This window comes from Diospyros lotus, chromosome 10 (assembly GCF_014633365.1).
Source record: "Diospyros lotus cultivar Yz01 chromosome 10, ASM1463336v1, whole genome shotgun sequence".
NCBI classification, from domain to species: Eukaryota; Viridiplantae; Streptophyta; class Magnoliopsida; order Ericales; family Ebenaceae; genus Diospyros; species Diospyros lotus.
The window spans coordinates 8341284-8413372 of NC_068347.1; the positions used below are offsets into that span (position 1 = coordinate 8341284).

Consider the following 72089-nt stretch of genomic DNA (forward strand, 5'->3'; position numbering starts at 1 on the left):
TGTGCCAGTGAAAGTGCCCCGGCATGATTACCGCAATGGCTTGCGTGAATCTCTCCCAGCACGTTCTGGCAGTCAGTGTCGTCAATGCACCTCAGGAGTGGGGTTGAGACCCCCTCCTATACAGTTTATCATCATAGATGTAATATCGAGCTGCTTAAGCTCACAACCGATGTGTTTCTAATTTGTCTTCCTGTAATTTCTCGTCTGGGAGATAACCCAGAATGGGAATCATCCATGAGTTTTGGGACACCATGATTGCCATCGTTTTAGCTCGTTGTTCTGCGCTAGGGGTGGCTAAGAAATCCACAGGTATGGCTCCTAAGAACTCCACATCCCGGGCAATTGCTAGGAGAGCTAATGCGTCAGCATGAGAGTTCTGGGAGCGGGGGATCTGGCGCATTTCATATTTTTTGAAAGTGGCTAAGAGTTCTCGTACCTTTTGTAAGTATGCCACCATCTTTGTATCTCTGGCCTGGTATTCTCCCCATACTTGATTGACAACCAGCTGAGAGTTACTGAAGATTTCCAGGGATTTAGCTCGTACCTCCTTTGCCAGGTGGAGCCTACTAATAGGGCCTCGTACCCAGCTTCGTTATTAGTGGCCGAAAATCCGAACCTTAGGGTGTAGAGGATTTTATGACCCTCAGGGCTTATGAACACAATCCCAGCTCCCTCTCCTTGTTCACTTGATGATCCATTCACGTATAATTTCCAGGATGACCATTTTAAGTTCTCCACTTCTTAGTCAATTGGTCCAATGAACTCGGCAATGAAATCTATCAACGCCTGACCCTTTATCGTCGTCCTTGGTTTGTACTTTATATTGAACTGAGCGAGCTCGATAGACCATTTTAATAAGCGGCCCGAGGTGTTTAGCTTTTACAAGATTTTCTTCAGTGGGTACTTGGTCAGGACTTAGATCTCATGAGTTTGGAAATAAGGTCATAGCTTCCTTGATGCCATTATTAAACAGTAAGCCAGTTTTTCAATTAGTGTACTTGTTTCTGCATCGATCAAGCTTTTAGAGACGTAATATATGGGGTGTTGCACCTCTTCTTCCCCCCGAACGAGGGCCGTACTGAGAGCCTGTTGGGATACTCCCAAATATAAGGTCAACTTTTCTCCCTCCTTGGGTTTGGCGAGCAGTGGGGCTTGTCCCAAATGTTCTTTCAACTGCTGAAATGCGGACTCGCATTCTTCCATCCATCTGAAGTCTTGCGCCTTTTTTAGGAGCTTAAAGAACGGGGCACACTTATCAGTTGCCTTAGAAATGAAACAGCTCAGGGCCGCAACCTATCCATTGAGGCTTTGTACTTCTTTTTTCCTTACGGGTGACCTTATATCGAGCAGAGCCCTTATTTTATCAAAATTGACTTTGATGCCTCTGTTATTTACCATAAACACGAGAAATTTTTCAGAGGCTACCCTGAAGGCGCACTTGAGTGGATTAAGCTTCATCTGATAACTCTTGAGGACTCTAAACATTTCTTTCAGATCGGAAATATGGTCCGCCACTCATTCTGATTTTACTAGCATGTCGTCAACGTATACTTCCATGGTTCTGCCGATCAGAGCTTCAAACATTGTATTGACCAGCCTTTGGTAGGTCGCACTAGCATTCTTCAACCCAAAAGGCATAACCTTATAATAATAAAGCCCCCGATCGATAATGAACGAGGTGTGCTCCTCGTCGGTGGGGTTCATGGGGATCTGATTGTATCTTGAATATGCATCCATGAAACAAGGAGCTAGTGACCAACTGTTGCATCCACGAGATGATTGATTCTTGAGAGAGGAAAGTTGTCCTTAGGGTAAGCCTTATTCGAGTCGGTAAAATAGACGCAGGTCCTCCACTTCCCATTCTTCTTTTTCACCAGGATCAGGTTAGCCACCTAGACAGGGTAGTGGGTCTCTTTAATGAACTTGTTTGCCAAGAGCTTGTCCACTTCTTCCTTGAGGGCGGCATAGCGCTCCGGGGTCATCGGCCTCCTCTTCTGGTGCACTGGCTTGTAGTTGGGATCTACGTTAAGCTTGTGCGTCATAACCTCGGGGGCTATTCCAACCATATCCTCGTGATTCCATGCAAATATATCGAGGTTAGCTTTAAGGAAATCGGTAAGTTGGGATTTTACCTTAGGGGCTAGATTTTTTCCTAGCTTGAGGCACGTTTCTCTGTCCGCCTCACTGACTGAGATATCTTCGAGCTCTTCTACCAGATCGGTAGGCCTATCACAGTCGACCTCACAGGGATCCAGATCGTGGTTAACCCCATTTTGGTTGATCGGTAGCGGGCTGTCTCTTGCGATGACATTTACCTTCTTTCCTTTGGCCCTAATTTTTAGGGCATCTTCATAGCAACATCTTACGAGGTGTTACCTCGTACACACCCTACTCCATTGGGGGTCAGGAATTTGACTGTTAGCGATCTAGTTGAAGTGACCAGATCCAGGTCGTTCATTACCGGTCTCCCGAGCACGATGTTATATGCTGAAGAGCAGTCTATAATCAGGAACTCTATCAAAGTGGTGGCCTGGCGATCTGCATCCCCAACGATAAAGGAAAGACTAATCCTACTGACATGAATCACCGCATCACCTGTGAATCCATAGAGCAGTTCTAGGGATGAGCTCAACTACTCTGGTCTCAAACCCATCTGATCAAAGCATGCTTTGTACATTACATTTACCAAGCTGCCTATGTCCACCATTTTTCTTCGAACTTTGGAATTGCCGATTTGGGCCTGTATAACGAGCGCATCGTTGTGTGGCCAATGGACGCTTCTGGCCTCTTCTTCCGAAAAGATGATCTTTTAAGGAATCAGATCACCCCTAGCTTGCTTTGCGGCGGCAAACTGCTGATCCGATCTTGCCAACAAGACATGGTTGGCTTCGCGCACATACTTCTTATGAGATTTGTGGGAAGTTCCCGGGAGGTGAGGTCCGCTATGAATTGTGTAGATAGTTCGTACAACCGATGAGCGGTTATCATTGGAAGGGGGCAGTTGCTGTGCCGATGGTTGGCTTAGTTGATTGGTTGGTCGTACCACGTAATCCTTCAATAGACCTCTTCTAATCAGGTCCTCAATGGTGTCCCTTAGGGTCCAGCATTCAGAGGTGTTGTGGCCCGCCTCGTGGTATGCATAGAATTTTTCCTTATTTCTGAATTTGTTGGGGGTTCTGAGAGGGTTGGGCTTCTCGAACTCTTCTTTGTTTCTTTCCACGACGAAGATCCTTTCTTGGGGGTCAGATAGGACACAGTAGCTGTCAAAGCGCCACGACCGCATAGGTGATTAGTGGTTAATTTTATAAAAATTTTGTTATAATTATACCCTTCTTTTGATCTTAAAAATAGTTTAAATTAGATATTAATATATATTTTATGGTTATATGCAAGTTTAAATTGAAAAATGAATGAAATGAAATTTTAAAGTAAATTTAATAATAATAATAATAATATATAAAATTATATATAATACATATACATCATTATATGCATGCATGTAATATATATATAATATAATATAATATATATATATGTGTCATGTGTAATACATATATATAATATATAATTTATTAATAACATTAAATTATTTCTTTTTTTTTTTTTAGGCATGAAGAATTCAAGCCCATGAAGACTTAAAGCCCATGAAGAATTCAAGTCCATGAAGAAATCAAACCCATGGAAAAATCAAGTCCATGAAGAATTCAAGTCCATGAAGAAATCAAGCCCATGAAAAATTAAAGTCCATGAAGAATTCAAGCCCATGAAGAATTAAGGCCCAATTTGAGCAACCCATGGAAGATATTATTTGGAGAAGGCCCAAGGATTATTTTTAATCCTAATGAAGATTAAAAACCAATTTATAGAAATCTATTTTTATTTTTTATGTGAGAGCTTTATTAGGTGTGTTTTTTAGCTAAAATCCATTTAACTATTAGGTGGATATTATACCTAAAATCCATTTAACTTTATGAATGCTTTATTAGGTATGTATTTTAGCTAAAATCCATTTAATATTAGGTGTGTATTATAGCTAAAATCCATTTAACTTTAAGTGTGTGAGTGCCCATTAGATATAATTATGTCTAGTTGAATAATTGAAATTGTGTGGTTTGTATTGCATCTTGTGGCCTATAAATAGATCACTTGATTGCATTTGTAAGTGTGATTATTATTCTTGAATCAAAGTTTAGTTATTTCCTTATAATTCTCTCTTTGAGAATTGTTCTTGTTCTTTCCCATTTTCTTTAGTATTCTCTCTTGTGATCTTACTTCCTTCCTTTCTTCTTTTAAATTCTTATGTCATTTATTATTACTTTATTATTCACCGCCTAAATGGCCGGTTAATTTGTGCCTTTAAATTTCTGCAATTTTAATTCTTGTCATTTAATTATTCACCGCCTAAATGGACGGTTAGTTTATGCCTTTAAATTTCTGCAATTTTAATTCTTGTTATTTAATTATCCACCGCCTAAATGGCCGGTTAGTTTATGCCTTTAAAATTTCTTGTCATTTAAATTCTGTTATTTAAATTACGTCGTTTAAATTCATGTCAATTAACTTTTAAATGGAAATGAGTAGCTAAATCTAATCTTGGGTTAAGGCAAGGACAGTGTCCAACGCCAATGATTCCCAAAGAAAGCTGCGCTTTAAATAAGTAACATTAATTTAAATTTCAGTATGAGTGTATCTTAATTATTGAGAAATCACTAGGTTTGGATTAGAGCGTAAGCCTAACTTAGAGCTTTCATGCCATGTATGAGAGTTACTAGAACTGGAAACACTATCATACCCAAACCCGGATGATTAATTTAGTTGTTTTGTGTATTAATTGCAATTGAATTTATGGTGGTTGCTTAAATTAGAATCCCGCATATCATGTATGGGGATTGCTTAACCTACAACTATCATCATCTCTAATTGCATTTAATAACAAACCCTCATATCTGAAATTAAATTAATGTTGCTAATCTTTTATGCTAAAATTTGGGAATCAACGGGTTGGCACTGAAATTGTCTTAACTCAAGTACTATCCAATTTTATATTCTCACTTAAAGTATTTATTTCAATTACTGCCTTAATTTATTTCCTAGAATCTGTTGTTTAAAAAACCATAAAAAATCTTGTTGCCAATTTATCTAAATGCGTGTGTGCTTGTGTGACATTCTTTTTATTTTGCCATAAATAAATCTCTCAGTGGACGACCTGGACTCATTCAGAAAATATAAATTTAAATTTGGACTACAACTGCACTCGTACACTGACAAGTATAAACCTCTCACCTAAACAAAGAAAAAAAATATAAAATTTTTATTGTGTTTTGTTTTGTGTTTTAATTGCAGGGTGGGAGTGCAGTCAAATTTTGGCGCCGTTGCTGGGGGAGATTGAGGCAAAAACAAAAAGGAAAAAAAAAATATAAGAAGAAGCATCTCCTAATAAATTCGGTAACTCTATTTCTTTTTACTTTATTTTTGCATAGTGTATGATACTTAGGTTAGGTAAAACTGTAGAAAATCAGTCACTCATGTCTCAACACAATGAGAACATGCCACTTCCACAGAACATGTCTGCACGTGGTAGTGACCACGGTGACCCTGATCCCATTGATCAGGAGATGATCAGACCCCTTAGGGAGTATCTTCATCCTCCTAGGCAGACAACCCCCTCATGCATTATTCTTCCCATCAATCATCATAGGTTTAACTTCAAACCTGGCACAATCCAATTATTGCCAACTTTTCATGGCATGGATTCTGAAAATCCATATACTCATATGAAAGAATTTGAGGAAGTATGTAGCACTTGCATGGACCATACAGCAAATGAGGATGTCATAAGATTAAAACTCTTTCCATTCTCACTGAAAGATAAGGCAAAAATATGGTTAAGCACTCTTCCACCTAGATTTATAGGAACTTGGAGAGAAATGCAAACAACTTTCTTAAAAAAATACTTCCCTGCCAACAGAACTGCTACTCTTCAAAGACAAATCATGAACTTTGCCTGTAAACCAAATGAGAATTTTGCGCAAGCGTGGGAAAGGTTTAAAGACCTTCTTCACACTTGTCCGCACCATGCTTTTGAGCAATGGAGAGTGGTCAGTTTCTTTCATGATTCACTCACTCCCCAATTGAAAATGCTAGTTTCTACAATGTGCAATGGATAATTCTATGAGAAGACTCCAGAAGAAGCTTTCCACTTCTTTGACACATTGGCTGAGAATACAAGGAACTGGGAAGTTGGTCCAACATCTGCTCTTGATTCAAGAGAAAATCCACAACCTAGAGGGAGATACCAACTGAGTGAGAGTGACGATTTAAATGCAAGACTAACTGCTTTAACAAAGAAAGTTGAAAACATGCAACCCAAAAAGGTGCAATCTGTTAATCAAGTGGAAGTAAAGTGTGTTGTGTGTGATGCAACAGATCATTCAACTGAAGAATGTCCTACCCTACCTGCTTTCAAGGAGGTATTGTATGGGCAGACTAATAACAATCATTCACACAACTTTGAGGGGAGACAAAATCAAAATCAGAGTGGAGCCTATTATGGGAATAATCAGAACTACAATTCATACCATCCCAATAATAAAAATCACCCCAATTTTTCTTGGAGAAATGATTCTGGAAATCATTCTCAACCTCCCTTCCCTACACAACAACATACCTTCCAACAAAATCAAGGTTCTTCATCCAATACTTACCAACCTCCTCATAGGAGATCTTTGGAAGATACCTTGCACCAGTTCATCCAAAGTCAAACAGGTATCAATAATCAGGTTGCTCAGCTTGTCAAAAATCAAGACCAAACAAACAGAGCCATAGAAGACATTAGGAGCCAGTTGACCAAGATAACACAAACATTGAGTGTGAGAGAACCCGGGAGGTTTCCATCCCAAACTAATCCTAACCCAATTAGGCAAACCAACCAGGTAGAAGCTTCAAATAGTGAAACCAACACTCATGAACAAGTGCAAGCAGTGACTGCCCTAAGAAGTGAAAGAATAATTGAGAAACCAACTGATCCTAGGATAAACCAACATGTTGATGGAGAAAAAGAACCAAAAGATCATGAATCCACCGTGGAAAAAAATGAAAAAAATGAGAAAAATGAAAAAAAATGAGAAAAATGAAAAACAAAAAGAAGATGAGAAAGAAATTCAATACAGGCCCAAACCACCTTTTCCACAAAGGTTGAATCATTTGAAAAAAGAGCAACAAAATGCAGATATATATGAAGTGTTTAAGCAAGTGAGAATCAACATCCCGCTGTTGGATGCAATCAAACAAACACCTTCATATGCAAAGTTTTTGAAAGATCTGTGCACTGTCAAAAGGAAAACAAATGTGCATGAAAAAGCATTCTTGACTGAACAAATCAGCGCCATTCTCCAATTGAAAACTCCTCCCAAATACAAAGATCCAGGCTGTCCAACCATTACATGCATCATAGGAAGTCAAAAGGTTGATTGGGCACTCTTGGATTTAGGAGCTAGTGTCAATTTGTTGCCATACAGTGTGTATCAACAGTTGGGATTAGGTGAGCTTAAACCCACTAGAGTGACCCTTCAGCTGGCTGATCGATCAGTCAAAGTTCCACGAGGAATTGTGGAGGATGTTCTGGTACAAATCGATAAGTTCTACTTTCCAGTGGACTTCATCGTTTTGGACACCCAGCCGCATCAAAGGCCTCAACCTCCTGTGCCAGTCATCTTAGGTCGACCATTCCTTGCCACATCAAATGCCATCATCAACTGTAGGAATGGTGTGTTAAAGCTATCTTTTGGGAACATGACTGTAGAAATGAATATCTTCAGGGTAGCCAAACATCAGGACACTGAGAGTGAAGTGGAGGAGGTAGACTTGATCCAAACACTGACCAATGACTGTTTTGAAGAGTTCATGAGAAGACCCAAAGAAGGAAATCAAGATCTCGAAGAAATAAAAGAAGTGGAAGTCATAAGCAAAGAAAGTGAGAAGCCTACATGGATGCCTGGTTTAGAGCCATTAAGGAACTTGGACAGTAAGCTCATGGCTCCTGATAGCCATCAGTCCACGCCTGAGAGAAAGCCATTGCCCAGTGATTTGAAGTATGTCTTTCTAGGAGAAGGGGAAGCATTCCCAGTGGTGATCTCTTCAAGTTTGACACCTCAGCAAGAGCAACAACTGATAGAAATTCTAAAAGCACACAGGAAGTCATTAGGATGGACCATTTCAGATTTGCAAGGTATTAGCCCTTTGATCTGTACTCATAAGATATTCTTGGAAGAAGGAGCAAAACCAGTTAGGCAAATGCAAAGGAGATTAAATCCCAACATGAAAGAAGTTGTCAGAAAAGAAGTGCTTAAGCTATTGGATGCTGAAATAATTTACCCAATCTCTGATTCTAAGTGGGTAAGTCCAACACAGGTAGTACCCAAAAAGTCTGGAGTCACTGTTGTAAAAAATGAGAACAATGAACTGATTCCCACGCGCATCCAGACAGGATGGCGTATGTGCATTGATTATAGAAAGCTCAATTCTGTGACAAGGAAAGATCATTTTCCTTTGCCTTTCTTGGATCAAGTTCTGGAGAGAATAGCAGGCCAAGCCTACTATTGTTTCTTAGATGGCTACTCAGGGTACAATCAGATAGAAATTGCACTAGAAGATCAAGAGAAGACAACTTTCACATGTCCATTTGGGATATTTGCATACAGGCGCATGCCATTTGGGTTATGCAATGCTCCAGCCACCTTTCAAAGGTGTATGATGAGCATTTTCAGTGAAATGGTTGAGCAGATTGTTGAAGTATTTATGGATGACTTTTCTGTTTATGGAAGTAACTTTGAGGCCTGTTTGGAGAATCTGAAAAAGGTTTTAGCAAGATGTGAGGAAACAAATCTGATACTCAATTGGGAAAAATGTCACTTCATGGTGAAACAGGGCATAGTCTTGGGGCACATCGTTTCATCTAGGGGGATGGAGGTAGACAGGTCAAAAATTGAAACAATTCAAAAACTCCCCATCCCTAGGAATGTGAAAGACATCAGAAGTTTTTTGGGACATGCAGGGTTTTATAGGAGATTCATTGCTTCCTTTAGCACCATAACAAGACCCTTGTGCCATTTGTTGTCTCAAGATGTTCCGTTTGAATGGAGTCCTGCCTGTCAAAATGCTTTTGATAAATTGAAAGATGCACTCATTTCAGCACCTATCATTCAGTCCCCTGATTGGTCCCTCCCGTTTGAACTTATGTGCGATGCTAGTGATTATGCGGTAGGAGCTGTGTTAGGGCAGAGGAAGGATAAGAAACCTCATGTGATATATTATGCTAGCAAAACTCTTAATAAGGCACAAAAGAATTACACCACTACAGAGAAAGAGTTACTAGCAGTTGTCTTTGCCCTGGACAAGTTTCGATCTTACCTCGTAGGGTCACTAGTGATCATTTTTACTGATCACGCTGCTCTGAAGTATTTGTTCACAAAGAAAGATGCAAAACCCCGTCTGCTCCGATGGATCTTACTCCTGCAAGAGTTCAACATTGAAATCAGAGACAAGAAGGGAGTAGAAAATGTGGTGGCTAACCATTTATCAAGGATTCCAAGTCAAGATCTCACACAATTTGATGAACCAATTCATGACAATTTCCCTGATGAGCAACTGTTTAAAGTGAATGTTATTCGTGCATCATCTGTTGTCCCTTGGTATGCCGACATTGCGAACTACCTGGCAACTGGTCTGATCCCAGACCATTGGAATAAGTAAGATAGGCATAAATTCTTCAGAAAAGTCAGAACCTTCTTTTGGGATGAGCCCTACCTCTTCAAGTATTGTCCTGACCAAATCATCCGTAAATGCATACCCGATCATGAGCAACAAAGTGTCATCAATTTCAGTCATACTCTTGCATGTGGAGGCCATTTTTCTGTCAAGAAAACAGTTGCAAAAATTTTTCAGAGTGGATTTTATTGGCCGACACTGTTCAAGGATGTGTACAAGTTCTGTTCAAATTGCGATCGATGTCAAAGGTTAGGAAGTCTGTCAAGGAGAAACATGATGCCATTACATCCGATCCAAGTGTTAGAAGTTTTTGACTGTTGGGGTATGGATTTTATGGGCCCATTTGTCAATTCATTTGGTCATGAATATATCTTACTTGCTGTTGACTATGTGTCCAAATGGGTAGAAGCAATCCCGGCCAGAACAAATGACCATAGGACTGTCGTGAAATTTTTGAAAGAAAACATATTCAGTCGATTTGGGATGCCACGAGCAATCATCAGTGATGGGGGTTCCCATTTTTGTAATAAAGTTGTGGCAGGATTAATGAAGAAATATGGTGTACTGCATAAGGTTGCAACACCATACCATCCCCAAACCAATGGTCAAGCCGAGCTAACCAATAGGGAGATTAAGCGCATATTGGAAAAGACTGTTGCTACTAATCGTAAGGATTGGTCCTTAAGACTAGTAGACGCTCTTTGGGCGTACAGGACAGCTTACAAAACAATTTTGGGAATGTCTCCCTATAGGCTAGTATACGGTAAATCTTGTCATCTGCCGGTGGAAATTGAGCATAAAGCATATTGGGCAATTCATAAGATCAACAAGAGTCTAACTGAAGCAGGCTTATCTAGGAAGCTCCAATTGAATGAACTTGAGAAAATTCGGAATGAAGCATTTGAAAATGCACGATTGGCCAAGGTTCGCATGAAAGAGTTACATGATCGGCACATCATTCGAAAAAGCTTTCAGGTAGGGCAACGGGTACTCTTGTATGATTCTCGATTGCATCTATTCCCAGGAAAATTGAAGTCTCGATGGGTCGGCCCCTTTGTAATCAAGTCCATCTCAGGATATGGGGCATTTGAGATAGAAAATTCGGAGTCAGGACAGCTTCTAACAGTCAATGGTTATAGGTTGAAACCATATCAGGGTAGTGTTGAGGAGAACGAAGGAGTTGTGGATTTAGATGATCCATCATCATCTGATGAGTAGGGAAAGTTTCCTATCGTCTGGGAATCTGACGTTAAAAGACCACCTTTCCATTTAGGTTAAATGGATGTTTATAGATCTGAAAAAAAAAAATAATAAAAAAATTAAATAAAAAAAAGAAAAAAATAAAATAAAATAAAAATAAAATAAAATAATAAAGAATTATATATATAAGTTGTTCATTTTCTGCATTACATAATTAACTTTGATTCAAATAGTGTTTTTCTGTGTGCAGTCTAAATAAATTTTTTTTGCATACGAGTTCATGCATTGAAGACCACCAGGTATGCCTATCTTCTATCCTTTTATTGTCGATTGAGGACAATGCGCAATTTAAGTTGGGGGGTAAGGTGTACTTGATTTTATTGGTGTTTGAAACTGATCTATTGTGCAAATAATTTTGTTAGACTCGATAATATTGTCTTGTGTGGTATGTATGATTTTATTGGGCCCCTAAAACAAAACATTTATTAAAAAAAAAAATCAAAAAAAAAATAATAATAAGAATAAGAATAAGAATAAAAAAATTAAAAAATAATAATAAAATAATAATAAAAAAAAAATTTGAATTGAGAGAAACAGAATTGACGCTGGTGGTAGCTATCTTTTCTTGGGCAGTGCAATCACACTGCCCTATAAAGGATAAGGCACACTGCCAAATGTTGAAAAATGAGGCACCAAGCGTTGAAAAAGAGACGCCAAGCATAACCCTGTAATTATGGCATGCCTCGAGCCGAGTGTAAAATAGTGATGGTCATTGCTCTATAAGAGACTCCATATCTGTATAAGGCAAGCCACCCTTCTTGAGATCAGTCTTCTCTCCTTTGTGTTATTCTCCGATCAGGTACTCTCATCCCTTTTGTAAAGTTTATAGTTCTTTACTTTTTTTTTTTTCTTAGTATAGTTAAAAAAAAAAAATAGATCTTTATCTCTCAAAAATTCACAAGTACTATCCATCTCTCCCGCAGAAGGATTTGAAAAAAATTTATGTTACTAGGTGTGAAAGACTTAGGTTGTTGATGCTTAATAACATCCCTGAAGATATTCGTTGGCTGATCGAAGCAAAAGTTTGATTAGCTGGTGAAACTTCACCTAGTTTTAAGCATTTTCCAGGCTTAGGGAAGAGTAGTTTTGCGAAGAAAAGAAGAGCGAAAAGAGTGAATGGTTGTTACAAATGTGCTCGATGGACCTGTAACACACGATGCAAATCTGTGGGGTTTACGTCCATAAATCGAGAAGATAAAATTAGTTTCATAAAGGATGGACTGAGTAAGGAGTCTCTGGATGATATCCGATTGACTCTTGAGACGCATCCGTGTGGAATAGTGCAAAGAGAACTTCTTGCTTTATGGACCCAGTTCAGAAGTGACCACCAACGCTATAGTCTTGGGAATCTGACTAAAAACGACCCTGTTTGCCAATCTATAAGAAAATTGGATGGGAAGCTTATCCCCACTTCATAGAAAGTGTTTAAGCCGTTTCTGGACGTAAAACCAGAGGAAGATGTGAGCCACAATCACAACTACTTATACATACGCATGATTTTTGTTTGTATTTATTTCTTGTTGAATTGTTGTATAGCTACTTTTGATCGCCAAACTTCTTTTCAGGACATACAAAAGGAACAAACATGGAAGGCCAGTTAGTTCGTCGAATCAATACCATATGTGTACTTTGTGGCTCTCAACTTGGGAGCGATATTTGTTACGCACTTGCAGCGAGCGAACTTGGTAAAAAATTAGGAGAGAAAAAAATTAATTTGGTATATGGAGGGGGAAGTCGTGGATTGAATGGTTATGTTTCACAAGCTGTACATCTTGGAAATTCATTTGTGGTAGGTATAATGCTAATCCCTTTAGCTGAACCACATATTTTCGGGATTACACGCGGTCAACTTATAGAAACGACTTCTATGTCTGAGCGCATGGCTTGTAAGATTTATCAGTCAGATGCCTTCATTGCTTTACCAGGAGGTTTTGGAACACTTGAAGAAATCTTTTGTATAATCTCCTGGGCCAAGAGTAATCTCCATACCAAACCTATTGGACTTTTAAATGTTAACCATTTTTTCAATGGGTTACTCTCTTTTCTTGATCAGGCTGTGGACCAACAGTTCATTTCTCATTCAGCAAGAAAGATTCTCATTTCTGCATCCACCATTGATAAGCTGCTAGAGAAATTACATGCTTATGTTCCACAGTACGATCCTCATGAGCCTCGGATAGACTGGTCTAAGGCAATTAGTAACAAGCGCCAAAGGGGTCCGATTAATTTAGATTTATCACTGTGAGAAATGCTCTTTATTAAGATGGCTGAGTAAGGAGTACTTTTTGTACTCTTGAGACGCATCTAGTTATTGTACAACTTGCAGAATTTTTCTTGGTTGTGTTCTTTAAAAAAAAAAAAAAAAACAAAACAAAACAAAACAAAACAAAACTGTGGAATGTTGTTAGCAAAGTCTTTGATAAGATGGCTGAGTAAGGAGTACTTTTTGTACTCTTGAGACGCATTTTGCTTATCTTATGACTTGCATGAAATTTTTATTTTGGTGTGAAAATATAAATATATATATATGGTGTGCTCATTTGTTGTTTAAGTTTTAGCAGTTCACAGCAAATCTATGGACTTGTGGAGTTACAGGTATTCCTAACAACCCTGATTTATTACTGCAATTCAAGTTGGGGGGGTGTAAGGTCTAGTCATGAATCATCTGGTTTATATTTAACTGTGAGTTTGTAATTACTAGTTTGTAGTCTTGTGGGAATTGATTATCTTTATCTGCTCTTATAAAAAAATAAAAAAATAAATTATTATGTGTTTTAAATAATGCTATTCCTAAAGCTTTAAAGTTATGCACTGATAGCCGGTTAAGTTTGCAATACGAAACATGAATGCATTGATTTCTCATTTGAAAACGTTTATGCATGAGAATAAGTAATTTACATTCATCAGGGATTCAAAATTTAGAAATTGGTTATCGGTCATAAAGTCAAAGGTAACAGTAATTAGCTGATTAGTACATTGTATGATCCCTCAACAGAAGTGGAGACTATTACCCAAGCAAGTGTTTGAGCCTAATAACCGTTAATTCTGAGTGAAATAACACTTACTCTAAATATGCTCTCTTGTTTATCTTATATTTTCAATGGCTTCAAAATATCAATTCGCTTTGAATGTCTAGTATGATAGCGGATGAATTTGACTGGTTTCAAACTATGAATTAGATGACTGAGAAGCATGATAGGGGGATCAATTTCTTTCATTTTGAGCCTATTTTTTTCTTTAAATCAACCTCTTGTTAGCCCATTTGAGCCATTTGTAGTACAACTTCTTTCGTTACCCTTGTTTAACCCATAACCATATGAATTTTATCTAACCTGATGTGATTTTGGGAATTAGTCTGTTTATCTATTTTCATATTTAAAAAGAAAAAGAAAAAAAAAAGAAGAAAAAAAAAAGAGAAAAAAAAAAAGAGAAGAAAAAAAAAAGTGAAAAAAAGGGGGGCAAATTCTCTTAGTTTTTCAGCATAACTGTTTCAAAATAAATGCTAAAAAAAAAAAAAAAATCCCGACACACCCTTTGCACACTCTACCTTTTCTTTGACAACCCGTATTAACCTTATAGCCCCATTACAACCCAGTCTGGTCCTTTTTTATGCTATAAATTATGTGATCTCAGAATTCAAGTTTGGAGTAGGGAATCATGTTTAAATTCAGAAGTTACTCGTCTAAAGCATTATTCCAATCATGAAGCTATGTCAATTTCCCTGTTCTTTCATGAAAATACGTTCCTTGTATTTGGGATGGCACCGAGTTTTGAACTTGTTCTACATTTACTCTTATAACGGTGCACCCCCTTGTGTGTACACTTGAGGAATCCTTTTTATTGGAGAGAAAATCCATAGTAAGATTTGAAGTCAAAACTTCGAGGGAGTAAGTCTGTGTGTTGGTTATCCTAATTTCCATTCCTGAGATTGTATGACCTTTAACAAAAAAATCTGATTTAGAATGCTAAATTATTTATTTAATTTTATGCATTTCGGTTTCGAATTTGAAATTTTTACATTCATACAGTTATTGTGAATAAAGTTTGGCAGGTGTATAATCTGATTGCTAAGGGACTAGCAATGTTTAAGTTGGGGGGTATGATTAGTGGTTAATTTTATAAAAATTTTGTTATAATTATACCCTTCTTTTGATCTTAAAAATAGTTTAAATTAGATATTAATATATATTTTATGGTTATATGTAAGTTTAAATTGAAAAATGAATGAAATGAAATTTTAAAGTAAAATTTAATAATAATAATAATAATATATAAAATTATATATAATACATATACATCATTATATGCATGCATGTAATATATATATAATATAATATAATATATATATATGTGCCATGTGTAATACATATATATAATATATAATTTATTAATAACATTAAATTATTATTTTTTTTTTTTAGGCATGAAGAATTCAAGCCCATGAAGACTTAAAGCCCATGAAGAATTCAAGTCCATGAAGAAATCAAACCCATGGAAAAATCAAGTCCATGAAGAATTCAAGTCCATGAAGAAATCAAGCCCATGAAAAATTAAAGTCCATGAAGAATTCAAGCCCATGAAGAATTAAGGCCCAATTTGAGCAACCCATGGAAGATATTATTTGGAGAAGGCCCAAGGATTATTTTTAATCCTAATGAAGATTAAAAACCAATTTATAGAAATCTATTTTTATTTTTTATGTGAGAGCTTTATTAGGTGTGTTTTTTAGCTAAAATCCATTTAACTTTATGAATGCTTTATTAGGTATGTATTTTAGCTAAAATCCATTTAATATTAGGTGTGTATTATAGCTAAAATCCATTTAACTTTAAGTGTGTGAGTGCCCATTAGATATAATTATGTCTAGTTGAATAATTGAAATTGTGTGGTTTGTATTGCATCTTGTGGCCTATAAATAGATCACTTGATTGCATTTGTAAGTGTGATTATTATTCTTGAATCAAAGTTTAGTTATTTCCTTATAATTCTCTCTTTGAGAATTGTTCTTGTTCTTTCCCCTTTTCTTTAGTATTCTCTCTTGTGATCTTACTTCCTTCCTTTCTTCTTTTAAATTCTTATGTCATTTATTATTACTTTATTATTCACCGCCTAAATGGCCGGTTAATTTGTGCCTTTAAATTTCTGCAATTTTAATTCTTGTCATTTAATTATTCACCGCCTAAATGGACGGTTAGTTTATGCCTTTAAATTTCTGCAATTTTAATTCTTGTTATTTAATTATCCACCGCCTAAATGGCCGGTTAGTTTATGCCTTTAAAATTTCTTGTCATTTAAATTCTGTTATTTAAATTACGTCGTTTAAATTCATGTCAATTAACTTTTAAATGGAAATGAGTAGCTAAATCTAATCTTGGGTTAAGGCAAGGACAGTGTCCAACGCCAATGATTCCCAAAGAAAGCTGCGCTTTAAATAAGTAACATTAATTTAAATTTCAGTATGAGTGTATCTTAATTATTGAGAAATCACTAGGTTTGGATTAGAGCGTAAGCCTAACTTAGAGCTTTCATGCCATGTATGAGAGTTACTAGAACTGGAAACACTATCATACCCAAACCCGGATGATTAATTTAGTTGTTTTGTGTATTAATTGCAATTGAATTTATGGTGGTTGCTTAAATTAGAATCCCGCATATCATGTATGGGGATTGCTTAACCTACAACTATCATCATCTCTAATTGCATTTAATAACAAACCCTCATATCTGAAATTAAATTAATGTTGCTAATCTTTTATGCTAAAATTTGGGAATCAACGGGTTGGCACTGAAATTGTCTTAACTCAAGTACTATCCAATTTTATATTCTCACTTAAAGTATTTATTTCAATTACTGCCTTAATTTATTTCCTAGAATCTGTTGTTTAAAAAACCATAAAAAATCTTGTTGCCAATTTATCCAAATGCGTGTGTGCTTGTGTGACATTCTTTTTATTTTGCCATAAATAAATCTCTCAGTGGACGACCTGGACTCATTCAGAAAATATAAATTTAAATTTGGACTACAACTGCACTCGTACACTGACGAGTATAAACCTCTCACCTAAACAAAGAAAAAAAATATAAAATTTTTATTGTGTTTTGTTTTGGAGAGGTCCTTGGTAAGTCCTTCCTCCTGGAGGACAAGACTCTCCATCTCGTATCTCTTTGGTGGCTGTAAGTTCTTCTCTTAATATTTTGCAAGCCTTGCTTCCTCTTTCTATTGTTAAGGAGCAAGTTATACTCCTCACTTTTTCTCTTAAATCCTTGGTCTTGGTGTATGGTGGGTTTAAACAAGAAAACCTCTGTGTTTTTCAAAACCTTGTTCTTGTTGGAGTCTATGTTAAAAGCTTTGTAAATCTCTCTCATCTTTGTGTTAATCTTGTTAGTCTCTTTTGGGTTTCAAAATAGGTATGTTATACTCTATAAACCTTGGAGATCAATGTGTTTTATGTTAAGGTGTAGGTTGTGCAAGCAATTTGATGAAGCTTGCATGTTTCGGGTCCCATGCCTCAAGCCCAAGCTCTATGTTTGTTGAAAAATGGCTTCCCATTTGTCAATAGAATGCTCCAAAAGGCACAATCTATCGACGATGGCCTTGCATTTGTCGATTACCTAGCCCTTCAGTTGGAATCTGTAGATAATTTTTTCCCAACTGTCGACTGATTCAGTAAACTCTTCTAAGATATGTTTTAGCATGTCTTGGGCAGTCTCTTCTTTGTTCTGAGGCAAGTCTAGATGCTCTTGAGAGATTAATTGGGCAATTCTATGGTATGTGGGATTAACCGGGTAATTTTAATATGGTTGAAAGCCGTTGATGTGCTATGTATTAACTTTTCTAATATCGAATTCCTTAGAGAGTGGAATGAGTCTAAGAGAGTATCTTGATACATTTTGTGCCCAACAACCACGTAAGGCATGTTTCTTCCTATGTTTCTTTGTGGAATGATATCGTACCTTATTGGGATAGGTTCTAGATAGTCGTTATTTGGTGTTTGTTGTATTCCAACCTATTGTTGTATGGCATTGTATTGTGATGTTGGGCTATAGGTTGCATCCATTGGGGGTCATACTTTGTATTTGATGGGAGTGTGAGCATTGGCATGACACGATTGGCCTATGAGTGTTGACTCGTGTATGATAGGAAACATATGCACGTAGAGCATTTTACATGTGTGAATTACTATATGGGTGTAGCATAATCTGGTGCTTGGCTTATGGGGGCTTTATCATCACATTTATGCTGCAAAAGTTATTACATTTCTTATGTGTTGTATTGCATGATGAGGATATGAGTGGTTGAGTTGTGGTGAAGGAATTGCGACTTTCATGATCTTGGTATTATATGAGCATTGACTCGAGTTTATATTGAGAGATTTGGCTCATACTTTGTTATGGTGTTGAGCTGAAGGGGGTTCTGGCAGTTACGGTGCTAGTGGTTCCAATATGGGAGTTATGACTCCTAATATTGATTTGGCAGCCTATTCATAGTTACTGGCAGGTTTGTATACAGAGTCTCACTACAAAAAAAATCGATATTTTGAGGCAATTTTTTGTGGCGATTTACGTTTTTTGAGGCGGTTTCTTTAACATTTTGCTGCGGTTTTTAAAAACAATCACAAAATTTTAAAATTTTAAATTTTAAATTTTAAAATTAAATTTTGTGACAGTTTTTTAAAAATCATTATTAAATTTAGAAAATAATTTAATAATTAAAAAATAAAATTAAATTAACATTTGTGGTGGTTAAGAACCACCACAAAATTTATTAATTTAATCATTAAAAAATAAAATTTTGCAGGGATTTTTGAAAAATAGTTGCAAAATTTAGAAAATAATTTAATAATTAAAAATTAAATTAAATTAACATTTGTGTAAGTTTTGAAGAATCGTCCAAAATTTTTAAAAATAATCTAATATTCATATTAAAAATATATAAAATTTTGATAATTTATAAAAAGAAATTTTTAAAAAATATGTTAACTCTTCTTTTTATTTTTTAATCAATTATTTAATTTTTAATTTATATTAAAAAAATATAAAATGTAATTCTAGAAAATAGTGGTTGGATTAGTATATAATTAATATGTGCGGCTATATAATAAGAAGGCTGTTTAGATCGACTGGCTTAGCGCGTGCATGCGCGTATGAGAGATCTTGGGATCGAAACTAGGGAAGGCAACAGCTAAAATAAAATTGTAGCATTGCTACGTGGCGTGCAGGGTGACGAGGTGAGCAATCGAGCATGCATAGGTAGCTAGGTGAGTGACATAGCCCGCTCACACCGGAGCGACTGAAAGCCATGCACGCACGCGCGTTGGAAACAATAGTAATTTTAAAACTACCACTAAAGTTCAATGATTTTAACAGATTTTAGCAACGGTTCTAAAACCTTTACTAAATGTTACCAATCGTTGCAAAAAAAATAATTTTACCATGGTTACTCTAGTAGTTGCTGAAAACTGCCGCTAAAAGCTTCACGATGGCTGTATTTGAGGTGGTTTTGAAAACCATTGCAAAATAAAAAAAAAAATCATCGCTAAGATCCGATTTTTTTGTAGTGTTTTGGGCGCTAGTGTATGTAACTTATGTGAGCCCCAAGTACCATTATGTGCGTATTTACTTATACGTTTATTGCATAGTTTGAGATCCATGGATTGGGTGTGTATATGGTGTGCATGAGGCATAAAAGTGTTGAGTTATTTTTCTGCCAGTGTAATAGCTTGAAATTTGGAGATAAATATAATTATTAAAATCGGTGTTTTAGGACATTATTGAATATTTAGGAATTTAAGAGAAAGTATTTATTTATGTGGTTTTGAGGAAATTAAGATAATTAATTATTTTATTTGAGAACATTTATGGAAATAAAGAAAGATTAAAATAAAATGATTTGGGTGAATTTCTAGAAATTTGGGGTGTAAGTGAAATAAGTGAAAATTGGAGTTCGGGGTGTGTGTGTCAATTTTGGAAATTTTAGGGGTGCTGGTGCAAATCTCGAAACTTGGCTAGGGATTACTTTAAAATTAATGGTGTGCATATATAGAGTGAAGGAGCTGCTAGGTGAGATGGCACGCATGCGCGAGAGGATGCTGGAGGTCGAGGGTTCGAGCTGGGCTGGAGTGGCGCGCGGCTGGGGGAAGAAGGAATTATTTTGGGCAGCAAAGGGCGACCAAAACGGCGCCATTTCGGGGCGCTAGTGCTGGCCATTGCACGGCCACGTGGCACGCATTGGTACATCCGTGCTGCTGCCCCCTCGCCTTCTCTATTTTCACTATTTTTAAGGCCAAATTGGCCATGCTTTCTATCGAATTCTATTGCTATTTAATGCTTCAATTGAAGCTAAATTTGGAGGAAAACATATAGCAAAATAGAGAGCAAATGGGATAAGAAGCAAGCGCAAAGACAGCGTGAAGAATGGAGAAAATAAAGAGAAAATTTGATTTTATTCCGTGCAATTGAAAATCTGAAGCGCAAGATAGGTTAATCAACTTGTATTAAACATTTTCTATAGATTAAATCTTATTTTGAGGCTGTATTTTGGTTTATTTTAGTGTTATTATTATTTTACAGTGCGTGGGCATTTAGGACAAAAAAATCTACGAAATAAGACAAGCCTTCTTTACTTTCTAATTTTTAGTGACCTCTTATACCCGTAATAGCCTCGATTTTATATCGATTTAGCCAAATTATTGGAAATACGCGTATAGGCTTTATACAGAAGCTTAAGGTAATTAGTAAAAATTGCTAATTTATGCAGCGACAGAGCAAGGAGGTAGGAATCTACTATTAACAGGCAAGCTTTAAACCCCCTCTGTAAACCTTGCAACCTTCGTGTAAGTCCCTATTGTTTCCCATATTTTGCCCTCTCCCTTACTCCAATTCGGCTCCTAGCAATATTTAATGAGTTATTATTCGTTTCGTATAATTTAAATTAAATTTGGGACTTCTAGAATTGTAGTTGTTTAAAGCCTAAGGGGGTCTGTATTGCCCCCAATCCTTTCAAAATGATGTCGAACCCAACTTGGGGACTAGGTTCCTAGATGTGTGGGTTTGATTATGGATTTCTTGGGTGTGAGTAGGCTAGTTGTCGAGCAGTGGGGCAAGGGTCGCCTGTTTGGTGACGTTAGAGTAGACTATTGTACGACCCTAAAGTAGATCGTCAGGTGGACACTCCTAATCACTAACCGTTGACCAGTGTCGGACGCTGCTGACTAGCTCTGTCAATATGTGATTTACTGCATGATTCAATATGTTGTATTAACGTTCATGGTTTAATATGCACATGGGTACGAGATGCATGTTAGGGTATTCATTTATTGAGTATGCTTGGACACAGACATTCTAGCATGGTTAGATTGCATCTGGCACGGGCATATGCATTGCGTGTGGTTTACTATGTGGGCGGAGCATGGCCTGATGCTTAGATGTATGGGCACTGGTGTATCACGTTGATGCTCACTACGCCATTGCATTTTTATGTGCATCGCATGGTTACTAACAGTTCACAGGTCTTAAAAAGGAGGATCGTTCCAAGGGAGCCTATGGCTCGGCTATTCTACAGCTCGAGTGTCAGGAGGACCGACGCGAGCACACAGGTGGCGAGAGCACTGACCCAAGACAGCGCACACAGGTTTGTTGGAGATTTATGTTGCCTTCCAGGGTAGCAGCAAGTTGGTATAAGACTTGGGTGCTGTGTATCTTGTATGGCCCCCAATGATTGATACGTGCTTTTATTTACGCTTTTATACTGTGTTGGGCGTCTCATAGCTTGTGTGTTCTTGGGGGTTGGTGTTCTGGGGAGAGATTATTGGATATGTTCAGCCTATAGCTTTCTTTCTTTATGCTTGCTGAGTCTCTCGACTCACTTTGCTTTCCATCATTCCAGGTAATGGCAACGTGGGCTAAGTACGGTGTACATGCAGTTTCGTCAGTCCCCGTCATTCCCCTGTCAGCCTTTGTCAACTCTGATGTTTGAGAGGGATTTACTCTATTATTTTTTACTGTACCAGGTCATTTCTCGTGTCTCATGTATGTTAGCACAGGAGTCTATATGCATTTATTTATCATGTGACTGTTGTGCTAATGGTGTACCCGTAGTGCATACATGTGTATAGCTTAGCTTCCGCTATTTTAATTCTTATGTATGCATGCTAAGGTAGTTCTTGTCTTGTGTTTCATTCTTTATCCTTCCGTAGGCGCTCCCGTTCGGGTAGTATGGGTGGTTAAGATATCTAGGTGGGGGTGTTTACAGCCAGTATCTATATATATGCTAAATTATTGTATGATTCTATTCTTAGCTTGTACGCGTGATGTTCTGGGATGGTTCAAACCTTAACCATTACCTGTTCTTTCATTATGTTTAGTGAGTTTTATGACTCACCCTTGCTTTACATCATTCCAAGTAAGAGCGAGATGGTTGTTGAAGGTGGGTCCAACAGTGTCTAAGTCTCCATGGATAAGTGGTGTGTGTAAAGATCCCCTGACCGAACGATGCGTGAGTAGCTTGGGAGTGTGTTGTGTCCCGGAAAGGCACTGTTATGTTCTGTTAAGTTATGTTGTTTTGTATCTTATGGGTGAGTTGACCTAAATGTTATGTAAAAGATTTAGCTATATGCTATGTCATGCTTCCGTTGTACATAATGAGTTAAGGAGAAATATGGTCTTTACAAAATGGACCTAACATGGACTTGTGTGGGACAAGTCTTAAACATGAAATTGCTCAGGATAGTGCCTCACACGCAAAATTATTCGTGATAGTCCCTCAGATTGTCATTTAGATATGGAAAGATTTGGGTGATGGGTCAAGGTGTTGACCGATGCCGAAATGAGTTTTGGTGCTATTTGATTGTTAGAGGACAGTGAACCTAGAAAGTCACACTCCATATGTTAGGGCCCTACTCTCAGATTTACCTACTAGCATAGGAAGTTCGAGAGAAGGTCTATTCAAAATGGATATCGAAATGATAACTCAAATGGAACATGGACACACACATTTCTTTTTCCTTGCCCACTGAATATCAGGAGCCAAAATAACACAATTCAACCATAATTGGATTTACATATCCAGCTGGGCGCAATGGCCATTCTACAAAAAAATATGGGCAATTAATGCAAATTACAAAATAATTTCTTAATCTACATGCTCTCTATAAAATACTCCTAAGAACCTCTTGCCAGGGACATCTCTATACACGACTACCCTTGGGTTCTAACCCTACTGGATTCGCTCTCTACTACTACTTTTCCCTTACCTTTACCTAGAATGGTAAGGAAAAAGCGAGGTAAGCCACAAGGCTCAACAAGCATATGTATAGAAAATGAAAGCACAATGAAATCAATATATGAAGGCATGCATAACGTAGAGCCAAGGAAAATTGCTACCTAACATATAAACATACATGGGATCATGTCTTTCTTATTAACAACACTTCCTTGGATTATGATTTCTTTTCATAAAATCAAAACACACTTTCAACTCTATAAGGTGACATTCACATACTTAATATAATGGCACGCAAGGCCTTCGTTGTACATAACTTGTATCACACTACACATAACACACAACAATGTATATAATGTTAAGCTCAATGGTAAGTAAATACGATTTTGATGATAACAAAAATATTTTTATGATATAAATATATTTTTTCTCATATAAAAAGTAAATTTATTTTGAATTAAAAGTGGGTACAAAGAGTAATTTATTTTGAATTAAAGGTGGATTGTCTTTAGACATGTTTCCTTATTTTAATCATTTATGTCTCAAAAGTTTATGTTTAAATTTTCATTTATTGATAAATACATTTCTTACTTATGCAAAAAGTTGAATTAAAGGAGAATTACTTTTAGACATATTTTCTCTTTTTCATACAAAAAGTAAATTTATTTTGAATTAAAGAGAATTAGTTTTAGACATGTTTTCTCTTATTTATGCAAAAAGTAAATTTATTTTAAATTAAAGGATAATTATTTTTAAACATGTTTTCTTGTTTTAATCATTTATGTCTCAAAAACTTATATTTGAATTTTCAAATCTTGAATTAAAGGAGAATTATTTTTAGACATGTTTTCTCTTACACATGCAAAAAATAAATTCATTTTAAATTAAAGGAGAATTGCTTTTAGACATGTTTTCTTGTTTTAATCATTTATGTCTCAAAAGCTTATATTTAAATTTTTAAATCTTGATTTCTCATGTAAAAAGTAAATTTATTTTGAATTAAAGATAAGACATGTTTTCTAATTGTTTGAGAAAGCCTAAACATTTTTTGAATTTCAAATTTCATATTAACCTTTTTCTTTAATGGCTAGTGTGTTTGGAAGATGTATATATATAGAGTAAGTATGGAGGCTCAAGAAAGAACAAACTTGATAGAGCATTCAAACAAGAGTGAGAATGTTCGAAGTGCTGGAAGTGTGCTGGCTAGTAAAATTCTCAACCGTTGATGACTTGTTTGTAATTGTCTCTGATTGTAAGTTTGTTATTTTTACCCACTTGTTGTGTGAGGGGATTGTATTTGCTAGTAGTATGCTAGTGGTTTTGGCATAAGTAAGAGATTGTATGTTGGTTCTAGCTCCAATTAAAAACTAGTGTTGATTTTCCTTGGTGGAACCTAAAACTAAGTCTTGAGAGCCTCAAGCTAAGTCTTAAGAGAAAGGAGTAGACTTTTTAGAGTCGAATCTCTATAAATTTCTCTTCTTCTGTGTGGTTGTGTGATTTTACTGTTTTCAATTCTACTTCAATCACCACATATTAAGATCACAAATTTAAGAATTTTCAAAAGAGATAAAATTATTAATTTTTGAAAAACCTAATTCACCCCCCTCTTAGGTTTTTTCTAGACAACATATAACATGAGACCTTCCAACCTTGGGTTCGAGATTCGCACTCACCAGCTAACCTATCGGGTCTGTGCCCCGCAACCCACTCATATCATAACCTTGCACTCACCGGCTAATCTACCAGGTCTGTGCCCCGCAACCCGCTCATATCATAACCTTACACTTATCGGCTAACGTATCGGGTCCATGCCCTACTAAGATTCTTGGCTATTTCACACAATTCAACATTTAAATAAATTTCACCATATCAATTAAGTGCAACTATATGATAATATTGATAACTGGATTAAGGTGGAAGTATTTATTTTCAGAATTTAAGCATGAACGAAATTTAGTGAAGCAAAAAGCTCTGAATCAAGCATACATTTCAAATGAATCCCACAAGATTAATAATTTTCCAAATGGTTCAAATCCTATACCAAATCGAATCTTATCGAGTCTAGATTACAACGCAGAAAGTGGATCTCAATTCTAATATTTCTATAAAAAGTTATGGCCAAAATAGTGTAAGGTGCGCAAAACTCCTTGTGCTAAAAAATGTGGGTGTTGAAATGGCTAAGCATCTTAGGTGACCAAAGTTGGGCAGAATGCTGATTTTAAGATTCAGTCGACCGAAATCTAACTTAGCTCGATCAAAGCTGATTATAATGAAGACTTATGAGCTTCAGTCAACCGAAGTTGATTGAAGTTCAACTTTGGTCGACCGAAGATAGGTAGATTGCTAACCCATGACCTTAAGTCGACCAAGACTTCAATCGAAGCCACAACAAAGCTACTGGACAACTTAGGTCAACTGAAGTGGCAACTTTAGTCAACCGAAGTTACAACGAAGCTGAAAAATAATAAACACACCCAAACTCTCAAGTTTGGTTTCCTTACCCCCAATTTGTCATTCCATTGAGAAAGTAGGGTGAAATAAACCCCATGGAGACTTTTATTGGGACTCAATAACATCTTAGGAAAAATCCAAGAAAATTTGAAAGAAAATGGAAGAAAAACCCATTAACTACAAAAATGCTTTCCAAGAACACAAAGAAACAACTTATGATCATTAATGCAACAAAAGAGGCTTCAAACCACATTTGGGGATAGATAGATAATCTAGACTTGCTTAAAAAAAAGAATAGTAGAAGAAACTTGCATAATCCAAATAAAAGTGCAAGAAAGAACTTGCCATGGAGTTGCTTTCCAATGAGAAGAAAGAGGAGAAGAAGGAACCAGCTGCAAAAGCCCCACTCCTTTGAGCTTCTAAACCACCAAGAAGAGAAGAAAAAAGAGAAAGATTGTAAGACCCCCACCCAAGTCCCCAAAGAACCAAAGCGAGTGCATTACTAAAATAGAAACCACCTGGGACCAAATGAACCTGTCATGCATGCAACTGATGAATACCAAAAAAGAAACTAGATAAAGGAAACTTGCCATTCTGGCGTGACTATCAAAACCTCAACCTGATATACCTCAACTAATCTCTAGGTTTACATAGCCCGGGAACGCATAACATACATCATTGGCACACCAACCACAAAATAAACATAATGCATACGAACCCAAATAGACTGAAGAAAAGTACAGTCCAGAAGTGACAAAATGCACAAAAAAGAACCCCTAGGCTGACAACTGTTAAGTCTTCATGGCCCTGTACACCGCCTAACCAAGAAGTCGAGAACTACTAGACTCGCCCCCAACTGGGTCGTTGCCTTTAGCTGGAATGAAGAGAAAACAAGGTGAGTCCAAATGACTCAGTAAGCTCATAAAGAAAGGAAAGATGGATAGAGTAGGTGCTAAGAGTAAACCTGCATCTCAAGTGTATAACAAATTGAAACTCATGCATAATATGCCATGCAATCTCATAAACTGATACAGGTACCAACTGTAGAAATAACAATACTCACATACCGGATCTTGGGGCCCAAATAAGAAATGCACTAGCACCCAAGTCGTTATAACAAACCTGCTACTGCCCTGAAGGCAGACTGTACCTATACTATGAGCTGAAGCTTGCTCGGGTGAGAGCTACCACACTCGCTGGCACGTATAAGTGTCCAAGATAAAACTGGGCACACCTAAATAACTCAGTTCAAAAAACCCGACACCATACAACTGTATCTCAAAACTAGTGCCATGACTCGTGCAAATGCAATAAATAAGGGGTGGCGTAGTAGACTGGACAGAATGTAGAGCCCCCATAAGCCCAGCATTTGATCAAGCCTCATCCAACTAGTAAATCACACGTTAAATGCAAATGCTTGTGCTTAACAATTAGAAAGTAAATATCATGGTCATGTGACAAGCACTCAAGTCACATGAAACCCCCAATGCATATCCCAAGCTCTTGCATGCATATGAACTGACCATATACTGGAAATAAAAGGAACATATACAAATATTCTTGGCCACAACAACCTCTACGAGAACCTACCCACAACAACCTAGCTTAATTCCACAACAAACAGAAGGGAGAACCAAACCCTTCAAATCTCACAAGAGTATATTGTTCAAATGTTATTCAAATGGGTTTAAATCTATACCAAAACGAATCCTATCGAGTCTAGTTTATAACGCTTCAAATGGTTCTCAAATCGAACTTTTCTACTAAAAGTTATGCCCAAAATAGTGAAACATGCGCAGGTTGCCACATGGCATAAACAGTCGACCATTTCTCTCAACTGGTCAACCGATTGAAGCCGAGAACCATCCCGAAAACCCTCTAAACATGCAAGTTCAACACAAAGACTTGTAACAACTACATCCAAACAATAAATACATCATTCTCAAGGGGTTATAAGGTGGAACAAGCCCTATTTTGAAGTCCAAATGAAACTAACAAGATCAAACAAGGGGTTTGAGAGATTTACAACCATCTCTACATAGCTTCCAAACCAAGCTTTTCTTGAAAAATACCAAAGCCAATGGAATCAAAAGACAGAAAAAAGGTTTAGAACTTGCCTTGTCAAACTTTTCTACTTAAGGTTTCATTTGGAAGATCCACCACAAACCTTAGCTTTCATCACCTCCCAAAACAAGAAGAAAATCTATGCAAAAAGAAGATGAAATTCAAGACTACCACCCACTTTCCTTAATAATAATCCCCTTTATTGTAAAAGCCAAGCATGTCCCCACTTGGTCTTATTCCACCCAATGGCTATTCCATGACAATAAGTTGAAATTTCTTTATTAATCCATACCTCAAATGACATAAATCAAATATACACATACCTTGCACACATGTGAGTCACACTACCACTCAAGTCAACCCCTTACCCATTCGGTATTTCCACTTCCTTTGCCATATCATCTAAAAATGACTTAGATAATTCCTTAAAAATTAACATTCACATAAAGTAAATATTCTATGCCCACACACTTTACCGGTACCTAAAAACGGGTCGTTACAAAGATGATGGAGAAGAAAAAGAATCGGGAGCTAAAATGAAAAGAGAAGAAGAAGATACAAGCAAGCAAGCAAGGAGGAAGAAGAGCATGATATGCACGTCTCCCCCACCTACTCCCATCAATTTTTTCCCTCATTTCCACATTTTCCCTTCAATTGCACACACATCACACAAATATCCAAATCCCTTTTTGTAATACCCCGCCTTGCCAAGCGTGTCACTATAAAGGAAATTCTCGAGAATCTTTTTTTTTTTAAGTTCATCATGCGTGGTGCTTCAAGAACAATCTTTACATGCTCTCATATGCCCGACACATGTGATGATTCAAAGAATAATCTTCACATGCTCACAAGATCCCAAGACCCCAATCTTTCCCGTTTAACTAACAAAAATAATAGATTTAAACTAAACGGAACATAACATTACACAGCGGAAAGTAATAACATTGAATACCATGGATTATCACAATTGTTCATACATAGTAATTTCCACATCAAAATAAGTATTACAACTCTAAAATGATAACAACGATTATCACGCTAAATACTGTCAGCCCTTAACTGGCCACGTCCTCTTCTTTGCAGCAGTCCCTGTCTGGAACGTTGAATGTTCCTAGGGCATAACCTAGATTATATGATGAAACATCTAAGTGATGACAAGATATAGTTTACTGAATGCATGAATGATTATGAGCATGGCATATATAGACGACACGCAACACGTCTAACTTAAGAAATCTCCCTAGCATACTCAATCTCCCGTGAAAATCGTTCCACATCACCTTATTGGGATTGACCTTGTTGCGATATACTTAATCCCCACGTGTCCATCCACGTTACCCGATGGTTGGGATTAACCTTGCCCCATTCCAAAGAAGACCCCATCCCGTCCCCACGGGCATAACAACTACATGAATTCAATATAATATATAATGATATGAAAATCACACATCATGCACCGATTCTTTTACAAGTAAAACCAGTTAATGCAATACACCACATGTTCAATATGCATATGATGTCAATACCTTTAAGTAAAAACACCTACAAGAAACATCCCAAGTTCTGGAGGGAATAACCGCTTGCTAGAACTGGCTAAACACATGCAACCTAAGCTCAGGAGGGTAGAACTGCTCACCTGAACCCACTACACTTACACCAAACCATTTTTAAAACAAAGGGTAATATTGGATTGAATCACTCACCTTGTTTGGAAAGTCGATTTGTGCCTCATAATGCGTGTTAGGCCTCGAAAGGCATGCAATCTTTTCTTTGAACAGTGAAATCGTCTCTTGTTCATTGTCATATCTATAGAAATCAATATTTCTATTTTTTTTCATAATTTTCTCAATTTTTCCTATTTTTCTCTATTTTCCATAAATTCCTTTTTCCTCAAAAATTCCAAAATAACTATCTACCAAATATTTTTCCATAAACATCCCTAAAATATGTTTTCAAAAAATTATAAAAATAATTTCAAAGGCAAACAATACCTCATGCGCCCTTACGCGCCACACACATGCACTGGTGCATGAAGCCTACACATATCTTATTCTCCGATCATCATCTCTGGTATCGGTCACCGGCGATTACTCTAATGGTCAATCCGACCTCACCTCCTTGTAGTACTCCTCAAGACGGTCCTAGAGGTGCCCTTGGCTGCCTGAAAACACCACCGGAAAAGCCCCTAATGGCCGATTACAGGTCTCGGTTCCACAAGAGCTCGATTTTCCGGCCAACTTGCTGAAACCTTTTTAAACCCACACCAAACTCTCCCAAATTCTCTAGAATTGCTTCCCACAACTCAAAGAACAAAAGCCCTCTAACCTTGATGCTCGATTCAAGCTAAAACGCGAGAAATTTCTCTCAATTTTGTTTTGAAACCCTCGACCCTCAACCCCTATTTATACCCGTTTTATCAGCCAAAAACCACCAAATCTTGGGTTTCCTTACCCCTTAAGCACCAAATCTAGCCTCTAAATCATTCGAATAGCCCTTAAGCATCCCAAAAATCCCTCGAAAAACTCGACCAATCTTCGTCACTTCCACCATAAATTCCGGTCGTGTCGTGATTAGTGGTCAATTTTGTTATAATTAACCCCTATTTTGATTTTAAAATTAATTTAATTGAATATTTATGCACAATTTATAGTTATATGCAGCTTTAGATGAAAATAAAATTTAAAGAGAGATTAGGAGTTAATTAAAAATTTTTAAAAAAAAGAGAATATTTTCCTTTAATTTTTAACAAAAGAAATTAAATTGAAAACAAATTTACAATATATATAAATATATAATATATATTTATAAAATATAATATATTATAATACATATATAATACATATACATATATCCATGCGTGCCACCATATAAACACATATATATATAATATAATATAATATAATATAATAATACATATATTCAATTGGAATATATATGCGTAATACATATATATATATAATATATTAATTCAATTCAATTGGAATTGAAGATGCAGCGTGAAGCAGTGCAATTGGAAAGCCCAGCCATTGATTGAAGATGCTGCCAGCCGCTGATTGCAATTGAAGCCCACAATTTGACGGCTCACTTATTGGATTTAAAGCCCCGGCCGCAAGCCCAATTGAAGCTGCCGCATGCCCAATTAAAACCCAGTCAAATTTTGCAGCCCATAAAGAAATTAAAGGCCCAGCAGCGTGGAAGCAGAGAAGCGTACAGTGGCCTGAGAAATGCGGTCCTTCTCTTGCAATTCTTCATCAAGATTGAGGGCAATTTGGGGAATGAGCAGTGCGCTGGAATTTCAGTGGCGTGATATATATATATATATATATATATATGTGCGAACAGAGTGAGGAGAGACGAAGGCCCCTATCCGCCATTTTCTGGAACCAAATAAGGGGAGCCAGAGAGCAATTGGGAAGGAAGAACGGAGTGCTGGAATTTCTGGGCAGCAGCAATCGCACAGTGAGAGTGCGCTGGAAATTTCAGAGGAGAGTGAGACTACAGTGAGTGCACAGCAGCAAGGATTAATTCACGCACAGCAAGGGAGTTTTAATTTCACGCACAGTGTTTCTTTCGATTCTGTTCATTTAATTGCTTTTAGTTCATTTCCTGTTGGTTAATTTCTATAGTAGTATTACGCTTTAATTTCAGTATTGTACTGTTTAGTAATCTCATTCTGCTTCTTTTATTTTCTGTGGACATTTAGATTGTGTTATTAATTTCTGTTATTCCTTTATAATTTACCGTCATTAATTTATGTTTTTTAAATTCTGCCTTTTAATTTCTGCAATTTAGTTTCAGTATTTTAATTTTAGCACTTTTATTTTTGTAACTTTAATTTCTTGTTATTTAATTTTTGTCAATTAATTTTTAAATGGAGACATATAGCTAAGTAAGTATTGGGCCGAGGCAAGGATAGTGTTCGATGCTATGAATAACCCAAACAAGCTGACTCCATTGCTTAGTTGAGATTTTAAAATTAGATTAAGAATTTTTGGCAAAACATTTAGATTTGCATTGAGGTATATGCTTAACTCGAAACTCTCGTGCCAAGTATGTGAGTTGCCCAAATTGAAAATACTGTCATACTATACCCAAGTCTAAGTGTAATATATTTGCATTTTAATTTATGATGGTTGCTCAAGTTAGATCTTCTCATGCCATGTATGGAAGATGCTAGAAATAGAACTATCATTATCCCAAAGTGTAATCAATAGCAAAATTCTATAATCTAATTTTCAAATCTGATGATACTATAATTTTGTGCTTGCTTGGGGAATGAATGGATCGACATTAAAATTGTCTTGTCCCAAAACGTTTTATTTTCAGTGTTAATTCACTATCTTAATTTTTCCCGTATCACACCACACTATTTCACAATTTACTTTCATGCACTGTCTTTATTTTTTTATTTTAATAATTAACTTCCCTGTAGATATGACCTGGACTTACCAGTTTTAAATTTTGTACTACATAAACCTCGTATTCTGGCAAGTGTGACCCCCTTGTGAGTGTGTCTTTAAGGTAGTTAATTTTACGCAAAGCTAGGAGTCGAACTCATCGTCGTCATTCTCAACCAACGGCCATCCCCAAAGAACCATCATGACCTGAAGGCTATTTTGGAGCCTCTAGGCGAGCTTCCCGATGGCCAAAGACAGCTAGCCAGCGACCACAATACATTCAATCGGTTTCACATCTATTTTTGGTTTTTTTCACTTTCACCCCCTAACTAATTTTCAACTATAGTTTACCCCTTTCCTTAACACCCCTCAACTTTTCATTAGTTCCACTATGGCCTACAAGTTCCCAACTCTTCATTCCACCCTAGAGTTTCTAGGAAATTTGTCTTTTCGACCTCCATCAAGCAGTTTCTGAATTTTACACTTTGGCTTGGGTATGTGAAAATCGCATTTTTGGTCCTCATTTCGCGAATCTTCTTTTGTTTTTGATAAATCCTATTTCCTTGGACATTTCTATGCCCCAAGTTTCATTCTTGTTGCTGTCATTTCACCATCTTTGCCAAGTTTTGTAATTTACACGTTGGCCCTCAGTGTATGGAAAATTGCATTTTGACCCGCAAATTTCTACAAATTCTATCGTACCTTTAATATAAATTCCTAGGTATTACACTTTTGGTCATTTTCTATTTCTCTTATTCTTTCCCATTTTCTTTATTCTCCCTATTTAGGGAATTCCTATTTTTATCTTTACCTTTTTCCTACACCATATATACAAGGTAAGCCTCTTTGGGCTTTTTCCATTTCTTTTGTTTTTCCTTTACCTTAATCAACCCCCATGATACACACACACACACATATACATATATATATATATATAATCCAATTAACCATTTAATTAATCAAGTATTATGCACCCATATATGCATATATATTATATTCTCATTTATGTGGGCTAATCAAATTTAATTTTCCTTACATTTATTTCTCATAAAAATATTTTCCCTTAATTTTCCCCTCTTTAACAACACATAAATTATTTCCAACAAATAATTAATAAAGGAAAAAATTTCTAATGCCCAAAATAAAATACCGATAACTCCTAGACCCACTAACGGGTCGTTACACTATATAATGTTGCATTTGGTATCGACATCGTGTGCCCAATGCGTTGCAGGAAACAACAAGTCAGATGTTGACTTGTTGGGTAGGGAGGTTAACTTTCTTTTGTGGGAGTCAACTCCCAATGGCTGTAGAAGTGGACTCCTACATCGCCTTGGCCAACGGTAGTGCTGTCCATGTGGCGGCCAATTGGGAAGGCTAGGGTGAGGCAACAATTCAATTTGGGATGTGAGTATATAAGGAAAATTACAAAGAGAAGATGAAGACTTATGAATGCTTGCTCCTCTATAATTTCTATTCCTCTGTCTTCTTTCGCTTTTGTTAAAAAATGTTGTTATGTGGTTGTCATGCTATAATTTTGAGACACAAGTGTTGGTGATTCGAGCAGCCTCTGGTCTAGCACGAAAAGAGGTGACCAGAACAATATCGGATAGCAAGCTAAGTGCGAATAACCTAGGACCACCACAACGTGAGGTGGCATCTGGTCTCAGTACAGAAAGCATTTCTATACCCCAACCTAACATTCATTTCAGGTATGCATTTATTGTTATTCATGTGATGAATATACATGTAGCTTAAATATTCAAACTGTGTATGGTGTGTGTTTATTGTATTCTAATGTGTGTATCTGATACATGTAAAAAAAATTAATTTTACTTGTACCGCCATACGTGGAATCTTTCAGTTGCCCTGGAGAAGTCTATAGTTTGGGATAGGATTGCCCAAGAAGGTGTTCTATTTGGGGTGAAGTTGCTTGGGGGATGCATGTTATTCGAGGCAACATTCTCTCTTAGGGTAAGCTTGACCTTATCTAGCAAAATGCCATGACTACCCAGGAAAGTTTTGTTAAGTAGGTCGAACTTGTTGAGATATAACTTCATATGTTCCATGCATTTGTTCTGACTATTCTCCTTTATGTGAAGTTTCCATGGTCGATCGAGTGCGAGCCATTACATTTCTTGTCCTTATCCCACAAACATAGTGCAAGTTATTTGATGATGGTATTTTAGACCGACCACCATGTACCGCCTCAACAAATGGACCTCGGGAATGGAACTTCAGACTTGATGATGTCTAACCTTGGGAATGTAGCCTGCAAGACAACAGAGCATAGGGGTTAGGATCCCCCGGGGTAGATTCTGACGCTCCAGTCAATAGAGTAAATGTGAGTAGTAAAAAATGTAAAGGCTGGAGAGCTTTGGTCATACTTGGTAAGGACCCCTGCTTTTTATAGGCAGGTCCATTATGGGGTACCCGAGATAAAACCTGAGATGGGCGGGCATGACTTCCGAGGACCCCGAACAAGCTGGAACCAGTCTCGCGGTCCGGCCCAAATTTTTCGGACTCCGCTCCAAATTGTGGACTTGCCATGTGTCAATCTCTCAAGCAATTCACGTGGTGAGTGAAATGACTAGCGCGTGGGGGTATTCTTGTAATTTAGGTAGTGCTGCATCACTTACTCCCCACTTCTTGAGCTGAGCTGAAAATCATGCTGGGTCGACGAGTAGCTTAATTTCTGAGGTTATTTGACTGTAAATTTGACCCAAGATGCACATGAGTGGTTTTAAGCATGAGATTAATGTTTAACAATGTCATTTATTACCTTAAAATTATAAGGGGTCTTTGGTTGGAGGGTGACATTCATTATTTTGTACCTTTAATGGGTATTTGGCTGAAGAGCTTGGGTCCCTCTATATAAGCCCTAGGGCACCACCCCTCAATTATCACTTCAAGACAAGCTCCCAACTTTTTGAGATTAGTCTTTTCCTCCATTCTTTTTTGCTTTTCTTTTTGTATTGTTTATTTTTTTTTATATAATTTTTTTAATTATTTTTTGTCCTTCTTCCTCAACGAGGCAGACCTCTGCCTGGCCGAGGTTGACCAAGCTAGATCTAGGCCATGGTCAAGGTCGGCCTTGGCGCCTGGCTGAGCTCAGCCTCGCAAGATCTTGGCGAGGCCTAGCTCCTCAGCCATAGCTGAGGCGCGGCTAGGGTCAGCCTGACCGAGATTGGCCATGGCCGACTTTGGCCATGACTGATCTCCCCTTGGGGCACCTGCCCTATTTGTTGCCCTTTTCCTTCTTTTTTTTTTATATATATATGCATTTTATTAATAACCACAAAATAAGCCTTAACTTGACTAACTTGCTTCTTTTGGTTTTTTTTTGTCCCAAGTGTGGTTTGAGATTTCCCAAGCTAAACCACGTTTGTTGAGCTCTCTTTGGCTCGTGCTCAGCTGTGGTTTTTCTTCCTTGACCTCTGTCTTCCTTCTCTTGGTTAGTGATTTCTTCTCAGCTAATCTTACTCATTTTCAACATGTCTTCTTCTTATTCCTCTTCCTCCTTAGATTTAGAAACCTCAAATACTAAATTTAGTAGAAAGGAATTGAACGTCGAATTATCCAGCCCCTCCCACGGCCCCCTTCGTAGGCCCAAAAAGCTTAGGAGGCCTAAAAGAGTTTCTCATCATCTTTCTTCGGAGTCTCGTGTGAGTAGTGATCCCAACCTAGAGAACTTACCTGAGGATTTAATTATTAACGACTCCACCATAACTGAAAGAGAGTTATTTTCCCTCCTTAGGAAATACCACCTCATTCTTGATGAGTGTTGGTATAGAGAACCCCAAGGTCTAAAAGCCCACCAGGCCCCTCGTGGTTGTATTACCATATATGAGCAAGCCCTAGCTGTCAGCCTTAGGTTTCCCCTCTTAGCCTCTGTAGTCGAGGTATTCTCTATCGTGGGGTTATATCCCTCTCAGTCGACTCCCAATGGCTGGAGGTGCCTAGCTACCTTCATTTTTTGTTGTTGAGCTCGAGATATTGAACTCACTGTCCAACTCTTTTTTAGGATGTTCAAGGTAATCTCTATTAGTAAGACTGAACCTCGGTTTTCCTTTCCTCCCCTCAACTAGCTTCAGTTCATAGTCGATAATCCTACCTTCGTAAAATGATGGAAGAGTAGATTTTTCTTTACTGGCCTGAAAGACGAGGATATCAGTTTTGGGGTGCCAGTTGAGTGGGTTTTCAAACCCTCGAATATCTATAGTCATGAGATCACACGGGATGAGCTTCGTAATATTTAGACTTTGAGGGAGTTGAACCCTATCAGTGCCCGGGCATTGATATGTGACCGCACCTTATACTTAGGGGGTTTATCCACTCACACTTGCTCCGAGCCTGATGTCACTCTTGGTAGTCATTTCTTCCACTATTTTCATACCTTTTGATTTTTTATTTTCTTGCCACTAACATCTTGCTTGTGCTTTTGCAGCTAAAATAGTGAGCACAACCTTCATCTAAGGAAAGAACAAACGAAGACCTACGGAGGATGAGGGTGTCACTGCTCCCAAGAAGGGAAAAGCTACCTTGAATCCCTCTCCGGCCGAGAAAGGGAAATCTAGCCGCCCTAGGAAGAAGAAAACTTCTCAATCTTCGAGACAACTCATCCCATAACCCGATTCTCCTCCACACTATTCAGACCATGTTCCTGACTGGGGAGTGAAGGAAAACGACCTCATTCGGAATAGTCAGGTAGTGAGACGAATGATTCACCATTTCGCCACCCCACCCGATCGTCAAGTGTTGGTTGAACAGTCTTCAGAGGCAGTAAAAGCCACTTTGTGCAAGCATTTGGCCCAAGTAATCCTTTTTACTTTATCAGCATCTTTCAATCTTAGCTGTGTTGCCCTTACTCATCTTGCTTATTACAGGTGGTCATGTTTGTTTCAGACTTCTTTGGACGCTTTGTCGAAGCTTCCAAGAAGAACTTGGAACTAGACACACAATTGCATGAGAGGGACAAGTTAGTAGAGAGCCAGAGGAAGAACCTGGATGAGTTGACCTCCAAGCAACAGTCTTTGGGCCTACGCATTCAGGAGCTCAAGGAAGAGCTATCCCGGGCTAACTTAGAGTTATCCCAAGTGAACTCACTCATTTGTAGGTACAAACGCAAATATGCCAAGCCCACCAAACTTCCTGAGATGGAGGAGTTCATCCAACAGAACTTATAAGAGGCTTGGACGAAGGGATTTCAAGCCCATGGGACTAAGGTGTTATAAGCTCATCCAGACTTAGACATGTCCAATGTTTGATCTGTTGAAGAAATTGTGGCTGAGTTGGAGGACTCAGAGATGGCCGCCGACAATGACGTTTCTCCTGATGCTTGAGTTGTTTTTTCTATTTTTCTAGCTAGGACTTTTTGTACCTCTTCCATCATCATGTATTAGACTATTTCATAATGCCATTCTATTTTGACGCTTCACCTTTTGATTGTGAACATATGAGCTAGGACTAGTTGAACCCTGATCCTTTGCATAGTTGAAGGGGGCTAATTTGACCATTGGTTCTCCTTTAGTCGACAAATTGGAGGGAACGATCTAGGGCTCTTGACTCTTGGATTTTAGCCACTCCCTTATGAAGGAGGGTGTTAGACTAGGACTCGTGACCCATTTTAGCCACTCCCTCGCGGAGAAGGGTGTTAGGCTAGAGCTTTTCCTTGGCCATTAGTCCACCTTTGGGGACGGCCTAGGGCTCGTGACCCTTGGATTTTAGCCACTCCCCCACAAAGGAGGGTGTTGGGCTCTAGTTTTTCCTTTCCAGCCCTTAGTCTCCACCCTGACTGGGGGACAACCTAGGGCTCTTGACCCTTGAATTTTAGCCACTCTCTCGCGGATGAGGGTATTAGACTAAAGTTTTTTCTTAGCCATTAGTCCGCCTTTAGGGACGGCCTAGGGCTCGTGACCCTTGGATTTTAACCACTCCCGCGTGGAGGAGTGTGTTAGGCTAGAACTTTTCCTTGGCCATTACTCCGCCTTTAGGGACGGCCTAGGGCTCATGGCTTGGATTTCAGCCACTCCCCCGCGAAGGAGGGTGTTGGGCTCTAGTTTTTCCTTTCTGGCCCTTAGTCCACCCTGGCTGAGGGATGACTTAAGGTTCTTGACCCTTAGATTTTAGTCACTCGCTATGAAGGAGGGTGTTGGGCTTTAGTTTTTCCTTTTCGACCCTTAGTCCACCCTGACTGAGGGACGACCTAGGGCTCTTAACCCTTGGATTTTAGTCACTCATTCGCGGAAGAGGGTGTTATACTAAAGTTTTTCCTTGGCCATTAGTCCGCCTTTGGGGACGGCCTAGGGCTCACGACCCTTGGAGTTTTCTTTGGCTAAGCCTTAGCCTTTATGAGATTACTATTGGATGGAGAGAATCCAAAGTCTTGCCATTAGTCGTAAAAAAGAGTACAAAGAGGTTCAGGGAATTCCCTTTCTCATTGATAAAACTTCCTTAAGTTTTGCATATTCCAAGTATGTTTCAAGGGCTTGCCTTCCATGTCTTCTAGTCGATATGCCCTTGGACTTAAGGATTCCACCACCTGGTACGGTCTTTCCCAATTCAGAGTTAGTTTATTTACATCCTGAGGATGACTCACGTCAAACTGTCGCAGTACAAGATCTCCTGGCGTGAAACTCCTAGTGTGGACTCGTCGGTTGCAGTACCTAGCAATGCGCTGATTGTACGTGGCTTGTCGAATTCGTGCCAGGTCTCGGAGCTAATCCATTAGATCCAAGTTGCACCTTCCTTGCTTGTTTACCTTAGGATCGAAATGCTCCACTCGGTAGCTAGTCACCCCAATCTCAACAGGGATAAGAGGCTTCGAGCCTTAGCACAATGTGAAAGGTCATTCTCTTATAGCCGTTCGCGGTGTAGTTCGATAGGACCATAGTATGCTGGGGAGCTCATTTACCCATCGGTCGTCCACCTTCTCAACCTGAGCTCGGAGTCCTTGCAAAATGGTCATGTTAATCAGTTCTACCTGCCCATTAGCTTGAGGATGGGCCACTGAGGTAAAATGCTGCTTAATCCCCAATTCGTGACACCATTCTTGCACCGATTGGTCCTCAAACTAGGTGCCATTATCCGTTATTATCACCCTTGGAATACCGAACTGACAGATGATAGATTTCCAAAGAAATTGTTTTACCCTCCACCTAGTGATAATCGCCACAGGCTCGACCTCCACCCACATCGTAAAGTAGTCAATAGTTGCAATCAAGTATTTGTTCTATCCGGTCACTTACGGAAAGGGTCTGAGGATATCGACTCCCCACCTGGCGAATGGGCAAGACGATGCTAGGTGGGTAAGTTTAGCTGCCGGGGTGTGAACTAGGTTGGAAGTCCTTTGGCATCTCTCACAAGTCTGACCCAACTGCACAACATCGCTCATCATTGTCGGTCAGTAGTACCCTTACCGAAGTGCTTTTTGGGAAAGAAACCCAGCTCCAATATGACTACCGTAAATTCCCTCGTGGATTTCCTTTAGGATGTAGTCGGTCTTGGTGGGCCCAACACACCTCAACAGCGGCTGGGTGAAGGATTTCTTGTAAAGGTCTGGCCCGACCAACAGAAACTTGGCAACCTGGCACTTGAGTTTCCGACCTTCTTGTTCTTCTTCCGATAGCCATCCCTTGGCTAGATGTGCTACTATGGGCTCCATCCAATTTTCTACCTTCTCAACGCAAAGTTACTCTACTTCTGTCTCTATGCTCCTTTGGGGCAACGACTCCATGTAGACAACTCAAAAATTCTTGGGGAAGGAAGAAGCAGTTATCCTTTTGAGAGCATCTGCCACTGCATTCTGTGCTCGTGGGACATGATTGATTTTCACTACTAGAAATCGTGCCATAAGATCCTTAGCAATCGCCAAGTACTGGGCCATGGCATCCTCCCGGGCCTCGAACTCTCATGCGAGACCTACTCCACAATCAGATTTGAGTCAGATATACCTCCAGATCCCTAACTCCCATTTGTTCAACTAGTCTGAGCTCGGCAATGAGTGCCTCATATTCGGCCTCATTGTTAAAGGCATTGAACTCGAAGTGGAGGGCATACGACCAAGCCTGGCCATCGGGGCCCTGGAGTAGCAATCCAACACCACTACCATCGATGCTAGAACTTCCATCCACAGAAAGAGTCTAGGTCTGGGAAACCCCTTCATCTTTCTTCCTCCGGTAGAGTGCCTTCAACTATGAAGTTGGCTAGAGCTTGTGCCTTGATGGCCGGTCGGGGACGATAGTCGATGTCGAAAGCATTTAGCTATACTGCCCATTTGAGCATCCTCCCCGATAAGTCCATCTTTCCCAACACATGCCTTAACGGCTGACAGGATAGCAATAATGTGGTGTGCCTCGAAGTAAGGCCTCAGCTTTCAAGAAGAGATGATCAAAGCATAGGCTAACTTCACAGTTGAAGTGTAGCGAATCTCAGCCCCGGCCAACCTCTTCATTCGAAGTAGGTAGATAAATATATAGTGACTTTCCTGGTTGTGGCTTAGCCAGTACTTAGGGGGAGACTAGATATTGCTTTAGCTACTCGAACGCCTCCTGGCATTCTTTAGTCCATGTGAGATTCTAGACTCGAGTCAAGGCCTTAAAAAATGGCAACTGCTTTTCCGTGGACCTCAACAAGAACCTCCCCAATGCCGCCATCTTCCCGGTTAGTCTCTGCACCTCCTTGATACTTCGAGGATGAGGCATCTCTAGGATGGTCTTTATCTTCAAGGGGTTGGCCTCAATTCCAAGGTAATGCACAACGAACCCTAAAAATTTGCCAGCCATAACCCCGAAGGCACACTTGGCTGGGTTGAGCTTCATCTGATACTGGCGCAAGGTCTGGAGGAACTCCTCCAAGTCGTTCGCATGCTGCTTAGCCAAGAGACTCTTGACCAACATATCATCGATGTAAGCTTTCATGTTTCGACCGAGTTGAGCTTTGAACAGTTTGTTAACCAACCTTTGATACGTAGCTCCAGCGTTCTTAAGCCTGAAAGGCATAACCCGGTAATAATAGGTGGCCTTGTCAGTGATGAAGGCTGTCTTTTCTTGGTTGTCAGGGTGTAGTGGAATTTGATGTTACCCCTAGAATGCATACAAGAAACTCATTAGCTGACAACCTAATGTTATGTCGATCAACGCATCAATTTTGAGCAGAGGATAACTGTCTTTCGAGCAAGCTTTATTGAGGTCTTTAAAATCAATACAAAGCCTCCATTTCCTGACCTCTTGGAGACGAGAACCACGTTAGCTAACCACTCTGGGTAGTCGACTTCCTGGATGTGATTGGCCTCGATAAGTTTTTTCACCTCGACCTCTATCTCTTTAGCCCGCTCCAGGGCGAACTTCCTCTTCCCTTGCCTTACTGGCATGCAATCCAAGTAGAGCCCCAAGCGATGGGTCATGATCGCTGGGTCTATCCCTAGCATATCTAGTGTAGACCATGCAAACACATCACGATACCAACGTAAGAGTGAAAGGACTTCAAATCGCAATGGCTCATGTAACTTTGAACTGATCCACACAGTTCGATCAAGCTCTTCCCCTAGGCTCTTCACCCAGGAGGGGCACTAGAACTTTGTCCCACCTCCCTCACCAACCTTTGAGCTATTCTTATACTTGGGGTTCTAGCTTGTTCCAGCTCCATCTAGCCCCGACTGGCTTGAGGAACAGCATCGTAACTCAGTCTTGAATTTGACTCTGACCCCTTGGCAATAATGGCATTTAAGGAGGCCACATAACATTCCCTAGCTTGCCGTTGGTCTTCTTTTACCTTGCCAATCCTGCCCGGAGTAGGGAATTTCAACACCATGTGATACGTGCTTGGTACCGCTCTTAGAGAACTAAGCCCAAACCTACCAAGGATCATATTGTATGCCAAGGGCACATCGGCAACCAAAAAATCCAACATCACCTGGGACTTACGAGAGCCATTATCGACCGTTAGGGGCAGCCAGATCAACCCCTCTGAATGAATCACCATTCCATCAAAACCAACCAATGGAACTCGGACTAGCCTAAGCTGATCGAGCGTAAACCCCATACTCAGAAATGCCCTTTTGTAGAGATCTCCGAAGAGCTACCGAGGTCCACAAGGATTCTCCTCATCTCCTACTCTCCTACCTAAGCAGTGATCACTAGAGGGTCTAAATAATTGAGATAGCTCGAAAGATCCTCCTCGGAGAAAGTGATGACCCCCTTATCCTTTACCGCGTATTTGGGAGTGGTGGAGTCTAACCCACTCTAGACCCCCAATCGATTATCTTGAGGCCTAAGAACCATTCTCACTGCCAACATGTATAGGATAAACTTCTATCATCCATCCCCGACAAGCTATTTTTCTTCTCTCTGGGGCAGTGTCCAACTTCGCTCTCGGAAGCAATCACGAGTAGGAGACCTCCCCCTATTCTCTGGCTTGGACTCTACTCTGCCCGAGCAACTTGCACCTCCTGGACCAAGGAAATCTCGAAGGTAACCCTGGTTGATAAGTTCCTGAATCTTTTCTCTCAATTGGATGCAGTCCTCTGTATCATGGCCGTGGTCGCGGTGGAATCAACAATACTTATTTTTGTTCCTAGTGTTGGGTGGAGACTTCAGCGGAGGAGGATGTCGTAGGTAATCCTTATCCTCTAGTGTCAATAGAATCTTTGCCTGACTGGCGTGGAGGGAGGAATAACTCATTGGGCTTCCACGGACACCCCCAAAATCTAGGCGATCCTGGGTTCGAGAGGGGCAATAGTCCGTCTTCTGTTCCACTATCAGGTTTTTCTTCTCCTTCTCCATTTCCTTTCTGTCAGGCTGCTTAGCCTGCTTCACCTTCATTATCTCTTCAGCGTTGATGTACTTGTTAGCCCAGGCAAGGACTTCTATGAAAGTACGAGATGGAGTCTTGGCCAAGGATTAAGCGAACGGCCCAGCCCTCAAGCCATTCTAGAGAGCCACCATTGTGATCCGCTGATCAAACTTGTCAATGCTCAATGCTTCCTCATTAAACCTAGCCACAAAATCCTTAAGGGATTCACCTTGGTTTTTCTTAATGGTAACCAAAGCCATAGAAGGCTTCCGATGGCACTTCAAAGGAGCGTAATGGGCTAGGAAACAAGTTTTTAGCTCTCACCAACTATTGATGGAACGATGGGGAAGGGAAAAGTACCAAGTCTGGGCATGACCTCCCAAAGTGGCCAAAAAGGCCCGGCACCACATCGCGTCTGACCCTGATTGCTCCAACATGTGAGAGGAGAAAAGCTCTACATGATCATAGGGGTCTGTGCTTCCGTCATAGAGCTTGATGGATGGGATATGAAACCTCTCCCAAGGAACCTTTGTCGTGATGCTCTTACTCAAGGGTTGGTTAGAACCGAAGTGGGGCAGCTCTTCCTTTCCTTTCTTGAGTTCCTAGACTTACCTCTTAAGAAATTGCAACCACCTTTCCTGTGAGGTCCCTCATTCCCGCGAGTGAGAGGAAGTGGATTTTGCTACCTCAGAAGGATGGATTTCTTGACCTGACTGGTGGGATGGACAAGGCTCTTGAGTAGGAGGAGGTGACCGGTGCTCCTCCCGATGAAAGGGCACCTGTAGACGACGCTATTCATTCTGATATAGATAACCAATCAACAACTCAGTTAACTGTTGGACCTGATTTTCCAGCTTGGTGAGTCAGTCCTCTGGCGTTAGATTAGCACCAGCTTAGGTGGTGGATTTTTCCCTTGCATCGGGGCTTCTAAATTAGCACCAACTTGGCTACGGGTCACATCTCCTCAGGGCGACATGTAGTTGGTTATGGCCAGGAGCAAAAATCTTTGACACTTGTGGGAAGACTGATGTCCGAGGTGAGAAGTGGAAGTCCGAAGTGCGAGGCAAAAAAAAAAAAAGGTTGGCGAGTATGGACGTCGGCCCCACGGTGGGCACCAAATAATAATGGTATTTGAGACCGACCACCACATACCACTTTGACAAATAGACCACGGGAATGGAACTTCAGACTTGACGATGTCTAACCTTGGGAATGTAGCCTGCAAGACAACGAAGCACAAGGGCTAGGATCCCCAGGGTAGACTTTGACGCTCAAGTCAGTAGAGTAAATGCGAGTAGTAGAAAATGTAAGGGCTGGAGAGCTTTGGTCATACCTGGTGAGGACCCCTTCTTTTTATAGGCAGGTCCGTTATGAGGTACCCGAGATAAAACCCAAGATGGGTGGGCATGACTTTCAAGGACCCCGGTCAAGCTAGAACAAGTCTTGCTATCCAGCCCGAATTTTTCAAACTCCGCTCCAGATTGTGGACTTGCCACGTGTCAGTCTCTCGGGCAATCCACGTGGCGAGCAAAACTACTAGCGTGTGGGGGTATTCTTGTAATTTAGGTAGTGCCATATCATTATTGTTATCAAAATACAATAATTAAATTTATAATCTTGGGAGGCTAGACGCTGTAAAAGTAGAGCACAACTGAAACACAAGAAGATCAACACTGCAGATGAAGTCCTCTAGAAATTGTAAGGATTGTCCTCAAAGAGTTATAATATAAGTCTTGAAGGAGTTGTAAGGAGGGTCTTTAAGGAGTAGTCTCAAAGAGTTAGAAATAATCTTGAGGAGTTGTCTCGAGTAAGATACTTGTATTCGAGAAGATTTTGTTAAGGAAAGAGATGATTCTGCAAGACTAGAACACAATTAGAAGGCATACGAGAAAGTGTTCCGTATAGACCCTCTAATACTTAGGTCAGTCCATATATTGAAGAAACAGGTAAATCACAAGGAAATTAAATCAAGAAATGTAGTTATGGCCTAAGTCTAATTTGAGCTCAACCTTAATGTAGCAATAGAGCCTAAAATTAAGGTAGTTATCTCATATTTATACCTTGAAATGGGGAGGTAGGGATAGGTGGCTAGACAAGTGTCACCATCTCTTTAACCATACATGGAGAGTGAATTATTCAAGTGAGTTAAGTAGGGATGAGCAAAAGTTCGGTCGATTTGGTTTGGTTAATCATAAAAAGCAGTTCGGTTTGGTTATATCTTTCTATAAAAATTGGTTATTCGGTTCAGTTCGGTTATTTTGATAAAAATACTCAAAAATCGAACTGAATCGAACGTGTAGCAAATAAGCGAACCGAACCGGCCACACCCCCCCCCCCGCGCGCGCGCGCGCGCGCGCGAACCAAACTGATCGCCCCCCTCACGCACGCGGACGCGACACCCCATTTCGTATTCTTTTCATTCTTCTCTCTCTCTCTCTCTCTGTCTCTCTCTCGCGTCTTCTCTTCTCTTCAAGTTCTGGCGATGGCGAAGACTCTCTTCAAGTTCGAGTCTTAACAGATCTAGCGATGGCAAAGACGAACATGAAGGCTCTTCGATGGAGATGGCGAAGACGAAGACAAAGGCTCTTGCCTCTTCAATGCTTCATAAATCAGCACTACCCACCCACAGATCTTGGGATAGTGAAGACGAAGACGAAGGCTCTTCGATGCTTCATAGATCAGCACTGGCTGAAGGCTCTTCATCTTCATCTCTTCTCTCTCCCGCACCATCCGTCCCCGTCGCTGATGGTGAAGAAGAAGATGAAGGCCGGAGACGAAGATGAAGAAGTCATCGATGATTTTTCGGTAAGTTTTCCGGCTGCTTCTCTTTTATATTGAAAGTTTGAAACTTAGATATACTAAAATCCAACCATTAGAAACTTTTAATTTTTGGGTATATGGGTCATCATGGTTGGGGGAATCCGATGATTGATTCTGATCATCGGAATCGCTGGCCGGCTAGGTGGCCGGTAGCAACAGCAAGGCTGTTCTCTTGGTTATTTTGTGTTCTAGTTCGGTTATTTGGTTCGGTTCGATTAACACGGTTTAAATTTTGGTTAGATCGGTTTGTTGAGATTAGTCAGTCGGTTCAGTTCAGTTATTGCATATGGTTCGGTTCAGTTCGATTCATAATTTTTGATCGATTCGATTCGATTATGGCTGATTGCTCACCCCTAGAGCTAAGCACGAATTAGGTCAATTTTCGTGTTAAGGCATATGTAATATCATATTGAAGAAGGTTACAGAAAATGGATCTAACATGGACTTGTGCGAGACAAGTCTTAAACGTGAAATTGCTTGGGACATTGCGCCGCACACAAGACTGTGCGGGACAGTACCCCGGTAGGCATTCACTAGGACACTGCCCTGCGTATAATTTCCCTAGGACAAAGGCCTACGGTTAATTGCATGTGTAATTATTTAAGTTCCTAGTCCCAGTGACTTAAGGTTTGACTGCTACTAACAATAAGACACTACAAGAAAAATAATTTTTAATGATAGAATTTTGTGATGGAATTATTTCATCACTAATTAGCGATGAATTCGTGACGGGAGACCCATTAATAAATTTAACGATGGATTTAGCAACGGGTTAACCCGTCGCTAAAAAAATAAATAAATAAAATTTTAAATTTAAATTTTAACGATTGGAAAACCCATCGCTAAAAAAAATTCAATTTTAAATTTTAGCAACAGGACAAACCTATCGCTAAAAAGAAAAAAAAATATAAACTTTAAATTTTAGCAACAGGCTAATCCGTCGCTAAAAAGAAAATAAATAAAATTTAAATTTTAAATTTTAGAGATGGGCAAACTCGTCGCTAAAAAGAAAAAAAATTAATTTTAATTTTTAGCGACCAGACGAAACAGTCGCTAAAAAGAAAAAAAATTAAATTTAAATTTTGCCAAAGGTCTATCCCGTCGCTAAAAAAAAAATTAAATTTAAATTTTAGCGACGAGTTACCCCATCACTAAAAAAAATAAAAATAAAATAAAAATTTTAAATTTTAGCATCGGACTAACTCGTCTCTAAAAAGAAAACAAATAAAATTTAAATTTTAAATTTTAGCAATGGGTTTGGAAAAAAAATTAATTTTAATTTCTAGTGACGGGACGAACCCGTCACTAAAAAGAAAAAAAAAAATTTAAATTTTGGTCATGAGATGATCCCATTGTTAAAAAGAAAAAAAAATTAAATTTAAATTTTAGCGACAAGCAAACCTATTGCTAAAAAGAAGAAAAATAAAATATAAATTTTAAATTTTAGCAATAAGATAACCTATCGCTAAAAGGAAAAAAAAATTAAATTTTAGCGACGAGACGACCCCGTTGCTAAAAAGAAAAAAATTAAATTTTAAATTTTAGAGATGGGCAAACCCGTCGCTAAAAAGAAAATAAATAAATAAAATTTAAAATTAAAATTTTAGCATAGTTTATATTTAAATTAAAAAAAATCGATAATTTATATTTAATGTAAAATTCATACTTTAATTTCACATTTTAACAACTAATTTTATATTTTTGACTCAATTTAATCAAATATACTTTATTTTTTTATGATAACTTAATTTTTTTTATTATTTTGATTATATCTATGAACTTGTATTTATCTTTAATTTTTAACTTTTTTATTACATTTATCTTTGATTACGTCAAAGTAAATGAGTTAAATTGATTAAAAAATAAAGTTATAAAAATTAAATTAACTTAAAAATATAAATAAAGAAATGTAATTAAATAACAAAAAATTTAAGTGACTTTACAAAAAAAAAAGCGTAAAAGTACATAATTGAATAATATATTGTCCTTTAGAAGATACCCATCTTTTTAATTTATGTGTTCTTTTAATTTTAAATTTATCAATTAACTCATTTAATTTAATTCAATTAATTAGTTTAAAAAAATTTAAACCATTAACTTCCCCACATAGTTTACATAGTTAAATGTAAAACTTATAAAAATTTCAATTAACTTCAAAATAAGAACAAAATTTTTCGTTGTTAATATAATAATTTATAAATTTTTATTTGAATTAATAATGAAATAAAATTAATAAATATTAAAATTAATATTCATTAAATAAGTTTAGAATTCAACATTGGCGGCCATATTATAACATTAACATAGTTTGATTTAAGTCAAGTCTCCTCTTAAATGTTAAGTCGTCGAAAATGGGAATTACATATTATAAGTTATGTTTACCGGGTGGTTGAAGTCTTCCAATTATCAAATTTTATATACACTTGATTGTGTAAATAAAGCTTGTTTGGCATCTTGAGCCTAACCCCAGGCCAGAAGGCATCATCTCATTTGATTTGATTTGATTAATTTGGTTCCACAATGGCACCTCCCAAACAAGGAGTAACTGCGAAGAAGGGAAATAATGTCTTTCAGGGTAAGGCGACTCAGAGAACGAGATACGGCGCAAACAGCTCCGGAGCTCCCGATCAAGAGATAAATGCAGGTGGAAAAAACATCTTTGAAGGAGATTTCTCTCAGGAAGCTGAAGAAATCGCCGCCGCCGGCGGAGGCAACAATCCCAATCAGTTGTGTTCTTGGTGTGTACAACTGATCTACTATGTGTGTACTAAGCTTCCATGTATGTCCTAAGTCCTAATCTACTATGTGTGTACTATATATGCTTCCATGTATGGAGGAGCACTTTGATTGATTTCTGCGTCTTTCGACTTCTTCTCTTGTTCTTCCTAAGGGGTTGACCTTGTTGTATTAATTCTATAATTTGAAAGATTGTTGTGTGTTTCTACGTACGTACTGTCTAAACAAGACATCTATCTTCATGGCTACAACATATGTGCTCCTCTCTCTCGCTCTCTCTCTGATTCTCTTCACGGATCACTTCTTACTTAGGCATCCGAGGGTTGGTTGTTTATGGGAAGGCCTTAGGCAGTTCTATTTTCACTGCAAGTTGTTGCAGAATCATCCTAAGAGACAAGCCTAACAGAGATGAATGTGGAGTGGGCTATATATATTTGTCCACTATTGTGGCCATGAACTATGCCTGATCTAACCCTGTTCTTGCAAATAAGATTTTTCACGTCATCAACTGATGATGTTGTGTATGGAAGCAAAAGAAACATCCAATCAGATATCAATTTCCCACGCCGCAATGGATAACATTTGAGTTTTGGAGTTCTTACTGACGTTTTTAGACAGTAACATTTGAGTTTCAAATCTCTAGGGTCTTGAAAAAGGGGTAGGTAACATGAAGAAATTGTTTCATTCATATGTTCCAAGAAAAGAAAAAAAAATAGAGTTAGTCAACGCTTGCTAGCTTGTTAGTCAAAACAAAAACAAAAAAATTGTGTAAGTGAACCTTGCATCAGCTATAAAAAAAGACATTATGATAGTCAGGTCCTCAACTGTAACGACCAGAAATTTTCATACTAAATAAATTCTTTTATTCCTACATAATATTCATACCATAGCTCTTTACCACTCTTCATGATAACATGATGTAAAATGCAATCATGCTCATATGCAATCTTTTTAAAACCATATTAATCATGGGACCAAAGTCCATAACTCTAGGACTGAAGTCCATTTCTGAGCCGAAACTTTCTCTGCAGATATATCTTACGAACTCTTCCGCTGTGCGCATCAAGTACCATATTGTTTTCAAAAATCATTTCATGAGTATGCATATGCATAATGACTCCAATTCCCATGCATCTAACTCTCATGTTTAGCATGCATCATGCCACAAATAAGATTATAACCAACATAATATGCATGAGACTCGTACAAGGATCACAAAATATAGAGCAAGATGGCAAATTCATAACCAATCCATTTACAAGATGTTATAATACCTTGCATAAATCTGACCCTAGCCAATAAGCATAATTCCCAACGAAGTAGAGCCATTCAAAGTCCCGTGACAGACATAATCAACAACTTTAAGTGATTATTTACTTAACTTATTTCATCGGCAATAGACCCGTCAATAATACATAAATCATAAAATAGTTGCCATGCAAATTTACATTATTAATATGTGGAACCGAGTCACAATAAGGGAGGGTATAAAATATGAGAAACCACGAAGACTTGCATAGGGATTAAAGAACATAAGGAGAAAGTTCAAAACTTGCCTTAAATATTTTTCTTTAACTCTTGCAATGCACCAGAGTCTCTACTCAAGCCCATGCTACCAAAATTTCCTTTAATTTCTCCAAAATTCTCCCATTTCTCTCAAACATTCACAGCCTATTTATAGGCCAAAAGGTAGGAGGAGTACTGTCCAGAGCATTGTTGCAAGGGAATGCAATTTCTGGAGGAGAAAAGAGGGTTTGGACACATAGCAGACGAAAAGGCTGCGTAGCCGCAAGGCCTTGCGTGCCGAGGCCTAGTCGGGCGCCTGCGCGCGAACACGGGTGCCGCTTGACGCCTTGAAACGATGCTGTTTTGGCGCCAACTTGGTTTCAAAAACCTAAATTTCTCCTTGCTTGGCCACGAGCTCGATCCCACTACCTCTCCTTCCTCCTAGGCACACTTTACCATCTCGCCTACAAGACCTCCTTGCTTATTGTTGCACACAACTTATATTTAAGGTGACATCCACCCTAGTTTCTGAAATTACACTTAAACCCCATTATTTTTCAAAAATTCACTAATTTAATCTATTTTATTATTTCCATAAATACTTTCAATTAAAATAATTACTTTAATTTCTCATTTCCTCAAAACAACATAAATAAATATTTTGCTTAAATCTCCAAATATTCTATAATAACCTCGAATAATTATTAATTATTTCCAAAATTTTGAGATGTTACATCAACACCTATTAATGCATAGTGTCATTCGACTCCTCATTACTCTAGATGGTGAAGATGTTATTGACAACAAATCAATATTGTGTTATTTATACAAAGGAATGGAAAAAATTGCAAGAAATAAGGAAAAAACGAGGCACAAAAATAAAAATAACAATGACCTAGGCGTGACCTAGCTCGCCCATCCACAGTCTTAAAGTGGAAGTAGGTGAACCTTGCATTAACCAAGTGTGCTCAACCACCTTCAAGGTTGAGTTGAATTTTGAAGGGTCAAATAATGTTCAAATGAGCTAAGTTTTTTATGCTCAATAGTCCCATGGATGGACTAGCCTTGGAACACCTTTCTTTTTTTTTATAAAATATTTTAGAAAAATTGAGGTTGATCTAAAAATTAAAATATGGTGTGGGATAGTGGATTATGGTGTAAAAAACCTAAGAAAAACTAAATTGGAATGCAAGAGAACAATATAGGGTTCATTATCCAAAAAACAAAAGTGCAAAAATGTGAGAATGATTTAAAAACTGAAACGTAAAAGCGTGAGAACGGTTGAAAAATTGAAGCACAAAGCGTGAGAACAGTCTAAAAATTGAAGAGCAAAAATGTGAGAACGGTCCAAAAATTAAAAAAAAAAAAAAACAAAAATCGCAAGAATGATAGAGGGAAAACCTAGTATCAAAAATGCGAAATGTGTAAGATTGTAAATCGAAAATGCAAAAGCATGAGAATGATCTAAGATAACCCAAAATGAAAAGTGATAAACACGTAAAAAATGATCTAGAATAACCTAGAGTTAAAAGCGAAAAATGCATGAAAGTGGATTAAAGTCGCAAATGCAAGAGCATGAGAATGGTCTAGGGTGTATTATCCACAAAGGATTAGAGAGCAAGCATAATACCCCTCTTTTAAGAAAAAGCAAAATGTGTGTTAAAAGTTTTGAACAATTTATCATTCAAAAGCTAAATTGCAAAATTTTATATACTATGTGAGTTACTAATAACATGTTATGCAAAGAAAAAAGCACAAACCTAAAATTAGAAGTTCATAAAGTGTGAGAATGACGTATAAAGCCGAAATGCAAAAATACGAGAACGATCTAAGGCAAACCTGTCATCAAAAGTGGGAAAATGCATGAACATGATCTAAGGACCATAATCTAAGAGAAAAGGGGATCATGAGGAACAATGGGTTATAGAAAAAAAATACCCCCTAAAAGTACAAATTACAGGAATCCTTCAATAGAGCAAAGTCATCCCAAATGATTAGGGGGGGAGGGGGGAACCCTAACTCAATAAGGGAATGATCCAAGAAGAAATGAAGGAGAAAATCATTTTACGACATTTAAAGTAAAAGATCTAAGTTTTCTCAACCAAGTTGGAGTCACCTCCAAACAGAAAAATAGGTAAGAACTCTATTAGCATTATGTCTCGATCTCTCAAAAGGTAATTGAGGTCAAGTTCTCAACAATTGATATGGATCCTCAACATTCAAATACGTCAATCATCTTAGGGTTCTCTTAGTCACTTGAACAAGGCTTCAAAAGACTAGATGGTTCTCCAAGTCATTAACCAAGATGGAAATAGTCCTCGTAACACCACCAACCTATAACATTAAAATATGCAATTTTAGGGAGAACAGAGATAGAAAATCCATGAGATAGAAAAGATTGACCATTACAAAAAATTAATGTTTTAGCAACAAAAAATTTCGTCACTAAAAAGGGCATAACTGAAATATAGCGATGGGGTTAGCAACGAAATCAGCGACTGAATTTTCATCTCTAATTAGAGACGAAAAATAATTGTGTCGCTAAATTTAGTGCATGCCTGCAAAATCAATGCGTGCTCGCCCCCGAATGCTCCTGCCCTTCCCTCATCCATGTGCCGCATGGCCACGCCTCTGCTCGCCAGGTGGCAGTGCTAGGATTATTATTCCATTAATAATCCCAATCACTGCACCTTGGAATCGAACCCCCAACCTCTAAGGATCAAGCACCTATATTCACACGCGCGAGCCAACAGATATGGAATCTGCCTTGACTATTAAAGTGCATAAATTATATTTATAATACTTTCTTCCAAACTTTTTAGAATTATATTCATACTCCAAAATTTTCCAAACTTATTTAATGAAATATTAATTTTAATATCAATGTTAGTAGAGGAAAATGAATATTAATTTTAAATTTAATATTTATTAATTTTATTTCATTACTAATTTTAATATTTATTAATTTTTTTAACGACGGGTTATAATTTTGAATTTTTTTATTTAATTTTTTTTAGCGACGAGTATAACCCCGTTACTAAATTTTGAATTTTTTTATTTAATTTGTTTTCTTTTTTAGCGACGAGTATAACCCTGTCGATAAATTTTGAATTTTTTATTGAATCTTTTTTCCTTTTTTTTGCTAATTTTTGAATTTTTTTTATTTATTTTTCTTTTTTAGTTATAGGATTTTTGCCGCTAATTTCGTCGTTAAATTTAGTAACGGGTCTTTCCGTCGCTAAATTAAAAATATATTAGAGATGGAATAATTCCGTCACTAAATTTCGTCGCTAAAAACTATTTTTCTTATAGTGGGCATTAAGAAAGAACCCTCGTGAAAAGTCTCCAAGAGAAGGCAGATCAACAGTTACTCTTCCCTCTAAGAGTGGGGAACAATTGTTGTGTCCAAGAATTTTTGAAATTTTTTATTTAATTTTGGCCGATAACAAATGATAGGCCGAATCCTAAAGAAAAAGGATCAAAAATCTATTGAAAGAAGAAATCTACATGAACAAGCCATTGGGGTAGGAAATCATCAAATGATCAAGATGAAGGGACACCAATCCAGGACACCTAAATGAGAGGCTTGCGAGAGACTTGTGGGAGACTAAAGGAAGAGACTTGGTTGAGGGACTAGTGTAACCGAGAGCCTGGTAAGGTTACCCGAGGACTAGTATAGTTGAGTGACTAAGACCGAGATCAAGTGACCTCACTCGAGAGCCAATCTCGATGCCAACAAAAAAAGACCCCCCCTAAAAATTCATGAATTAGTCGACAATTTCTATTCAAAAGACTCTTATGCTCAGATATCCTCAACTAAATATCCAAAAGAGAACCTGAAATGATTGTCAGAGATTGTGGCTCTCCTTCCACTTGTCAGTCTTCTTCCCCCTATAAATGGGTGACCTCCTACTCCAGCAAATGTACACGCACTACTCTGCTAAGATGATAACTCTACTTACTTTCTGCATTATATATTTCGGGCATAAGATTGACTTAAGTATTGGAGGGCTCGCAAGTGAGGCTTATTCATTCCCCCAATTTTTTTTCTCTGTAGGTCTCTTAATGATTACACTTGAGACCCTCTCTTATACAAAATTTATTGTTATATTTTGATAATAATAAATAACAATAGAACGAGATAAAAATGAGCAGAAAGAAAACAAAATAGATAATAGATGGTTTTCTCTCTGGAAGGTTCATCCACTCCTACCAAAATGCAAAGGCGTATGTATAACACAAAACGTTATCTGTACACTCCTCAATTATATGGATAGAAAGCCCAATCACATAACCTTAAGTAAGTGGATAACTTCGACGACCTGAGTCAACTTAAATAATAAAAGTCTAAGTCAGCAAAAGATAGTAAAAAATAAAATTGAATAATAATGATAAAAATAAAATAATAAATCACATCCATCTAACACAATTTACCCTAATATTTATTGACATATGTAGTCACCGCACCGGCATTTGATGCTGCCATATCAACATTATTATTATTAGTCCCCTAAATCACATTATAAGATTGTTAAAAAGGGAATTAATTTTTTATTTAATAATTGTTGTAGCATGGATATAACAATAAATTTGTTAAATGGAAACGTCATCTTCAAGCCGTCTGAACTTACAAAAATAAGAAAATAGTCAGAGGGTGCGACACTCCAACGCTTAAGTTAGATACTGAGTATGATAAAAGAAATTATATTGAAATTAATATCAAAGATCTCTTCCCCCTCTTCAGGAATGAATAACTCTTTCATATTTATAGAGAAATATGAAGTTATTCAAAATGTAACAGAATTATGATTCTTATAGATAACGCTTATCTTGATGGATGGAGTTTATCTTGCACTTTTTAGAGATAAAATTTCTTAGGGATAATGCTTATCTAAATATTTCATAATCATTTTAGAATTAGAATTCGCTATGGATAATTATCTATCCTTTTATTGGAATATTCAAAATAATTTTTAAATGTCGGACTTATCATGTTTGCTCGCTTTGCGTGGGACTCCCCGCATATGAGAAATTTATGTCTTTTAGCCCAAAAAGATATTTTGGACTTTTAGACATGCTTGACCTTTTAATGGACTTTTATCTATGACACAACAATAATAATTGTATGGATTGAGTCTCCAAATATAGACATATGAATTTCTTCCAATTGGTGGAGGGATGTCCAAACTTCTTTATTAATTAGATTAATCAATCTAATCAGTTGTTAATTATATATTGTGGGAATTTTTCTTGGTAGAAGTCTTCTCTTTTTTAAGGGTTCAAGTCTTCGAATATCAAATATTATACTTGATTTGATCGATTACCTATACTGCTTAAATACTCAAATTAGTTATCTATTATGTTTTCTGGGTTGAAGTCTTCGGATATCCAAATTTATATTTGATTTGATTAAGGAGGAACATGCTCAACTTTGGAAATGATCAGTGCTTAAGGCTCCAGGTGCTCAGCGTATGGTCCAATAATAATTAAATTTTTTAGCAAAAGGAAGTGTAACATCCTAAACTAATAATTTTAAAAGAGAAAAAGGGATATATAAAGCCCGAGGTTTATTTTTGTATGGGTGAAATAAATACATACAAAAGATAAACAATAAATGCATGGAAGATAAAAGGAGACTAAGTCAAGCTTATAATGGAAAAGATAAACAATAAAAGCATGTAAGATAAAACGAGACTAAGTCAAGCTTAAAATGGAAAAGATAAACAATAAAAGCATGGAAGATAAAAGGAGACTAAGTTAATAAATACATGGATGATAAAAAAAAAGGATTAATTTTGAATTTAATTAGAATTTTTATAAATTTAATTTTTTTCTTTTCAGCGACGGATTTATTCCATCGTTAAATTTTGAATTTTGAATTTATTTTTTTTCCTTTTTAGTGACAGGTATAACCCCGACGTTAAATTTTAAATTTTTTATTTATTTATTTTCTTTTTTTATGATGAGTATAACCCCATCGCTAAAGTTTTACAATTTTTATTTTAATTTTTTTTTATTTTTTTAGTGACGGTTATAACCCCGTCCCTAAATTTTGAATTTTTTATTTAATTATTTTTCTTTTTTAGCGACGGGTAAAGTTTTATATATATTTTTTAATTTTTTGTTTTTTAGTGACATATTTGTTCCGTCGCTAAATTTTGAATTTTGAATTTAATTTTTTTTTTAGTAACGGATTTGTTCCGTCGCTAAATTTAGTGACGAGTCTTTTCATCACTAATTTCATTGCTAAATTAAAAAAATATTTAAAGATAATAGCGACATAATATCTGTAACGCCCCATTTTTCCCAAGTGCACGTTAACTCTGAATTTCGGGGATATATTTTTTTTTCAACAATCCTTCAACATATACTCAACATAATTTAAACCCCAACAATCTCGATCTACTATCTCAGCGTATCAACTTAAAAGAATAAGGTAAGACTAGTAATAACATCTCATCAAAGGAAGCAGAATCGAAACCTCGATATTACAAAACCATAATTCCTTTATTCATAATATAGAATTTATACCATCGATGTTCAACATCACATCACCAAAATAATATGTTTACAGCTGAATACATAATAAAAACTATAAAAGATCTATTATGTCACTATCAGCTACATCTTGATAACTCTCTTTCCTTTAGCGTCGCTGCTTTCACTTGAAACGTTTAAATATTCCAGACACATAGTCCAAATTAGATGTTGAATCATTTAAGTGAGAGTTCAAAAACATTTTCATAAATATATGCAAGACCATGAAAATAAACCGACATATCTTGACATGACCCAACACAAGAGAATCCCACATAGCATTTAACCCTAACCGGGGAAAATGCAATCTCATTGACACATTGGCATCACACAATCCTGCTTAAGAGGGACAACCTTAACACATGAACCCGGGTATCACCCCTATATTATGTTAGGCATTAAGCTCCCACACAAAAGTATTTTGGATCTCAACACAACCCTAGCCAGAAGATGACCACACTATCCCCGGAATCAACGTCCACCTAGGCAATAATGCTATTTCTCAATGGCACTTGGGGTGGTGTCCACTCTCAGCCCCTGTCACTTGAGTCAACAACCGGAGTGATATTCACTCTCAGCCCCGCCACTTGAGTACCGTAGGGTGAAGTCCGTTTCAACCCCATCCCAAGTGGGTCACATAACATTAATCATTGGCACGCATCCCGAGTGCTATCACTCAAGTGCCACACACAAGTTGACAACCCACATCCCACATGGACCATATGTTGGACCTTCCAGGCCAAATCTCAGCCCTCCCTCTAGGCCCAATCTCGGCCCTCTCTTTGGGACAAATCTCGGACCTCCCTCTAGGCTCGATCTTGGCCTTCTCCTTAGGCCCAATCTCAGCTTAGCACCAGCCTGCCACGACATCATTGCAAACTCCCACTGAATATCAGTACAGCAGCCTCAAATCTCATCCTCATTAATGGCGGATCTCATCCACATTAATGAGGGTCTAGTCGCCAACATGCTTCCACCTAGGAACCTCCATGGGCGCCAGATAGTCAGTCCCATCACCTACAAACACACGACGCATGCATGTAAAAGGTCTTTTTCGCCTCCTATATCAGTCAGTTCTTTTTAGAGTCAAGGTATGTTCTACCCTCTGACCTACTGATATACTGTCATTTCCTTACTCTCTTACTCACTCGAGTGTCAAAGTGCTTGCAAGTGTCAGCTGCCCCCCAGACGAACCTGTCGTTGGAGCCTGCGCCTTGTCGTCGCGACCCCACCTCTGATTGCCCTTTTTAGTCAGGAAGGAACATCTGGAACCCATCATGAGGCTCGGTAAAACTTACCTACCCCATAATTTAACTAAAGTCTTGTAACGCCCCGCTCCCACCTACGGGTGTTACTCACGAATAGCCAACTTACTATTCACACGCTAGGGCAAAGATGAAGAGACGGCTACGTTTCAACCGGAAACGACCTAAGTGGGAACTAGGCTTTGCCCTCTCTTCGCTCCGCTCGAGAGTCTGGGAATTATCAAAACGACCTATTAAAACCCAAAACCTCGCAATTGTCACCCATTCTCAAGCTCTTTAATGAAGAGCTTAGGGTGACCTCCCAGGATCGAAAGAAAATAAGCTATAACTCTCTAGTTTCAAATAAATTATGGCATAACGCCTTAATTATAAGAAAATAATTTTTCTTTTCTTTACCCCAACCATTAACCCATTTATCTCACTTTCAATTCATTCGAAAAATATTTGGATTAATATTTCTTTGGAAAAATTTAAATAAATTTTCCTCATAAATCTCCATTGATTTTCCCCTTTAATTATTTCAAAAATTCCATAATTTTCCAACCATTAAGAAATTAATTTTTGAAATACAAACCTCAAGGCATCCTCATCTAATTTCAAAATTTAAGGAAAATACTCCATTATTTAATTTCTCAAAATATAGAAAATTTTCCCACAATTGCCTCAAATTTATATTAATTTAATAATTAATTTAGAGGCTAAATACTCATTTATTTATTTATTTAAATATAAATTATTTCAGAATTTCCAAAATAATATCATATATTTAAATAAACAGAAATTAAATTAAAATAAAAAAATAAAAGGAAAAAAAAACCAACAATAGCAGGGGGTGTGCGGTAGCTGGCCGCGCCCCCCAGCGTGTGGCCGCGCTGCCATGCGCGCAGGCTGCGCGCGCGGCCTAGCCGCCTGTGCGCACCTGCTGCGCGCGGCCGCGCCCAGCTGCGCCCCTGGCTAGCACACTACCACAACCCCTTTTTTTTTTTTAATTAAAATCCCACATTTCCAGAATACTTTCTCATACCAAGGGGCTTCCAAAACATTCAAGTTTGCCCCCTTTCACCCACATTTAGCCTTCATTACACATTAACAAAATAAATACAACATTTAAGCACAAAATACATAAACACTACTACTCTTGCTTTCTTCCTTGCTTCCAACACTTAACCTTGCAAAACTCCCTTTCCCTTTGATGATTCTCCACCTACATTGAGGTCAAAGGACCTTATGAGCCAAAGCTCAGTAAGGGTGCTATGCAAATGTAAATGAAGTACGAGAAACATAACATTTAATGCAAATGCAATGCACATTAAGGGTAGTTCTCCATGCCCTCATAACCACTTAGGTTAAGGCACCAACCAACCCCTCACTCCATCACAAGTCCTCCTTATGGCCATAGGTCCACTAGGGCACAAAACATGCAAAGAACCATCACATGCAACTCATACAAACCATGAACAAATGCAAGCAAAACCCCACCACTTGGGGCTATCCCTTACCTTGTTTTCTTTGAAGCTTTAATACTTCCACAAGCCAAGAATCTCTTTTAGACTTTGAAGCTTTAACACTTCCACAAGCTAAGAATCTCTCTTAGACTTTAATCACCCTTAAAGGAAAATAATAAAGGAATTTTTTTTTAGCTCTTATACATATGCATTCAAACTATTTCAAGAGAGGGAACTAGGTTTACCTTGCTAGCCTTTCTCTTTCTTCTCTTAGTCTTGCTTGCCTTCTTGCTTCTTTCACTTCACATGTGGGGAAAACCTTGAACCAATTTCCCCATTCCCTATTTATAGAACTTTCTTCTCAATCTATGCCAAATCTTAAGATTTCATCCTAGCCATAGATTTCTTCTTAATTCAAGAGACTTAATCTTCACCTTTAAACACTAGCACAATCCTTGTGCTTCTCCCAATTTAAATCCTAGCCATTGATTTTAGGAGAACACTTGTCTAAACTCAAAGAAAACACCAATCCAAGAGACTTTGTCTTCTTAAATCTCATCCATTGATCTTTTCTTTGGAGACTAAATCTCTTTTCTTGGATCAATCCCTAATTTCCATAATTCTCCCATTTTCCAAATAATTAAATAATGACTATTTTCAAGATTGACTAATTTCCCAATTTTCCATTTAGTTTAAATCCATAACTTTTCAAGCAATTAATGGAGACTAAAAATAATTTTTTTTTGATTTAAATTTAAAGGCTCTTGAAAGACATAATCCATTTACTTTAACATTTATTTAAATCTACCATTTCCCCCATAAATGCTTGACTATTTTCCATTTAATATGGAATTTCTTTTTATTCCCTCCATCATGGCCCTCATTAATTCATGAGAGACTAATTTCTTTTCTTTTTTGCATTTCTTTTAAACATCACTCTTGATTCATAAGATCATGCCATGTGTCCTTAGTCACCATCTCCCAATTTCTCATTTCTTTCCCATTTAAATTAATGAGACTATTTTCATAACCATCACACTTGAGAGACATAATTAATTTCTTTCTTATTTAATAAAATCTCCATATTTTTCAAACATTAATGGGAGACTAATTTTCATTTCTTTTGGATTTTTATTTTAATCCAACACCATTATGCCCCTCTTTAAATGCTTATAAGACCAATTATCATTTCTTTTGCATTTATTTAAATCTCCCATTTAACTTGGACCACAAAATGCCAAGTGTCCTTACAAGACACTAAACTTGGCTTCCAAGCTTCCATCTCCACCATCCATGTGGCATCACCACATTTATTCACTAATTTAGGGAAAATAATTATTTCCTCCAATAATTTCATATTCTCCATTTTTCCTATTTTCCATAATTAATTTTCTTTATGGAAATAAATTCCAAAATTCCCAAAATACCCTTCGAGAATTTATTAATCCCATATATCTCCACATAAATACCAAATTAGATTTTATTCACTTACACACCTAATTCCACATAGGAATTATTTCCAATTTACCAAAATACCCTTTATATTGGATTTCGCTATCCAAATTACCAAAATACCCCTCTCATAGGGCACCCTCAATCTCAAGGGTCCAACACCTTCTCAAGGGTATTTTTGAAATTTTATTTTTCATTCTTTTAACACCTGTAACACCGGGTGTTACATTTCTCCCCTCTTAAAAGAATTTCGTCCTCGAAATTCGCTTTACCATCATCTCCTACCCAAGACAATCACATTCTCGGGCTACTTGCCAAATTCTCCTGCTCGAGAATCCCATAGCCTACCCATTCTTCACATTTACCTCGGGTTACACCTACCTCAAGGCTTCACTTTAGGCCTTCGATCTTCCAACTCTCGAGGACATTCAACAACCGAACACCGCTTTGACCTCTTGCCAAATTGCACAACTGGTTGCTGATCGCGCTTACCGCAACGCTATCCATTTCTGGATGGATTTTCGTTACCTCGAGCATCGCTTTGCAGTCCACTTCCATTTTTCCCATCAGTCAAAACCACATACGCTAACATTGCATCATTGATCAGTCTACCACGATTTTACTCTGATCACACACGACAACGTTTCTCACTGCCAATCACACATGGCCACGATTTTACGTTGGTCCAACCAGCAACGTCTTAGCACTGATCATTCACCGCAATGTCACATTCTAGTGCCCATTAGACACTCGGACACCCATTCCACCATGGCATACCGCCATTAATCACACGCCTGCATAGCTTGAGTTGATCCTCATGGTAACCTCTCGTTACCGATCAACTTACCATGCTAGCACTACCTGGGAAGCACCCATTTGGCCCACCTTGCCAACTTCGACCATTTCATACATGGTCTTCTACCTTGACCAGCCGACCCTCATTTATCGATACGATTACGCAAAATTGACTTACCTAACACCATGCCAGGCTATCACATATTTCAACCCTGTGCACTACCTGAGTTCACATCGAGCTTGGCGACGTATGCACCATTTCAATCTCACCTCGAGCTTAAGCATGCTCGGGCCACAACCTTCTCCCAACCAGGAGTTCTTCGCATTAAGCACACAACGATACTTACTAGCCGATATCACATGCTAGTAGGGTCTCATACCCATACCAGGGAACTCTTCACTGAGCAACCCCTCTTCAATTCTTCACCCCATTTCAACTTTTACAATCATGTTCCCATGCTAGGCCTTACCTTGGCTATTTACCCTACCACGAGTCCAGGATCCTACCATTGCGCTTAGGGTCGTGGAACCTTTAATCAGCCCTCGTCATCACCCACGGTGCGTGGCACAAGTGATTGGCTTATTACCATTTGCACAATCACTTATGCATCGCACCTGTAGGATGACTCGTGCCTTTGGTCCACACCACAACAAGCCATCATGGTTACACCCCCACTCTTGTAGCGGCCTTCTGGCCAAATTTTCTCGCCCAGCTTCACTTTCATTGGGACCTTTTAAATCTCACCATTTCTCAACAAAGCCTCTTACTCTTGAGGCACGAACTTTCAGCCATCCTACATCAGGTTCATTCTCAACCCGCAATAGACACCTGATTTAAACCATGCATAATGGTTCCTCTTGTCCTCCTTGGCAAGGACAACACCATGACAGCAACGAATTTCTCCCCCACGATCATTGCATCTCAAAATTCACTGATACCGGCCTTCATAGCCATTCACACTCGGCTTCAAGGTCTTACCATGCACAATGGTTACCTTTGACCTTCTTGACAACTCATTTTCCCTAATCGCGACGATGACACCACCATGCCATCTCAAAAGACTTGCTATTCTTTGAATCTCACTGGTCACCACAACCAGCACGACCCCACTCTTAGGTCGCCTTCCTCACATCACCTTTTATACATATAGCATCTAGCTAAATACCTGAGAGACTCTGGCTTCTCCCGGATTTCTTATACACTTTGTTACAGCTAGCTCACACCTCTCGGTGAGCAACCACATGGCTCTAACACCACAACAGCTTCACTGGCCGATTTTTTTTCACAACCATTGATAGTTTTCATTCCAAAGCCACACTCCTTTGAGTGGCACAATTCTATCTTGACCAATCGTCTTTTATCACCTCGGATCTCTTTTGCACAATTAGCCTGGTTTAATCACCAAGACCCACTGAACCTTTATATTGCATACACGACAACCAACAAGACTTTACACCACAGCCCTCAAGCCTCATGCTCCATTATTGCCATCAGGTGCTACCACCTGGCAATTTCTCATGTGTCATCAAATGGAAATCCCTCCAATGCTACATGAGGACACTTCCTCATTTCGCATTGACACAACAAAGACTAACACCAGACTTTGCAATTGCGCACCTTCACGGATTTCAAACCGTCCTTAGCCACGCGTTCAGCCTACCACAACTCACTTCACTGGATTAGAGATCCCTTTATTCGAAGCCTTCCCGCGCTTTAATATTCCCATCTCATGGTTAGCTTCCAACTCGTAAGTCTCACCCTCCACGGCACTTACGTAACCCTCTCGAGCCATTTACTAACTCCACAAATCGACCCATCTTCTTGCATCACCGCAAGGTCACACAAGGTCCATCATCTCAATTTACCAGATCAACTTCGATCGATTTAACCTCAACTATGTTAGCATCCTTTAACAACGAGCATCACCACACATCTTGTTATCACACCACAAGATATCACTCACTTGATTCACAAACTTTCTTGTTGCCTTGACCCCCACAGCACTACCACCATACTTCAACCCTTATGAAATTTTTAGGTCTGGCTCAAGCATAACCTACAGCATACCCCAGGTCTTCGGTATCTAATCGTTTCCACCACAGACAAGTTACTCCACGTGGAGGGCTGCAGTCCCTCCTGTGGACTAATTGTCTGCATCCAGTGGTCCCTAGCATTAGACCCGTCACTGATAGGCGTCAACCGTAGTATTATCCCCACGCTAGACCCGTTTCTTTTCCTCGGGTTTCTTTCTCAAACATCTCATAGATCTTCAGTCCCTGACCATCTGCATAGTCACTGTGTTGCCCTGTGCTTTAGGCGCGCCAACACCTTATCACCATCATCGTGTCACTCCCATACACTGGCCCAACACTGGTTCCCCATCGTGTTGCCCTGTGCTTTAGAGAGTTAACACCCAATCATTATTACCGTGTTGTCCCTTACACTGGCCCAACAACAGTTTCCTACAGCATGGCTCAGGTCCCACTCTGATCCGCTTCGCACCCCATAGTGTGACTTTCAACTCTTTAGTCACACTTCTGATATCGAACCCGACATGACTACCTCGCCACGCTCGCAGCCACTATTCTTACCAGGCATCCTACTCGACAACAAATCTATCGGATCATTATCGCATTCCACGATTCCTCCTTAGGACTACTCTAGGGGTTCTATCCCTAACAGGAGATTCTCGGTCTCACCTGACCAAATCTCCCTAGTTGTTGCTCTAGTTCTTCGGCATCTGACCGTCACCTGCAGTTCACTCAATTGCTCAGACTCATGGGCCACTTGCCCTCAATGCGAGCTAACTCATTAGTCCTCTGCCACACGGTCCATAGCATCAGATCCGTCACATTGAGCCTTGCACCCATCACATCGAAGCTACTTAAAGCCTCTCCGACCCTGATGCTTCCACCACCATCTTACCAAAGTCATCTTACTTGGTTATCCTTGCCTTGATAACCCCAAGGTCAAACCATAAACCTCGCTCCTCCGGGCTCTACATCTCTTACCGCTTAAGAGACTCTCAAACCATTTCACCTATTGAGGCCTCATGATCTTACCCCACAAGATCATACCTCACGGCTCTCACTCAACATTTGAAAGCTCTAACTTTTCACGACAATGGATTCCCCATCCATCATGATTCATTTCACCACCTAGCTCATCCCAAGAGCTTGGTTATCAATGATCTCTAAATCCACAACCGACATATCGAGCTTACCTCAAGCTCTGGCACCCATAACCATAGAGTACCCACCGTTACCCTCCAGGTAAATTAAGACCTCTCATCTCTCCTTGCACACTCATGAACACATTCAGTCACTACGCCCGGCCTGGCCCTCCAGCATGCCTCGCTCGGGCTTCCATGACTTGGAACTAAAATTCCCGGGCTTTCACATTGTTTACCATGCCCCTGCCCCCTGGGCACCCAAAGTTGGCATTTCTTACGCGCGCATAGCCCACAAATGTCCTGTTGCCACAATTTACTACCCTCGGCCCACACACCGTTCATACCCTTCATTGGGTGACCTCCGTGTCTCCCATCAAGGGTCTCATAACCTTAGGCGTCATCTCGACCCCAGGCACATAATGAGGGTTTATTCACCTCTTATCTCTCAACTTTAGGCGTCCTGCCTGACCCCAAGCGTCAATGAGAGTTTAGGTTGGCCCCTCATTCATGAACGGTCTCTTGGCCTTTCCCGATTTGGACTTCTAATGCCATGGCTCCCACATGCATATCTACACATGCCCAACTCCTTTATCCCAAATCTGGATTCCCTTGGATTCCAGCTCGACTCACTTGGGATTTCCATTTCACACAAACACCCGCTAGGGTCCATTTACTACACACCTATCCTTGCTTAGGAAAAATCCTGTTTCCTCATGAAACCAACTAGGGTCCACTCATACCCTAAGCATGTCCCCTCCAGGATCATCATAACCATACGATCACCTCGGACCATATACATTTAGCATGCATACCTCACACCTGACCCCTTCAGAGTCTTTCAGCAAGCTACCAACGTCACGCCTACCCTGGCAATGACAGGCAGATGCTTCACACGCTCGCTTCACCTAGAGCTTCTCTAAGAGCAACCTTAGCTTACTCACTTCCCGGAGCTCGTCACACAACCTGTTGACGACTTCTTCCCTTGGGTTTCGAGCTAATTTCAGCCTTAGCTCACCCTAGTCGAAGCACACCACCCACGGAAACCACTCCATTTCCTCATACCTGCTTGATCATCTCCCCCAACATAGGGGTGCTCCGCTAATCTCTTCCCGGATTAGATATACTTTGGGCTTTCCTTGTCCCATCACGATTTTTTATCATGACTCGGCTTCGTGTCCCCACACAAGCCTCAATACTTTAATCACAAGGAAATCTCATCCTTAAAACGCTTCATGAACCACCAAATTTCCACATTCGGGCCCTCGATACCCAATCCCACACTTGGGCATTGGATTCTTCTTTGCTCAACCCGTATATCTCTTACGGTATATCATCTCGACCCATGATATTTTCCTATTCCTATAGCAGGAATATCCGAGCACATTATCCTCATTTCCACAAGCCTTAACGCCCCGACCCAACTCCTAAGGTCCTCGGTCATTTGTGGTCCTACTTCTAAGGCCTTCCGATCAATCTTCAACCACATTTCTCCCAACATCCTCTACTTGATGCTCCAACCTGGCTCTGATACCAAACTGTAACGCCCCGCTCCCACCTACAGGTGTTACTCACGAATAGCCAACTTACTATTCACACGCTAGGGTAAAGATGAAGAGACGGCTACGTTTCAACGGGAAATGACCTAAGTGGGAACTAGGCTTTGCCCTCTCTTCGCTCCGCTCGAGGGTTTGGGAATTATCAAGACGACCTATTAAAACCCGAAACCTCGCAATCGTCACCCCTTCTCAAGCTCTTTAATGAAGAGCTTAGGGTGACCTCCCAGGATTGAAAGAAAATAAGCTATAACTCTCTAGCTTCAAATAAATTATGGCATAACGCCTTAATTATAAGAAAATAATTTTTCTTTTCTTTACCCCAACCATTAACCCATTTATCTCACTTTCAATTCCTTCGGAAAATATTTGGATTAATATTTCTTTGGAAAAATTTAAATAAATTTTCCTCATAAATCTCCATTGATTTTCCCCTTTAATTATTTCAAAAATTCCATAATTTTCCAACCATTAAAAAATTAATTTTTGAAATACAAACCTCAAGGCATCCTCATCCAATTTCAAAATTTAAGGAAAATACTCCATTATTTAATTTCTCAAAATATAGAAAATTTTTCCACAATTGCCTCAAATTTATATTAATTTAATAATTAATTTAGAGGTTAAATACTCATTTATTTATTTATTTAAATATAAATTATTTCAGAATTTCCAAAATAATATCATATATTTAAATAAACAGAAATTAAATTAAAATAAAAAATAAAAGGAAAAAAAAACCAACAGCAGCAAGGGGGGTGTGCGGTAGCTGGCCGCGCCCCCTCAGCGCGGGGCCGCGCGGGCGCTGGCCGCGCAGCCATGCGCGCAGGCCGCGCGCGTGGCCTAGCCGCCCGCGCGCACCTGCTGCGCGCGGCCACGCCCAGGCGCACCCAGCTGCGCCCCTGGCCAGCACACTGCCACAACCCCCTTTTTTTTTTTTTTGAATTAAAATCCCACATTTCCAAAATACTTTCTCATACCAAGGGGCTTCCAAAACATTCAAGTTTGCCCCATTTCACCCACATTTAGCCTTCATTACACATTAACAAAATAAATACAACATTTAAGCACAAAATACATAAACACTACTACTCTTGCTTTCTTCCTTGCTTCCAACACTTAACCTTGCAAAACTCCCTTTCCCTTTGATGATTCTCCACCTACATTGAGGTCAAAAGACCTTATGAGCCAAAGCTCAGTAAGGGTGCTATGCAAATGTAAATGAAGTACGAGAAACATAACATTTAATGCAAATGCAATGCACATTAAGGGTAGTTCTCCATGCCCTCATAACCACTTAGGTTAAGGCACCAACCAACCCCTCACTCCCATCACAAGTCCTTCTTATGGCCATAGGTCCACTAGGGCACAAAACATGCAAAGAACCATCACATGCAACTCATACAAACTATGTACAAATGCAAGCAAAACCCCACCACTTGGGGCTATCCCTTACCTTGTTTTCTTTGAAGCTTTAATACTTCCACAAGCCAAGAATCTCTTTTAGACTTTGAAGCTTTAACACTTCCACAAGCTAAGAATCTCTCTTAGACTTTAATCACCCTTAAAGAAAAATAATAAAGGAATGTTTTTTTAGCTCTTATACATATGCATTCAAACTATTTCAAGAGAGGGAACTAGGTTTACCTTGCTAACCTTTCTCTTCCTTCTCTTAGTCTTGCTTGCCTTCTTGCTTCTTTCACTTCACATGTGGGGAAAACCTTGAACCAATTTCCCCATTCCCTATTTATAGAACTTTCTTCTCAATCCATGCCAAATCTCAAGATTTCATCCTAGCCATAGATTTCTTCTTAATTCAAGAGACTTAATCTCCACCTTTAAACACTAGCACAATCCTTGTGCTTCTCCCAATTTAAATCCTAGCCATTAATTTTAGGAGAACACTTGTCTAGACTCAAAGAAAACACCAATCCAAGAGACTTTGTCTTCTTAAATCTCATCCATTGATCTTTTCCTTGGAGACTAAATCTCCTCCCTTGGATCAATCCCTAATTTCCATAATTCTCCCATTTTTCAAATAATTAAATAATGACTATTTTCAAGATTGACTAATTTCTCAATTTTTCATTTAGTTTAAATCCATAACTTTTTAAGCAATTAATGGAGACTAAAAATAATTTCTTTTTGATTTAAATTTAAAGGCTCTTGAAAGACATAATCCATTTACTTTAACATTTATTTAAATCTACCATTTCCCCCATAAATGCTTGACTATTTTCTATTTAATATGGAATTTCTTTTTATTCCCTCCATCATGGCCCTCATTAATTCATGAGAGACTAATTCTTTTTCTTTTTTGCATTTCTTTTAAACATCACTCTTGATTCATAAGATCATGCCATGTGTCCCTAGTCACCATCTCCCAATTTCTCATTTCTTCCCCATTTAAATTAATGGGACTATTTTCATAACCATCACACTTGAGAGACATAATTAATTTCTTTCTTATTTAATAAAATCTTCATATTTTCCAAACATTAATGGGAGACTAATTTTTATTTCTTTTGGATTTTTATTTTAATCCAACACCATTATGCCCCTCTTTAAATGCTCACAAGACCAATTATCATTTCTTTTGCATTTATTTAAATCTCTCATTTAACTTAGACCACAAAATGCCAAGTGTCATTACAAAACACTAAACTTGGCTTCCAAGCTTCCATCTCCACCATCCATGTGGCATCACCACATTTATTCACTAATTTAGGGAAAATAATTATTTCTTCCAATAATTTCATATTCTCCATTTTCCCTATTTTCCATAATTAATTTTTTTTATGGAAATAAATTCCAAAATTCCCAAAATACCCTTTGAGAATTTATTAATCCCATATATCTCCACATAAATACCAAATTAGATTTTATTCACTTACACACCTAATTCCACATAGGAATTATTTTCAATTTACCAAAATACCCTTTATATTGGATTTCGCTATCCAAATTACCAAAATACCCTTCTCATAGGGCACCCTCAATCTCAAGGGTCCAACACTTTCTCAAGGGCATTTTTGGATTTTTTTTTTCATTCTTTTAACACCTGTAACACCGGATGTTACAAGTCTTTCAAACCAACCTCGTCATTGTCATACCATGGTGCGCACCAAAAGCGCCCCTGCCCAAGAACCAAATAACGCCAACAATCTCCCGAAAAATCCAGCTATCATATAAGTCCTCCAGATGGTCCAACAACTCTAGAACCAAATTATTGAATTAACTCGAAACCAGTAGTGCGACCAACCCAACGAACGAGTTCATTGTGACGCAGAAGGCAGTCGTCACCAATGTAATGCCCCGTGTTCTCGAGTGCGCTATAAGTTAGGACAATTCTAGGATAATAAATTTTTTTCTTAAAAACTATTACTAAACCATATCATTTCTCTTATCCATCCCAAAATTTCCATACATTTATCTCGAAAGAGAATCAACATAAACATTAAATGCGGAAGCTAGAATCAAACCTAATATCTTATCATTAATCATAAATCAATTCTTACATCATCATTAACCATAGAGCTATACATCATCATTACTCAAAACATTCAGAATTCAAAGTAGTAGAACTTAAATACATGGGCTACATAACATACATTAAATTCATAATGCACTTTGTTAAGTGCCATTGCATGCCTCATTCATCCTCGTTTCTGCTACAATCTCTATCTGAAACGTTTAATATTCCAGGGGCAACGCACAAGTTAGATGATGAATCATCTAAGTAAAGGAACAATAAACATATTTCGTGCATGGATGCAAAATGTCATTTTCATATCATTTCGGTTTGAGCCGACCGTACCTTATTGCTACTCCCCATTTTCATAGCCTCCTTATCAAGCCAAGGTGTATGGGTGCACCCTTAGCAGAGCAGCGGTCCCGGCCTATACTCTCAAACCCTTATGCGAATACATGATCAATAATATCATCGTGTACATATGCATATTTCATCATCAATACATGTAAATGCAATCTATATGAACATACTCACATCAAGACATGACAACTTGATAAAATCATTTACTTAAATTTAGGTCTTGGGTAGAACCACTTACAAACGAAGTATTTTCATAAAATTAAATCCAGTTAGGAAGTACCACTTACCTTGTAAAAAGACAATTTTGCCTTACCATAATTTTGCCTCAAATTCACGTTGGAGTTCCAATGGTACTCAATTATGAATCTTGACGTACCCTGAAGTATCATAATTACTTAAAAAAATCAGATTTCTAATTTTCCTAATTTCTTCCATTTCCTCTTATTATTTCCTTAAGATTATGAAATAAATACTTCCTCATAAAATTTCTCAATTTTTCTTCACAATAATTCCTAAAACAATATTCCTAAGTCCCAAAAATTTTCTCATAATTTTCAGAATCCATGTTCTATTTATTTCTCATTTTCTTTTTGATTTTCAAGCATCTATTGTCTCAAAAATTCATAATAAATACCTATCATGCATTTCTCTTCCAATTTCACACTCAAAAATTCTAAAATATCATTCTCATATTTATGGAATTTTTGAAGATAACTCACCTTCCCACGGAGCGATTCGGTATTCTTCTATACTATGATAAAATTTCAGTTTGCGTATCCAACGACACCTTCTGTAACAAATTTTTACACGAACTACTAAACCCAACCTATAGGAATTTTTTAGGAATTTTTAATATTTTTTTTATATTTTGTTTTTCCTGTTTTCTTTCTTTCTCTTTTTCAAATCTCTCTCTCACTCTCAAATCTTTTTTCTTACAACATTTCTCTTTCTAATTTAAGTTCTCAAACTTTTCAAGTTTTCTCTATTTATAGAAGGTTGAATTAAGTTTAACATAATTGTAATGTCCCACTATCTTTAAATATTTTGTCACATTTCTTAATTATTTGTCACTAAATCTCTCCCATAATATTTAATTATTTGTCCACACCCTACTATGTCTCCCACATTTCTCTATTATTTTATCCATTATATTTGATTATTTGTCCACACCCTATTTTGTCTCCCACATTTCTCAATTATTTCACCCATTATCTTTGATTATTTGTTCACACCCTATTTTGTCTCCTACATTTCTCAATTATTTCACCAATTATCTTTAATTATTTTATCATATTTCTTAATTATTTTACACTAAATCTTATCCATGATCTTTAATTATTTGTCCACATCCTATTTTGTCTCCCAAATTTCTCAATTATTTCAACCATTATCTTTAATTATCTTGTCACCTTAATTATTTTTCACTAAATCTTCTTTTGAATAGATTATTCTTTTATTTAGTTCTTTAATTTTAAACCTACTTTCTTAGCCTACTAATTCTAAGCCCATTTACTTAGTCTTTTATTTTTTTCAACTTAGTCCACTAACTCTAAGCCCATTTACTTAGTCCTTCTTTTTTCAACTTAGCCCATTAACTCTAATCCCATTAGTTTTCTCAATTATAATCTCTAATGGATGTCAAAAAATATTTTAAATATAAAAAAATTAATTATTATTATTCACAAAATACTAGGATATTACATTCTCCTCTCCTTACAAAAATTTTATCCTCAAAATTTGCTGCCCATATATTCTAAATCTCAAAATTTCATCCTTGATATTAGCACCATATTGGTTGAGTAACTAAGGAAGAATCTACGTGATTACCTATCTATGTTGCTCCATGCTTCGAAGTATAGGGTTGGGACTATAAAGCCTTGAACTTAACTTTAGCGTGTCCGGATAATTTTTTTCTTTTTGTTAAAATCTCTTGAATAATAAAACACATGTTAAAATCTTTTATTTTTTTCTTTTTTTTCTTTTTTTCTTCTTCATTCTTCCTTTGGTTTTCTCCTCCGCAAACGCCT

General features: G+C 38.1%; 1 long non-coding RNA gene across 1 annotated transcript; it reads left to right on the forward strand.

The window, feature by feature from the left end:
• The first annotated feature begins 31116 nt into the window (after positions 1-31116).
• Positions 31117-37582, forward strand: LOC127811935 (uncharacterized). Its single transcript, XR_008025802.1, has 3 exons — positions 31117-33869; positions 36605-36972; positions 37044-37582. It is a non-coding gene; the product is annotated as an uncharacterized LOC127811935 (long non-coding RNA).
• Positions 37583-72089: the final 34507 nt, after the last annotated feature.